Below are 72,089 nucleotides of genomic sequence, written 5' to 3'. Positions count from 1 at the left end.
CAGTGGACTCTACAGCGAGGTGGAATGGCACGTCACACAGCCGAGCAGGAACATCTCAAACTGCAGAGGCTCCAGAAATACAACCAAGTGCCGAGACATCCACCACCTCCAACCTTTCTCCCCAATATCATCTTACCACAAGGAGAGAGAAGCAGCGGACTGTTTACTATCCTCATGGTCCTTGTTTGTTGGCTTATAAAACGGTTTAGTAAAGTCATTTTCTACCACCTGAAACCTGTTTTTGTCTTCATTACTGTCAATAATAATAATACTGAGTCTTCCATAGATCTGTCCTCATGAACCTGGAGGAATAAGAACGTCTCAATGTTATTGTAGCAAAATTCAGAGTTATGAAAAAAATAAATAGAGGGGATTCCTCTTCTGGAGGGAGCTTCAGAGGTGCTATCTACAAGGGAAGGGGGATAGCACTATCAGTGGCGGATTAAGAAGACCATGGGCCCTGGGCTGTTACCCAAACTTGGGCCCCCCTTCTCCACCACCACCCTGCCGCGCCGTAACTATTGCTAACACTACCTAAACACTAGTACACAAAGTATGCACATTATGCACAAAGTATGCACATTATGCACAAAGTATGCACATTATGCACAAAGTAGGCACATTATGCACAAAGTACGCACATTATGCACAAAGTACGCACATTATGCACAAAGTACGCACATTATGCACAAAGTACGCACATTATGCACAAAGTACGCACATTATGCACATGCACAAAGTACGCACAGTACACAAAGTACCACATTATGCACAAAGTACGCACATTATGCACAAAGTACACAAAGTAGGCACATTATGCACAAAGTACGCACAGTACGCAAAGTACCACATTATGCACAAAGTACGCACATTATGCACAAAGTAAGGACATTATGCACAAAGTACGCACATTATGCACAAAGTAGGCACATTATGCACAAAGTACGCACATTATGCACAAAGTACACAAAGTACGCACATTATGCACAAAGTAGGCACATTATGCACAAAGTACGCACATTATGCACAAAGTACACAAAGTACGCACATAATGCACAAAGTAGGCACATTATGCACAAAGTATGCACAGTACACAAAGTACCACATTATGCACAAAGTACGCACATTATGCACAAAGTACGCACATTATGCACAAAGTACGCACAAAGTACGCACATTATGCACAAAGTACGCACAGTACACACATTATGCACAAAGTACGCACAGTACAAAGTACGCACATTATGCACAAAGTATGCACAGTACACAAAGTACACACATTATGCACAAAGTACACAAAGTAGGCACATTATACACAAAGTATGCATAGTACACAAAGTACACACGAGTATGCACATTATACACAAAGTAATTTGACGTGTCTATATCAGGATCTCCTTTATTCCGCGCCGCCATTAGCCCCGTGTACCCCTGAGGACGCTACCTAGTGGCGAAACATGTCGGGGGGGCTGTTCAAATTTTAGACACTGCTGCTGATCGGACCTATTGCTGCTACTAGTTACTAACAATTTAACTGAATAGGGAAGACATAATCCTATGTTACATACAGATATGCCTGGTCAATCAGGTCATACATGTGTTTGTCCGATCTCGGCTGGTGATAATTTTAAATCCTAATTGTAGTTTGTCCAGCTATAAGTAGCTAATAAAATTGTAACTTTCTTTCATATATTAGTGGTGGCTGGGAAATAGGGTTGGCTGTTGCAGACAGCTTTTTTCTATGTTTATACACAAAGTAGGCACATTATACACGAGTATGCACGTTATACACAAAGTACACCTTGTAAACACATGAATATGGACATTAAACATACATGAATATGGACATTAAACATACATTAATATGGACATTAAACACACATGAATATGGATATTAAACATACATGAATATGGACATTAAACATAACATGAATATGGACATTAAACACACATGCACTTACCTTTTATGTCTTCACTGCAGCTCTTCTCCTGCTCACAGCACAGAGCCCGCCGACAGTCTCCCCTCCCCCATGTCCCGACAGCTAGCAGCAGAGGAGAGATGTTTAGAGCAGGGAAGGGTGGCTGGAGGGGGAGCTTCTAAAGCAGCACAGACCACGGCTGCTAAGTAGAAGCAAAGCTCCCCTCGCCTGACAGGTGCGGTCCTGGCACCGGGGCTCCCTCCGGTGCTAGCGACGCCACTGGGCATGAGGGGGTTCGGGCGGTCATAGGCCCCCTGGGAGCCTTGGGCCCCCTGGCAGCCTTGGGCCCCTTGCGACCGCCCGAAACGCCCTAATGATAATCCGCCACTGAGCACTATATACAGTGGGGGTGACACAATCTACATGGGTGCTGTGTGGCGCCATCTACAGGGGGTACTGTGACATTGTATATAATGAGACAGTACCCCCTGTATATAATGGTGCAGTACCCCCTGTATATATTGATGCAGTACACCCTGTATATAGAGGGCACTGCGGCATTATCTACAGGGGCATGTGTGGCACTATATACAGGGACGTGTGTGGCACTATTTACATGGGGCGCTAGGTGGCACAATCTACATGGACAAACGGTGGGGCTCAGAAGGGAAAGAGCGCCATTTGGCTTTTTGAGATCACATTTAGCAGGAATAGTTTACAGAGGCCATGTCACATTTGCAAAGCCCCTGAGGGACCAAAAGCAATGAAAACGCCCAAAAATTTACTCCATTTAGGAAACTACACCCCTTGAGGAATTCATCTAGGGGTGTAGTGAATTTTTGGACCCCACAGATGTTTCATAGAATTTATTAGAATTGGGCAGTGAAAATAAAAACAATCCCTTTTCTTGAATAAAACGTAGCTTTAGCTCAAAATTTCTCATTTTCTCAACAAATAAAGGAAAAAAAGAACTCCAGCATTTGTAAAGGAATTTCTCCCGAATACGGCAATACCCCATATGTGGTCATAAACTGCTGTTTGGGCACACGGCAGGGCTTAGAACGGAAGGAGCTCCATTTGGCTGTAACGTTGGGTACGTGGACCCACTGGACGGTACCGCCTTAACGGTATGGCTGCTGGCCGAATAGACACGAAGCGGCTCAGCGCTCACACGAGTGATTCAGCTGCTTCAATATAGCGATTGTTGGGGGTCTCAGTGCTCTGACGCCCACCAATCTAAACTTCTGACATGTCTCTATGACATGTCAGTAGTTTGTCGAACGTTTAGCTACACTTTAAATGTTAATTTAAATGTACCACAAAATAGTCACAATGAAGGGAGACAAAAGCGAAAAAAAATATTTGCAGCTTAAAAGACAAAATAGGTTGCAACATCAAGGGGTTAATAATTATAGTACATGCAGATCACTGTATAGAGCTTTTCAGCTCCCCAGGGGCATACGGTTGGGAGCTTTGACTGGCGGGGTCACTTTAACCCCTTCCCGCAATTTCACGTACAGTTATGTCATGGAAGATGGCCTTTTCCCGCATCTCCACGTAACTGTACATCATGGAGATGAAGCTGGCTCAGGAGCTGAGCCAGCGACATCACCGCCGGGTGACAGCTGTATGTTACAGCTGGCACCCTGAGGTATCGGCCAGGAACGGAGCTAGCCTCCGATCCGACCGATTAACCCCTCACATGCTGCGTTCAATAGAGATCGCAGAATGTGAGGAGTTTATAGCCATCGGCACCCCAGCAACGTGATCGCTGGGTTGCCAGTGGCTGCAAAGGCGATCGGAGGGCTAATACTTACCTCCCGATCAGTCTGTAACGGAATCCTCCTATGTCCCGTCGTCGGCGGGGCCCAGGAGGCTTCCGGTACCATCGGCAAGATGGCGCCGGCTCAGCTTCCGGTTCAGAAGCTGAGCCGGCGTCATCAGCAGTGGGTGTCCACTGTATGTTACAGCGGACACCCCGATCTATCGGCAGGAACCGGAGCTAGCTCCGATTCCTGCCGTTAACCCCTTCAATGCAGCGATTCAATGCAATCGCTGCATCAAAGTGGTTTGTATGCAATCGGCAGCCTTGCCATGCGATGGCAAGGCTGGCGACTGCTACTATGGCAAGTAAAAATAAAAGCTGTAAAAAATACAATAAAAGTTTCAAATAATAACACAAAACACAATCGCCCTTTTTCCCTTATCAAGTCATTTATTATTGATAAAAATAATAAAGCCATACATATTTGGTATCGCTGCGACCGTAACGACCTGAACTATAAAAATATGATGTTATTTATTCCGCACAGTGAACGGCGTAAAAAAAATAACTAAAAAATACTGACATAATTGCTATTTTTTGGTCACTTTGTCTTCCAAAAATTGAAATAAAAAGTGATCAAAAAGTCGCATGTACCCAAAAATGGTGTCTATAAAAACTATAACTCGTCTCGCTAAAAACAAGCCCTCATACAGCTCCGTCAACGAAAAATTTAAAACCGTTATGGCTCTCACAACTTGGCGACAGTAAAAATCCATTCTCTTTACAAAAGTTATTTTATTGTGCAAAAAGTTGTAAAACATAAAAAGTGCTATAAATTAGGTATCACCGGAATCGGACTGACCCGCAGAATAAAGCTAACATGTAATTTATAACACAAGGTGAACGCTGTATAAAAAGAACTAAAAAAATATGCCAGAATTGCTGTTTTTTGGTCACCTTGCCTCCCAAAAAAAAAGGATAACAAGTGATCAAAAAGTCGCATGCACCCCAAAATGGTACCAATAAAAACTACAGCTCATCTCACAAAAAAAAACAGCCGTCATACCACTACGTCTATGAAAAAATAAAATTAGTCAAGGCACCAATAAGTTAGGAAATTAAAAATATGCAGTTGTGCCGGCCTGAGGGGAACATTTCTTCTGTTGCAAGTGGCGAATTATCAAGGCCCCTAAAATTAGGGAACCAGGAAGGGGAGGGCCCAAACATATCTGCTGGAAGTGGGGCGCCCATATTATACCAGGACAACACTACCCAGCAAGATTCCCCAAACTTCAAAGGTGCGGAGTGCGGACCAAAAGGGGAATAAGTAAGGACCATTTATTAGTCCAACACCGGCCTGTGCAGAAAGGATTGTGTCACAGCATAACACACATCTATGGATTATTTTATTGGTTTTTTTTTACCCCACTATACCACCTGACTATGCCCCTTATATACTCCAGCCCGCCTTACATGTACCCCCACATTATAAACGGAAACACCAGTAAGACTCCAAACAAAACTACTACAAGCAAAATCCATGCTCCAAAAGCCAAATGGCGCTACCTCCCTTCTGAACCCTACAGTGTGCCCAAACAGCAGTTTACTTCCACATATATGGCATCGCCATACCCGGGATAACCCTTTTAACAATTTTTGGGGTGTGTGTCTCCAGTGGCACAAGCTGGGCGCCACTTATTGGCATATCTATTGAAAAACCATTTTCACTCTGCAACATCGCGTGCACACCAATTTCTGCCAATCACCTGTGGGGTTAATATGCTCACTACACCCCTAGGTGAATACCTTGAGGGGTGTAGTTTCCAAAATGGGGTCACTTCTGGGGGGGATCCACTGTTTTGGTCCCACAGGGACTTTGCAAATGCGACATAGCGACCAGAAACCAATCCAGCAAAATCTGTACTCCAAAAGCCAAATGGCGCTCCTTCCCTTCTGAGCCCTACTCTGTGCCTAAACATCAGTTTATGGCCACATATGTGGTATTGCCGTACACAGGAGAAGTTGCTTTACAAGTGTTGGGGTGCTTTTTTGCATTAATTTGTTGAGAATATGAAACATTTTCAGCTAAAACTACGTCTTATTGAAGAAAAAGGATTTTTTTTATTTTCACTGCCCAATTCTAATAAAATCTATGAAACACCTGTGGGGTCAAAATGCTCACTTCACCCCTAGATGAATTCCTCAAGGGGTGTAGTTTCGCGAATCGATTCACTTTTGGGGAGTTTCCACTGTACTGACACCTTAGGAGCTTTACAAAAGTGACATGGTGTCAAGAAACCAATCCAGCAAAATCTGTGCTCCAAAAGCCAAATGGCACTCCTTCTCTTCTGATCCTTGCCGTATGCCCAAACAGCAGTTTATGACCACAAATGGGGTATTGCCGTACTCCAGAGAAGTTGCTTTACAAATGTTGGGGTTCTTTTATTCCTTTATTTGTTGAGAAAATGAAAAATGTTGAGCTAAAGCTACGTCTTATTGGAAAAAAATGATTTTTATCTTCACTGCCCAATTCTAATAAAATCTATGAAACCCCTGTGGGTTCAAAACACTCACTATACCCCTAGATGTATTCTTCAAGGGGTGTAGTTTCCTAAATGGAGTCACTTTTTTGGTGTTTTCACTGTTTTGGTCCCTTAGGGGCCTTGCAAATGTGACGTGGTCTCCGCAAACCATTCCTGCAAAATTTGAGCTCCAAAAGCCAAATGGCGCTCTTTCCCTTCTAAGCTCCGCCGTGTGTCCAAACAGCCGTTTATGACCACATGCGGGGTATTGTTTTACTCGGGAGAAATTGCTTTAAAAAAGTAGTGGTGCATTTTCTCCTTTTAGTCCTTGTGGAAATGAGAAAAAAATTAGCTAAACCTACATTTTCTTTGAAAGAATGTAGATTTTCATTTTCACAGCCTACTTCCAATAATTTCTGCAAAATGGGGTCACTTTTGGGGGATTTCCACTGTTTTGGTGCCGCAAGAGCCTTTCAAACCCGACATGGAGCCTAAAATATTTTCTAATAAAAAGGAGGCCCCAAAATCCCCTAGGTGTTCCTTTGTTTCTGAGGCCTGTACTTCAGTCAATAAGTGCACTAGGGCCACATGTGGGGTATTTCTAAAAACTGCATAATCTGGGCAATAGATATTGAGTTGCGTTTCTTGGGTAAAACTTTCTGTGTTACAAAAAAAATAGTTAAAAAATGAATTTCTGCAACAAAAAAAAAGAAATTTGAACATTTCACATCTACTTTTTCCTTAATTCCTGTGAAACATCTAAAGGGTTAAGAAACGTTCTAAATGCTGTTTTGAATACTTTGAGGGGTGAAGTTTTTAAAATGGGGTGACTTATCGAGGGTTTCTAATATATAAGGCCCTAAAATCCACTTCACAACTGAAATGGCCCCTGTAAAAATAGCCTTTTGACATTTTCTTGAGATGTGAGAAATCGCTGCTAAAGTTCTAAGCCTTGTGATGTCATAGAAAAATAAAAGGATGTTCAAAAAACGATGCCAATCTAAAGTAGACATATGGGTGATGTTAATTAGCAACAATTTTGTGGGGTATAACTATCTTTCTTACAAGCAGATACATATAAATTTAGAAAAATTCTATTTTTTGCAATTTTTCGCTACATTTTGGGGTTTTTCACAATTAAATACTTAATGTATCGAGCAAATTTTGCCAGTAACATAAAGTCCAATGTGTCACGAGAAAACAATCTCAGAATCGCTTGGATAGGTAAAAGCATTCCAACGTTATTACCACATAAAGTGAAACATGTCAGATTTGAAAAAATTGGCTGTGTCCTGAAGGCCAAAACAGGCTGTGTCTTGAAGGGGTTAAGAATAAATAAATGGGGGGTGGCATCACTTCATCATGATCTACAGGGATTGGCCAGTGATCACATAGTAGGGGGCTATAGAGCTCCCTATAAAATAGTAATGCCCTTCGTCCTCTTCCTCTTTGGACCCTGCAGCTTGGCGTCTTTCCCCCACTCCCTCTCTTGATTTGACTCCTTAATGACACGACCAATTTTTGTTTTTTCATATTCGTTTATTACTCCCCGCCTTCCAAAAGCCATCACTTTTTTTATTTTTTCGTCGGCATAACCGTATGAGAGCTTGTTTTTTATGGGACAAGTTGTCATTTTTTATGGTACCATTTAATGTATCAGATAATGTACTGGGAAACTGAAAAATTAATTATTTGTGGGGTGGAATGAGCAAAAAAAAAGCTAATGCGCCATTTTCAGGGGGATTTCGTTTTTACGGCGTCTATCGTGCGGTAATAACTACATGTTCACTTTATTCTACGGATAAATACGATTACGGCGATACTGAATGTATATTTTGTAATGTTTTACCACTTTGTAAAACTATTTGTTAAAAAAATTTGTTTTGCGTCTCCAAAATCTGAGAGACTTAATTTTTTTTATGGTTCCGTAGATTGAGCGATGTGAGGGCTTCGATTTTGCGAGGCGAGCTTTTGTTACCATTTTGGGGTACATGCGACTTTTTGATCAGTTTTTATTCCATTTTTTGGGGGAGCTAACGTGACCAAAAAAAAGCAATTTGGATGTTTTACATATTTGTTTTTCTTACAGTGTTCAGCGAGTGGGTTAGATAACATCAGATTGTAATAGTTCGGACTTGCAAACGCGGCGATATCAGTTATGCTAACTTATTTTGTTTAACATTACTTTAGGGAAAAAATGGGAAGAGGGAATTTTTTAGAAATAGAAAAATATATATTTTTTGGGGATATTTATTTTACTTTTTTTAAATTCTGTTTAGTAGTCCCCCTAGTGGACTTGAACCAGTGATCATTGGATCGCTCACACGATCTACTGCAATAGTAACGTATTGCAGTTTATCGTGATTCTTACAGCCACCTATGAAGCCCTGCCGGAGAACAAAGATGGCAGACCCTTCATTAGGCCCCCAGGCTGCCATTATAACCAGCCGCATCCCGCTATAGCATCGTGGGGGGACAATGGCACGTCGGAGGGGGTCGTCCCTCTCATTCTAATGCGTTAGATGCTGTTGTCGTGATTGACTTTGGCATCTAATGGGTTAAACAGGCAGACTCAAAGTGATATTTGATTCTGTCCATTGCAGTGCGGTGTTGGCTATATTACACAACCATTACCCGCTAAGTATGGAGTGACCCCAGCCCGTGATCTCGCTCCATACTTCCCTTCAACGACTGCCATGTACATGTATGTGACATCTTGTTAAGGAGTTAAATGTCATTTTGTTGATAATTGATTCAGAGTTTTTATGTTCATCCTGTTTTGATCATTTTCTTCTGTTCCAGACGTCACAGCGGCGGTTCTAGGAGGATCTTGTCTCTCCCGTTCGTGAAATCACCCGGAAACAACTGGAGCATGCCCATCGCGCCTGCAATGTTCTGGCACCCGGGGTGACCTGTTTATCTTGCAATGTGTTTATCCAACCAGCGGACATAATAATAATAAAAGCTGGGGCCGACCCCCACTTTACCCCACATCTTGGTCTGAGTCCCAGTTATTTCATATAAATGTTAGAGGTTGTGTTATGTGGGGGTGATGCCTTCATTGGTCCTGTCAGTCTTCTTTTACCAAATGTAATCCCCTGTGATACAATGCTGTCACCCAAAACAACATGGAAAAATCAATGGAGGGGGGTAAATAGTTTTTATTAGCACAGTATAACAGATGACCTTACATTGACCTCTGTGAAAAAAAACGCTAAAATGTCACTACATCAATGACTTATGTTCTGGGGTCTGCGAAGCGCATAGCAGAAATAAGTTCATAGCAGATACTAAACCATGGCAGCTCCAGAGCAGAACTGACCTTACTGTGACATCACGATGACATCACTGAGCTATGATGTCACAGAGAGCTGAGAATTTGGGAATTCCCCTGACAGCAGCAGAACTGACCTTACTGTGACATCATGATGACATCACTTAACTATGATGTCACAGAGAGATGATGGGAGGTTATAAATATTCCCCTGACAGCAGCCCGGTCTTTCTTTCTGTGAATTGACACAGAGTGTGATTTGCAAATTTATTGGCGACTTTTCACTATTATGGAAATCAACGGATTGGGATTCTTCCCCATCTTCTTGGCCTTTTGGTGTGTGGCCTGGCTCTCTGGTGGCTACACCCTGACTGTGATAAAGGACCATGCCCCCCCCACTGATGTACATCAGGTAAGATGGAGAATTACACGACTCTTATTTTATAGTTTGGGAATGTATAAGGTAATTACTTAATTATGGAGGAAATATCTAATAACAAAATGGCTTCCATTACCCAGAGGGGCTGCAAGAGGACAGAGAAACGCATTCCCTCATCCCTATAGATTATTATCAGACTGCTGATTATTAAGATTAAACAATTATGAAAATTTTTCGATATTATTTAACATTGACTTTTTCTTTTTCGTTTCACAGTGAAACGGGAAATTTCTTTCCCGAAAATATCCTGTTTAGAATAGGATTCGTAGGAATGGCCATTGCCTGTAAGTAAATATCACAGAAGTGATTATAATATGTTCTTACTTCTGGGGGATGGCGGGTTATTATAAAATGTCTTATATCTGATTATATTACTCTGGGGTCAAACCTACATTTATTTTTATAAAAATTTGATTACTACGTCAGTGAGAGACGCAGGCCGGTTGCTAGGGACACATTGCTGGACAAGACTGTGGTTGTTAGGTAGTGTTTCCCTAGCAACCAGACTGTCAGACATGACTCAGACTTGGCATCAGTCCCGCCCTGTCCCTATCTCAGCCTGCAGCAGTAATCAGATTATTCTAAATAATAAATAAAGTTTTGTTAATCTCAATTGATAATAATAGTCCGGATCAGACGATGCAGATAAATGTTCCCGTCCATTATTGTAGGTTTCTTGTTGGGTTTAGCGCTTGGTCCGCGCTTCATAGATGTTATTAGGTTGTTTTACACGTGGTACAGGATTTATTTGGCTCATTTTCTCTTTTTCAGCTCTGGGTCTGACGTTTCTACATTACAAGTTCATCATGCTCCATGCTGAAGCCTTTGGGCCTCGTCAGACCTTGGTTCAAAAGATCCTCCTGGCAATTGGATGGTCATCATGCGTTGGGACGGCCGTGATGGCTATGTTTTCGGTAAGTTAATAAATGTTTTATGTTAATAGGGTTGTCCCATCTGCCCTAAATAGGGACCCGCTGGCAATCAGCTGATCACTGTGTTTCCGGCAGCTGAACCCCTGGTCATCATGATCAGCGGTTATCACCGTGTGGCCACACATTAAATTGGTAATACATGGCTTATTCGAATGAATGGACGACCATGTAGTAGATGTGTGTCTGCTCCATCTAACAGAGAGGAGTCCCAAGCAGGAGACCAGCCTCTATATCCATTATGTCTCTGTGGTTATTATATCAGAACACGTTATTTAGGATTTATTGGGAAGTTCTGAGGGTAAGTTAGTGATTAGTTCCATAAGATTTGCTGTAACCTCTGTCTTCTTGTTTTCTAGACCTACCGTTATCCAATGACTCACCGGATTTGCGCTTTCATTGCATTCGGGTTTGGCAGCCTTTACAACCTTTGGCAGTCCATACTCCTCTACAAAGTGCCCGAAAGCCGAAGAGTCATCAGCCATTTCAGACTGGCGTCCTGTATAATGGCCGTGACCTTAGTGGTTTTCTGTATCCTTTCTTAAATAATATTTGAATGGAATCCAACCGTACTTGTCTTTAGGTTCACATGTAGGAAACATCAGATCCTGAGGTGATCATTTCCCTTTATTTTCTGATCTCCGCCGTCAGATGGCGACATGCTGGTGTAACACAGCGCCATCTGGTAACATTGTTCAGCTTCTTGCAGGAAGATACTGAATAGAAAGCAGCGGTACTGTCCTTGCTATACTGTATATGTATTATATTAACATTTATCTTACATAAAAGTGTAGTAAATTGTATAGGACACTTACTAAACATAATAAACGTTATTTTCCTATATAATAACCCACCAGTCATTGGAAGTAGGGTATCCGTATACACCTACCTGTGCGCTGGAGATCAATGTGTAAAGGTATGTACAGTATATCTCATACATAAGTTATTGACATGCTGAGCCGCTGGTACAAACCAGTGAACGTAAAATTCCTTTAATCCGGCACTAATGAGATTATCAATAATTCTGGAATATTGTATAGATTTCATTTGCACCCCTAGAAGCCGTTCTATAGGAAAACAATTGGACCTATAATCTTTGTGCTTATTCTCAGCATCATGGTGGTCGTGACGTCCGCAATGTAATGGATGTGGTGTCACATGACAATGGGTCAGGTCCGTTTTGCATCGCCGTCAGTCGCATGACTCCATGCAATAAACATGAATGCAGCAAAATCTCGCCCCGGTTGGAAAGTTCTTGTTTTGTGCAACTTTTAATGTATACATTTTGATATTTTTTTCACAGATCAGTGAAATGACAGCAAAGATCATGGAGTGGTCGATGTTGGTCCTCATGCTGGTGAATGTATTGAGCTACTATCAGAATATGCAGGTCAGTAGACGTCACCTCATTATCACCTCGTATACCGGACCTCGTAATAACATTATTATTCATCTCTACAATCATGGGGTTTATAATGTGGATATGTGTTTCTTTTCTTAGAGTTTATCTATAACAATAACCTGGAAAAGCTTCACCATCTCCAAGAGGGAGAAGAACCAGGACTCTGGAGTATAAAGAGGACCATCGTGGACGGTGACGTGAGACGGTTTCATCAGACCACCCAGATGCCTGTCTGTTTTAAAGAAACACTATGGGCCGGTCACTAACGGCTTAAAAGGGGATCCCGCCCCATAAATGTGAGGAAATAACCAGTCCACTACCCACCCTCTGCCCCCTTGGACCTTGCCCAGACAATGATGACTACTACCACTGGGTTCAGCTGTTATGGTCACTACTGTCTCCATTATCATCTAATAATGTTTTAGAAATATTAGAAGATTTGTCCATATAGTTACAGGTTTACTTTCTCTTATTTCCAGTTTTATACAATGATGTGGAATGGCGCGCCACAGCCAAGCAGTTATCACATCCCAAACTGCAGAAGATCTGGAGATGGCGACCAAGTGCCAAGACATCCACCATCTCCGACCTTTCTCCCAAATATCATCTTACATCAGGGAGGACGAACTACAAGAACCGTTTATAAACAGTGGACACTAGAGGTGGAATGGCACGTCACAGCCGAGCAGGAACTTCTCTGGGAACATCCTAAACTGATGAACTCCAGAGATGGCGACCAAGTGCCAAGACGTCCATCAGCTCCAACCTTTCTCAAAAAAAAAATCTTACAAACGGGGAGAAAGATCTGCAAGAACCGTTTATGACCAGCGGACTCTACAGCGAGGTGGAATGGCACGTCACAGCCGAGCAGGAACATCTCAAACTGCAGAGGCTCCAGAAATACAACCAAGTGCCAAGACATCCACCACCTCCAACCTTCCTCCCAAATATCATCTTACCACAAGGAGAAAGAAGCAGCGGACTGTTTACTATCCTCATGGTCCTTGTTTGTTGGCTTATAAAACGGTTTAGTAAAGTCATTTTCTACCACCTGAAACCTGTTTTTGTCTTCATTACTGTCAATAATAATCCTGAGTCTTCCATAGATCTGTCCTCATGAACCTGGAGGAATAAGAACGTCTCAATGTTTTTGTAGCAAAATTATGATTTATGAAAAAAATAAATATATATTTTTTACACTATAAGGCTATGTTCACACGGTGTATTTTGCAGGAGGAATATCTGCCTCAAAATTCAGTTTGGAAGTTTGAGACAGATTTTCCTCCCCCTGCACGCCGATTTCCGAGGAGTTTCTCGCGGCGTTATTCGCCCGCGGCCATTGAGCGCTGTGGGCATAAAAAACAGCGGAATACGCTTTCTCTGCCTCCCATTGAAGTCAATGGGAGGTCAGAGGCGGAAGCGCCCGAAGATAGGGCATGTCGCTTCTTTTTCCCTCGAGGCAGTTTTACTGCTCGCGGGAAAAAGACGCCGACGCCTCCCATTGAAATCAATGGGAGGCATTTTCGGGCCATTTTTGCCGAGTTTTGCGACACGGTTTCCGCGTCAAAAAACTAGGCAAAATACTCCGTGTGAACATAGCCTTAGACGTACATTTTATCAATAAAAAAATCTTGCTACAAAATGTGTACACGTGATAGTCTGGCCCCTTATTAACCCCTCTGATCTGTATGATTGATGCAGGGTGGGGAGGGAGTTCGATCACGATGTGAATATTGCATTCAGCTTCCCGTCAGCGGCAGGAAACACCACTAGAGCGTGTGGAGGAGGGTAAACCATTAGACTACCAAGGAGGAGGCAATTTACCTTTTCCTTACCCAAGACCACCAGGGAATCAAATACTGACCCCTCTATGTAATGTACGGATGTGCAAGTTCCACCAGAGAGATGCTCTTTATAGGTGAGGGTAGTGGCATAGTTATAGGGGTCACAACGGTCGCCCCTGTTCTTACACAGCGCTGACCGTGCTGGTCTCGCCTCCAACGGAATTTGCATCCGCAGGACACACATTCAGTGGGGTTCAATGCTGGAGCCTTTCTCCAGCATTCACTGTGCCGCGATGTAGTGACGTTATCGCGCCTGTCTGCGCCGAGTCACTCACAGCACAGACCGGAGGGGAAGGATCCTCCACCCATCGTGGGAACGGGAATAGGTAATTAATTGTTATTATTTTTCTATTAGGTACATACTTATGGGGGCATTATAGAGGGTATGGGAGGGGGGCTCATATGGTAGCTGCTGAGGGGGCATTATACTGAATGAGACAGCTATAGGGGGCATTATACTGTAGGGGGGCATTATACTGTATGGGGCAGCTATGGGGGCATTATACTTTATGTGGCAGCTATGGAGGGCGTTATACTGTATGGAGGTATCATACTGTATGGGGCAGCTATGGAGGGCTTAATACTGTATGGGGGCATTATACTGTATGGGGCAGCTATGGGTTGCATTATACTGTATAGGGGCATTATACTTTATGGGGCAACTATGGGGGCATTATACTTTATGGGGCAAATATGGGGGCAATATACTGTATGGGGGCATTATGTTGTATGTGGAAGATATGAGCGGCAATATACTGTGGGGGCAGCTATAGGGGCATTATACTGTATGGGGCAGCTATGGGGGGCATTATACTGTATGGGGGCATTATACTGTGGGGGCAGCTATAGGGACATTACATATTGGGGGCAGCTATGGGGCATTAAACTGGTGGTCAGCTATAGGGGCATTATATTGTTTGGGGGCATTATACGGTTAGGGCAGCTATAGGGGGCATTATAGTGTGGGGGCATTCATGAGGTCTGTCGGGCATAAGCGTGCGCAGGGGTCTGGTGGTGTTGGGGAGGAGTAGGGGGGTCCAAGCTGAATTCTTGCACCAGGGACCATGAGCCTTAGCTACGCCCCTGGGTGAGGTTATTAATGGGTGAGGGTCCTGAAGGGCATCCAGTGCACAGTGACTGTTAGGGGAGAAAGGTTTAAATGTGGTTTTAATTTATGTGCAGATTGTGAAGGGGTTAATAAAGTTTTCTCCTCTTCCATTATCTCTAATTAGCATATGGGTGCAACATATAAAGAAGCTTACCCTTCTATGCTGTCTGAGGGTACTGGCCACACTCATGGGCCAATAGAGAGAGGTTTTGTACTGGACTTTGCCCACAAGCAAAGGGCTTAAATTGTCTGCTTTATAGTGCGGCTTCCTCTTTTCACTGGGATCCTGGAGGCGAGTTTTGAGGTACCGCTGCCCTGTCCAGAACAGAGTGCCATGGCTGCTGCTGATGGTGATTTAATGACAGCCTTTAGGGCTCGTATCCTAACAGAAGGGAAAGGTTGGCTCAGCCACTTCCTTGATGAGACGGCTTCCCCACCCACTTCTATTGATTTTCCACACACTTTCTATTACCGCTGCGGTGATGCAGCAGAATGCTCAGGCACCGATCATACCGATGACGACTCCGGTGGTCCCCTTACCATCCCCATCCACTTCAACTGGTACTTGTGAGTTCCCATACACTGGGGCCTGGGGTGCGTGGGGTTAATGACTCTGAGGAATTATCCACCTTAAAAACTGTCTTAGGGGCCGTTCACATATGTCTGGTGTCAGCTTCAGTTTACCACCCGGTGTGTTGAAGAAAAGCAGGAGGCAAACTGATGCTAGAACGGATGCCATAGCTTTCTATGGGATCTGTTCTGGCACAGGGCATATCAGTTTTGGCGCCGTACGGTGCCGGACCTCCCTGGGAGCTGGATCCCATGGAGGTCCGGCGCCGTATCCTATCTATTTTAATTGTGGTCGGATGAACGCCAGGTGCTGCCGCATCCACCTTTCGGCAGCACCCGGCGGGAAGGTGGTCGTGAGCTAGGAGCGGAATCCTCTGTCATAGTATTGCTGGGGATTCCGCTCCAGGTGGAACCCCTGACGACTACCCTCCCCCCGTCCCGGATTCAACGGGACAGTACCCGATTCCGGGCGGTGTGCCCGCTGCTCTGTGCGCCTGGGGGTATGTCTAGCTGTCAACTGTGATCAGGTCCCTGCTTGAGAATTAGTTCAGAGTGGAGGAGCAGAGGGAGCTCCTCCGCTCACCGAGAATTCCCCTGGGCACAGCGCTACTTTAACCCTTTCATGCCAACAATCTGTATAGCCACGTCCTTTTCGTACATAGCAGAAAAAGAAAGTTGGAGCCAGCGCTGGAAGTGGTTAATCTGTTAAAAACGGGAAACTTCTTCCAAGTTTTAATGTTACTTTGGTAAAAACAAATGGACAACAAAATAATGATGATGGGCGGGTAATGTCCAAAGTACAGAGGGTGATGAGGAGATAGTTTACTTTGAAACGCAATTAACCAACCAATTATGAGATCGACTGGCTACAAAAGGTCTAGACTGCATAGTCAGACAAACTACAAGCCATGACTAAGGACCCAGCAGGGGTCTGAAACGCGTAGGCTACCGCCTATCTCCTCATCACCCTCTGTACTTTGGACATTACCCGCCCGTCATCATTATTTTGTTGTCCATTTGTTTTTACCAAAGTAACATTAAAACTTGGAAGAAGTTTCCCGTTTTTAACAGATTAACCACTTCCAGCGCTGGCTCCAACTTTCTTTTTCTGCCATTTCCAATGCGTGTGCCGACACGAGGATCCGTGCGCTGACTACCATACCTGTGACAAGGTGAGCTGAAGGAAATTACCCCCCCCCCTTTTTTCCTTTTCGTACATACCCTGTGCAGCCAGGGCGTGAATATACAGATCACTGTTCCAGCTGGCATAGCGCTGTGAAAAGCGCTCGGACGCCGGCTGTGTCAGTGTCTGCGGGTTTGTGCAGCACCGACGTTAATTTACAGTGGGTGTTAAAAGCGCGATCCGGGTGTCTAAGAGTAGTGCTGACACCCGGATCGCGCTGTTATCCCCTGCCTCTGGTCCCGGAGACATGACCGGGACCTGATTGGTTCAGGTCTTGATCATGTGATCGCAGGGAAAGTTTGTTGTAGCAACAAATTGGAAAGTTTGTTGCTACAACAAACTTTCCCGAGGACCGATTGCGGGTGCTGCCGTCAGTTGCATGGCAAAACCGGAGGCCATACAACAGCCTCCGGTCTGCCATTCTACGGACCAGCTGATCCTCATAGGCTTCCTGTCAGTGTGACTGTCAGCGTTGCACTGACAGTTTATAATACGTTACACTACCTATGTAGTGTAATGTATTATAGCAGCCATCAGTGCTGCAGGTCTTCAAGTAAAAAAAAAAAAAAGTAATAAAAATGTTTTATACAAATGTAAAAACAAGTTATAAGCTACAAAAAATGCTTTTTTTTCCTATAATAAGTCTCTTATTATAGGAAAAAAATAAACCGTTAAAACAGTACACATATTTGGTATCACCGCGTTCGTAACGCCCCCAACTATAAAACAATGATATTATTTTTCCCGCACGGTGAACACCGCAAAAAATAATTAAAAAACAATACTAGCATCACTTTTTTTTTGTCAATCACCCCTCCCAAAATATAGAATAAAAAGTGATTAAAAATTTGCATGCAGCCCAAAATAATACCAATAAAAACTACAACCCGTCCCGCAAAAAACAAGCCCTTACACAGCTTTTTTGGACTGAAAAATAAAAAAATTACGGCTCTCAGAATATGGTGACACAAAAAATAAATAATTTTATAGAAAAGTGATTTTATTGCGCAAACGCCACAAAACGTAAAAAAACTATATCGCCGTAATCGTACCGACATGCAGAATAAAGTAAAATGTCATTTATAGCGCACAGTGATTACTGTAAAAAAAAGGACAAAAACATTGTCAAAATGTATGTTTTTTTTTGTCACTTTGCTTGCCAAAAAAATCAAATAAAAAGTGATCAAAAAATCACATGTACCCTAAAATGGTACCAATGAAAACTACAGATTGTAACGTAACAAATAAGCCCTCACACGGCTCCGGTGGAAAAAAAAAACAAACAAGTTCTGGCGCTCAGAATATAGCGACAGAAATTGTGCAGTGTCCAAAAGCGGATAAGATCGGGCACCATTTATCAGTGCGACACCGGCCACAAGTCTATGAGTTTTTTATTTACCCCCTTATTATGCCCTGATGTACTCTGCCCAGCTTACATATACCCCCACATTATAAACTGAAATACCAGCAAAACCCCAAACAGAACTATTACCAAGCAAAATCTGCGCTCCAAAAGCCAAATCCCTTTCTGAGCTCTGCCATGGGTCCAAACAGCAGTGTATTACCACATATGGGGTATTGCCGTAATCGGGAGAAATAGCTTGACAAGTTTTGGGGTGCTTTTTATTCTTTATTCCTTGTAAAAATTACATTATATTTTTTCAGAAAAAATGTAGATTTTAATTTTTACAGACATATTCCAATAAATATAGCAAAAGACCTGTCTGGTCAAGATGCTAACTATACCCCTAGATAAATTCCTTGAGGTGTGTAGTTTCCCAAACCACTTTTGGGGAGATTCCACTGTTTTGGCACCACAAGACCTCTTCAAACCTGACATGGTGCCTAAAATATATTCTAAAAAAAGGAGGCCCCAAAATCCACTAGGTGCTCCTTTGCTTCTGAGGCCGGTGCTTCAGTCCATTATCATACTAGAGCCACATGTGGGATATTTCTAAAAACTGCAGAATATGGGCAATAAATATTGAGTTGCATTTCTCGGGTAAAACCTTCTGTGTTACAGAAAAAAAGGTATTACACATTAATTTCACCAAAAAAAATTAAATTTGTAAATTTCACCTCTACTTTGCTTTAATTCCTGTGAAACGCCTAAAGGGTTAATAAACTTTCTGAATGCTGTTTATAATACTTTGAGGGGTGCAGTTTTTAAAATGTGGTGATTTATGGGGTCTATCTAGTACATAAGGCCCTCAAAGCCACTTCAGAACTGAACTGGTCCTTGACAAAATATTCTTTTGAAATTTTCTTGAAAATGTAAGAAATTGCTGCTAAAGTTCTAAGCCTTGTAACGTCCTAGAAAAATAAAATAATGTTCAAAAAACAATGCAAATATAAAGTAGACATATGGGGGATGTCAATTAACAACCATTTTATGTGATATTACTATCTATTTTACAATGGAGATTACATTTAAAATTAGAAAAATTATAATTTTTGCAAATTTTCTTTAAATTTTGGCGTTTTTCACAAATAAGCTACGAATTTATTGACCAAATTTTTCCACTAACATAAAGTACAATATATCACGAGAAAACAATCTCTGAATCGCTTGGATAGGCAAAAGCATTCCAGAGTTATTACCACATAAAATGACACATGTCAGATTTGAAAAAATGGGGCTGGTCATTGAGGCATCGACGACCCTTGGTCCTGAAAGGGTTAAGTGCTGTGCTCGGGGGAGCCCTTGACATCATTGTCCATATATGGACAGTGATGTCAGTGGCTACTGATTGAGCGGAATCCCCATTGCCGATGATCTGGTCGGGGATTCCGCTCCTAGGGGAAACCCCTGAGGTTACTGTCTATATATGGACATTGATGTAAGGGGGCTCCTCCTGGAGTGGAATCCCCGGCCAGAGTCGGCAATGGGGATTCCGCTCAAGGAGTAGCCGTCAGCGATGCTTTGGCCGGGGATTCCATTTAGGGAGTAACTCCTGACATCACTGTCCATATATGGACAGTGGCGTCAGGGGGTCCTCCGAGAGGGAATCCCCGGCCACAGCGTTGGCGATGCTCTGGCCGGGGATTCCTCTGCTGGAGGGAGCTTCAGTGGTGCTATCTACAGGGGAAGGGGGATAGCACTATATACAGTGGGGGTGGCGCTATCTACAGGGGGACGCTATGTTGCACAATCTACATGGGGCGCTATGTGGCACAATCTACATGGGGCGCTGTGTGGCGCCATCTACAGGGGGCTGTGTGACATCATATACAGGGGGTACTGTGGCATTGTATATAATGACACATTACCCCCTGTATATATTGGCGCAGTACCCCCTGTATATAGAGGGCATTGCGGCATTATCTACAGGTGCATGTGTGGCACTATATACAGGGGCATGTGGGGCACTATATAAAGGGGGGTGTGGCACTATATTAAGAAGTCACTGTGGCATTATCTACAGGGGTGTGTGGCACTATATACAGAGGGCAATGTGGGTATCTGTAAAGGTGCCAAAAACAATCTACTCCTTGAAGATATAGTGAGTGTTTGGCGTCTTTTCAGGCTCCCATGGCTGCTTCGTAGACCTGATCTGAGGTCAGTGGACGGCAGCTGCCTTCTGGGCTCTCTTTTGGCGCCGGCCTTATCGCTGCACTGAACATGACACACGTGATATTACAATGTGTGTGTCAGACTTCAGTGTAGCGCCAAGGCCGGAGCAGAGAAGGAGAGCCCTGACATGGAACACAAGAAGTATCTAATCTATCATGTATCTAATCTATCACAAACTATGGCACATTTTCAGACCCTGGACCACCTTTTTGGTGAACCATTGTGGTAAAAACGGATGTTAAATACTGATGGTAAGAAACTGATGACAACTGACGCTTTTGTAGTAAAAATTGTGAAAAAGCCTGATGGCGACTCATACGTTTTTGCATCAGTTGTAATCACTTGAGAGACAAAAAAAAACTGATGCTGATGCAACTGATACATGTGAACGCAGCCTTAGAGAAGCTCTCCACCCCTAACGCAGTCTCTGCTAGTAAAGCGGCTCCGCCGGTAATGGCAGGGTACATATGCTGGAATATTACAACATCTGCAGCTGAGTGCTGGAGGAACTATCTCTCACTGACAGTAGATGGCGCTGTGGTAACTATTAGTTGTTATCCCTGTGCAGCTCCTCTGGTGATGATGTGTTATCTCTGGTATTCTCCATCTTGATGTTGTTACTGATGTCGGTTGCTGTCTGTCCCAGTCTTATTCTCCCACAATGTCTGACTGCTGCTGAAAGCTGCAAATACTGCAACAGGTTCTGGGCCCAGACGAGGAGCAGAACAGCTCAGTGACCCGACTGATAGCAGGAATCACCCCGAGGTCTCACCTCCTGAATACAGGAGACATATAAGGAAGATGGCGGCAGCTCAGAGCTGACACTGACAGCCGCCTAACTGAGCCCTGACAATCACCAGCAATGGAAGGTTAAAGTGGAAATGTCACTATCCAGAGAGGACGTGTGGGGGCCATTACTGCAGGGACCAGAGAGCAATTATCAGGACTGGGACCAGATAAATAGACAGGGACCACCATAAAGTTATTATACTGTATACCCCTAGATTGCCCACTGCCCGAGATCCTGGTTAGGTAGCAATGACACCTCTCATTTAGAATTTGGTAGGTAGGTAGGGTATCCCCACTTTTAAATACAGCAGGGTCACTGGTGGACGCTCCGCTCCTATTGTTCAGTTGAAATATAAAAAAAAACAACTACGGTCATCAGACCTGTCATCGCCTGTCATCAGACCCGTCATCGCCTGTCATTGCCTGTCATCAGATCTCTCATCGGCTGTCATCATCTGTCATCAGACCTGTCATCGCCTGTCATCAGACCTGTCATCAGACCTGTCATCGCCTGTCATCAGACCTGTCCATCGCCTGTCATCTGACCTGTCATCAGACCTGTCATCGCCTGTCATCAGACCTGTCATCGCCTGTCATCAGACCTGTCATCAGACCTGTCATCGCCTGTCATCAGACCTGTCATCGCCTGTCATCAGACCTGTCATCGCCTGTCATCAGACCTGTCATCATCTGTCATCAAACCTGTCATCGCCTGTCATCAAACCCGTCATCAGACCTATCATCAGACCTGTCATCGCCTGTTATCTGACCTGTCATCAGACTTGTCATCGCCTGTCATCTGACCTGTCATCGCCTGTCATCTGACCTGTCATCGCCTGTCATCAGACCTGTCATCGCCTGTCATCAGACCTGTCATCGCCTGTCATCAGACCTGTCATCGCCTGTCATCAGACCTGTCATCGCCTGTCATCAGACCTGTCATCAGACCTGTCATCGCCTGTCAGAAACTGACTCTGAACCCCCCATCAGCGCGGATGAGTCGCAGGTCCTGCTATGCCCGGATTATCACGGGTAGCTGCAGATAATTATAGCCCCAAGTGCCTGATTTTACAGCCTCCTCAGGTATCAATTTGATGCCACAGGTTCGAGGCCATTGATTCGAGCAACGTATCCACATCAGACATGACAGCGCTGCAAAAGCTGCACGACAGCTCCAGTCTGAACAGCAGCTTATTTCTGCTGAGGAAACGGTATAAAATGAGACCCAACATAGAGAAAGATATAAATGCAGCGCTGGAGGCGGCACAACATGAATAGAAGGTTACATTATAGGTATCGCCGCGTTCACAACGGCCTGAACGATGAAAATATCGCATTATTTACCGCACGGTGAACACCGTAAAAAAATAAATAAAACACAATGACAGCATTTTATTTTTTTGTCGTCTTGTCTCAAAAAAAATTAAATAAAAAGTGATGAATAAGTCGCGAGTAACGCAGAATTGCACCAATAGAAACGACAGTTCGTCACGCATAAAACAAGTCCTCCCGCAGCGATATCAACCGGAAAATAAAAAAGTTACGGCTGTCAGAAAATGGCGACACCAAAACAGGATTTTTATTGTGGGAAAATAGTGAAACGTAAAAAAACGATATAAATTTGGTGTCGCTGTAATCGTATCGCCCCGCAGAATAAAGGTCACATGTTGTTTATACCGCACGGTGAACGCTGTAAAAAAGAAGAAACAAAACTGCGCTAGAATTGCTGTTTTTTGGTTTCCTCATCTCCCAAAAAATATAATAAATAGCGATAAAAAAAATTGTATTTACCCCAAAATGGAACCAATAAAAATGACAGCTCGTTCCCCAACAACCGATCCCTCGCACAGCGCCGTCACCGGAAAATAACACATTATGACTCTCAGAACGCAATCACGCTGAATGACGGCCCAGACTCATATTTTAGGTCCAGTCGTTTTTCACTAATTACCCCACATCATCATTTACTGGACCCCACAGGTGACCCCGTAGATGCAGCGGAGATGAGGAAACTTTAGGGCCTTGTGCGGCTTATAGGACTAATGAAGAAGTCACATATAAGGCGATACTGGAGCGCAGATATTCTGTATAATCCCCAATAATCCCGGCCTGTGCATGAAGTGACCCCACCAATCCATGGATATTCACCCCATTATTACATCATCCTATTACCCTGATGTACTCCGCCCAGCTTACATATACCCTGATGTACTCCACCCAGCTTACATATACCCTGATGTACTCCACCCAGTTTACATATACCCTGATGTACTCCACCCAGCTTACATATACCCTGATGTACTCCTCACAGCTTACATATACCCTGATGTACTCCTCACAGCTTACATATACCCTGATGTACTCCGCACAGCTTACATATACCCTGATGTACTCCTCACAGCTTACATATACCCTGAGGTACTCCGCCCAGCTTACATATACCCTGATGTACTCCGCACAGCTTACATATACCCTGATGTACTCCGCCCAGATTACATATACCCTGATGTACTCCGCCCAGCTTACATATACCTTGATGTACTCCGCCCAGCTTACATATACCCTGATGTACTCCTCACAGCTTATTTATACCCTGATGTACTCCACCCAGCTTACATATACCCTGATGTACTCCTCACAGCTTACATATACCCTGATGTACTCCGCCCAGCTTACATATACCCTGATGTACTCCACCCAGTTTACATATACCCTGATGTACTCCGCACAGCTTACATATACCCTGATGTACTCCGCACAGCTTACATATACCCTGCTGTACTCCGCACAGTTTACATATACCCTGATATACTCCGCACAGTTTACATGTACCCTGATGTACTCCGCACAGTTTACATATACCCTGATGTACTCCGCCCAGTTTACATATACCCTGATGTACTCCGCCCAGTTTACATATACCCTGATGTACTCCGCCCAGCTTACATATACCCTGATGTACTCCGCACAGCTTACATATACCCTGATGTACTCCGCACAGTTTACATATACCCTGATGTACTCCGCCCAGTTTACATATACCCTGATGTACTCCGCACAGCTTACATATACCCTGATGTACTTTGCCCAGCTTACATATACCCTGATGTACTCCGCACAGTTTACATATACCCTGATGTACTCCACCCAGCTTACATATACCCTGATGTACTCCGCACAGTTTACATATACCCTGATGTACTCCTCCCAGCTTACATATACCCTGATGTACTCCGCCCAGCTTACATATACCCTGATGTATTCCGCACAGTTTACATATACCCTGATGTACTCCGCCCAGCTTACATATACCCTGATGTACTCCGCCCAGCTTACATATACCCTGATGTGCTCTGCACAGTTTACATATACCCTGATGTACTCCACCCAGCTTACATATACCCTGATGTACTCCGCACAGCTTACATATACCCTGATGTACTCCGCACAGTTTACATATACCCTGATGTACTCCGCCCAGTTTACATATACCCTGATGTACTCCGCACAGCTTACATATACCCTGATGTACTCCGCACAGTTTACATATACCCTGATGTACTCCGCCCAGTTTACATATACCCTGATGTACTCCGCCCAGTTTACATATACCCTGATGTACTTTGCCCAGCTTACATATACCCTGATGTACTCCGCCCAGTTTACATATACCCTGATGTACTTTGCCCAGCTTACATATACCCTGATGTACTCCGCACAGTTTACATATACCCTGATGTACTCCACCCAGCTTACATATACCCTGATGTACTCCGCACAGTTTACATATACCCTGATGTACTCCACCCAGCTTACATATACCCTGATGTACTCCGCACAGTTTACATATACCCTGATGTACTCCGCCCAGCTTACATATACCCTGATGTATTCCGCACAGCTTACATTTACCCTGATTTACTCCGCACAGCTTACATATACCCTGATGTACTCCGCCCAGCTTACATATACCCTGATGTACTCCGCCCAGCTTACATATACCCTGATGTACTCCGCACAGTTTACATATACCCTGATGTACTCCGCACAGCTTACATATACCCTGATGTACTCCGCACAGCTTACATATACCCTGATGTACTCCGCCCAGCTTACATATACCCTGATGTACTCCTCACAGCTTACATATACCCTGATGTACCCCGCACAGCTTATATATACCCTGATGTATTCCGCACAGCTTACATTTACCCTGATTTACTCCGCACAGCTTACATATACCCTGATGTACTCCGCACAGCTTACATATACCCTGATGTACTCCTCACAGCTTACATATACCCTGATGTACCCCGCACAGCTTACATATACCCTGATGTACTCCGCACAGCTTACATATACCCTGATGTACTCCTCCCAGCTTACATATACCCTGATGTACTCCGCACAGTTTACATTTACCCTGATGTACTCCGCACATATTACATATACCCTGATGTACTCCGCACAGTTTACATATACCCTGATGTACTCCGCCCAGCTTACATATACCCTGATGTACTCCGCACAGATTACATATACCCTGATGTACTCCGCCCAGCTTACATATACCCTGATGTACTCTGCCCAGCTTACATATACCCTGATGTACTCCACCCAGCTTACATATACCCTGATGTACTCCGCCCAGATTACATATACCCTGATGTACACCGCCCAGCTTACATATACCCTGATGTATTCCGCACAGCTTACATTTACCCTGATTTACTCCGCACAGCTTACATATACCCTGATGTACTCCTCCCAGCTTACATATGTCAATACCTATACCAGACTGTGAAGACTACTAGTAAATCCAAAAAATGAGCGACACATAGCACAAATTATGTACCATGACAGTATAAAACAAACTTTATTGAAATGCAAATAACACATTGGCCATGAAGAGATAAAAACAGTATTGCACACAATTTAAAAAGGAGAGTGTGGAGGAACTGCGTAAATAATCCAAGTTATAAGCTAACACAATATAAACATCCTGTGATGTGGTAAAGTGCAGAGGTCTACATCCAAAGAGGATGTGTAATGAGTCAATTTGTTAAACTGCTGAAGAGGCTATAGATATACTATGCACCTAACCAAAGAGCACAACATTGTGCATACGTGTGAAAATACACGGCTACGACTGCACAATTGCACCCAAAAATTGCCCTACTTCATAAATTAAGAAGACTGCACAAACCCGTGGATTGCATGATGGATCTCACACAAGATAACTCCACACTGACCGCCCCCGACGCGCGTTTCGCCGTCAGCTTTCTCAAGGGGTATTGACTGCTGGGATAATGGTCACTTTAAGTATGAGATACAAAGGGAGGGGATTATGTCAATGTCCAATAGACACAAAGTGTGCACAGCATATGGGCATTATAATCACAGGCAAGGTTACACCTACCATGCTGCAGAGATCAGAGATGTGGACAGATGAAAGGAGCTGCACTTGTGTTTGCGGACGCCATTATGCCTCCGTTGCGCATGCGCACCGGCGTTCATCCGAGCGCCGGAAGTCATGCCCATAGACAGCAGCCGCATCAGAGTACGCACTGCGCGTGCGCGCCGCAAAAGAACTAAAGGGAGGGACTGGCGTGGCCATACTTGTTATGTAGGGAGAGGTCAGTGGCCATCTTAGAGCCTGGCAAATATGCCAGAAGCCCAAACAAGGGACAATAGACGTATGCAAGCTAGGGATGCCGTATACATCGCTGAGACAGTTCACCCCGAAGGAGTAGAGACCATGTCTCAGCGATGAAACACAGCTGGCAAAGTTTAAAATAATCCCGAATACCAGGGTATATCCCAAGGCAGTTCATACATACTTTCTAGACGCCTATAGCACGCACATAAACATCACATATGAATATACATAAATACATATATGTGCATACACCAACACAAATATAAGAATCTATACTTTACAGGCATATATATATATCAATATAAAGAGTACCATACACTTTAAAAATTCACTTTCATTTACAATAAAAAACCATAATGGTAAAGATATATATTCGTGTATGCATAAGTATTGAAAATAAAAGAATAAATAAATAAAGTGAGGCTAATAGACAGAGAGCGAATACAGGTGAGTGAACACGCGTGCTCGTGACAGTGATAAAAAGAGAAAAATACAAAAGAAATAAAATATGTGAGAAGAGATGAGGACGGCACCTGAAAAACATAAAACCGCTGCTACTCATACACAAGTCTTACACACATTTTTTATGTGGATCATTGTATAATGTGCTGTATAAATCGACAAAAATAGGGACCTATATGAAAGTGTCAAAATACAGATCGTTGTAAAATGTGTTATATAAAAGGAGAAAAAATATACTTATCTGTGTACAGATATAAAAACAATATATGAAATAATAAATATGTAGTAACCTGAAATCCATCAATGTAGATGGTCTAATACATAATAATATATCCAACAATAAACATGGATTGACCTAAAATCCATATGTGTAAAAAAATATACTACATCATTACATATCCAATAATAAATATTTTGTGGAATAAAGTGCATATGTGTAAATATGATGTCATAATGAATTTGTTTCATAAAACATAAAACAAGTGAATTTGTGCATATTCAATATATATATAATATGCTATAGGGCATAAACATGAGCATGTAAATATATGAATTAGTGCACCCATAGTTCCATGTAATACTAAAAATATAAATAAGGTCGGTACACAAAGAAATATAGTATATACATGAAATAGATATGATATCGTGCAGAAATACAGACATACCAATATATAAATGAATATACCAATAGGCATATATAAGAATAAAAATAGAGCCGGTACGCATAAAAGTACCAATACCTACCCCTTGAGAAAGCTGAAGACATACCGAGACGCCAAATCCATATATAGAAAAGAAAAACAAGTATATAAATGCGTATACATAAGGTAACACTCCCATGCATACAGAGGGCCCGCATGTGGTAATAACCAACAGGAGAAAGGGGGAACAAGCCCACAATTTCCAAAGTTGAACATCATAGACAACCTCCACTATAGAACTGGACGAATGGACCATAGGTATCCATAACACCTGTAGAAAGATTAAGAATTTATTGGAAGATGGTATCAGATAATCAAAATATTCCAACCTGAGTGTACATGTTACACCAACAAAAAATTGCCTTACATATACCCTGATGTACTCCGCCCAGCTTACATATACCCTGATGTACTCCACCCAGCTTACATATACCCTGATGTACTCCACACAGCTTACATATACCCTGATGTACTCCGCCCAGCTTACATATACCCTGATGTACTCCACCCAGCTTACATATACCCTGATGTACTCCACCCAGCTTACATATACCCTGATGTACTCCACCCAGCTTACATATACCCTGATGTACTCCGCACAGTTTACATATACCCTGATGTACTCAGCACAGCTTACATATACCCTGTTGTACTCCGCACAGCTTACATATACCCTGATGTACTCAGCACAGCTTACATATACCCTGATGTACTCCGCACAGCTTACATATACCCTGATGTACTCCGCCCAGCTTACATATGTCCCCACATTATAAATTGAAATAACAGTAAAACCAAGCAAAATCTGCGCTTCAAAAGCCAAATGGTGGTCCAACTGAACCTGGCAGCGTGCCCAAACGGCAATTTATGACCACATATGGGGTATTACTGTATTCTGGAGAACCTGCTTAAATATTTATGGGGTGTTCGTCTACGATGGTACAAGCTGGGCACAACACATTGGGCACTGAAGTGGCATATCTGTGGAAAAGGGCAATATTCAATCTGCAACATCTATTGTGTACTAATTTTTTCAAAACACTTGTGGGGTCAAAATGCTCACTACCTTCTAGATGAATTCCTTGAGGGATGTAGTTTCCAAAATGGGGTAAGTTTTTTGGGGTTCCACTGTACTGATACTATAGCTCAATGCAACATGGTGTCAAAAAACGAATCTTGTAAAATCTCCACTCCACATACTAAATGGCGCTCCTTCCCTTTAGAGCCATTGCCTTACCCTGGAGAGAATGCTTTACAAACATTGAGGTACTTTTCTCCTCTAGTCCTTGTGAAAATGCAAAATGTTGGGCTAGAACTACAACTTTTCTCAAAAAAAAATGACAATTTTTTTATTTTCACATCCCAATTCTAATAAATTCAGCAAAAACCTGTGTGGTCAAAATGCTCACTGCACCCCTAGATGAATTCCTCAATGGGTGTAGTTTCCAAAATGGGGTCTTTTTTGGGGTGTTTCCTTTGTTTTGGCACCACAAGACCTCTTCTAACCTGACATGGTGCCTGAAATATAATTTAAGAAAAGGAAGGCCCTAAAATCCACTGGGTGCTCCTTTTCTGCTGAGGCCGGTGTTTCAGTCCAGTACCCCACTAGGGCCACATGTGGGATGTTTCTAAAAACTGCAGAATCAGGGCAATAAATATTCCGTTGTGTTTCTCTGGTAAAAACCTTCAGTCTTACAGGAAAAATCGATTAAAATGGCATTTCTGCCCAAAGAAAATGGAATTTGCAAATTTCCCTTCCACATTGCTTTAATTCCTGTGAAACGCATAAAGGGTTAAGAAACTTTCTAAATACTGTTTTGAATACTTTAAGGGGTGCAGTTTTTAAAATGGGGTGATTTGTAGGGGTTCATAATATATAAGGCCCTCAAAGCCACTTCAGATCCGTTCTGTTCCCTAAAAAAATAGGCTTTTGACATATTCTTGAAAATGTGAGAAATTGCTGCTAAATTTATAAGCCTTGTAATGTCCCAGAAAAATAAAGGGATGTTTAAAAAATGATGCAAACATAAAGTAGACATATGGGAAATGTTTAGCCAACTGAGCAATAAACCCAAATATATCAGTGGTCCTAGTGACTAATAACTTAGACCAAAAAAGAAAAGAACAGTCACGACCAAATAATTGAAGAAATACAAAAAATCCTTTATTAAACTCAAATAGACAAATGCAAGCAGACAACATAGAACATATTAAAATAGCGTAACCCTCGCAAAATCAAAGATGGAATCAGAACACTAGCGCAGCAGGACAACCAAATAGTAATCCGGAAAAATTATCCCCCAAAAATGCTAAAGTGTCTAAGTAGTTTTCAAGCAGGCACTAAGTATAAAACTTTTGCACAGATAGGCATATACCAAAAAATAAATGTGAATACAATCAAGATAATGACATATGAACAGCAATATACATACACCTGCAGAGTACGGGAATAGCCGGGACATCAAAGACCGGGGGTCCACTGCTGAACCCAACGCGCGTTTCGCAAATGCTTCGTCAGGGGAAATATGGGAAATGTTGACTAATGACTATTTTGTGTGGTATTACTATCTGTCTTACCAGCAGATACATTTGACTTTAGAAAAATGACAATTTTTGCAATTTTTCTCTAAATTTTTGTGTTTTTCACAAAAACATTTAATTTTTTCACTAACATAAAGTACAATATGTCACGAGAAAACAATCTCAGAATCGCTTGGATAGGTAAAAGCATTCCGGAGTTATTACCACATAAAGTGACACGTCAGATTTTAAAAATGAGGCTCTGTCATTTGGTCCAAAACTGGCTGTGGCGGGAAGGGGTTAAAGCTACAGAGACAAAATATCAAAATAAGGAAAGAAGAGAATGTTTCAGGTGCAACAAACAGGGACACCTAAAGAAGGACTGTACAATATGGAAAGCAGAACAGCAGAAACCATTTCCAAAAGGGACTAAACAAAAGGTCAAAACCACAATCTCTGATCCACGTGCAGATAATTGGAATGGCAGATTTAAAGGGACAAATGGGGGCAGCAGAAAGGAAGAACAGAACTCTGATGGAAATGATCAGATGCATGCTGACAGATCCTGGATTACCTGAAAAATATTGGTCCCTAGTACATTTTATGGGTAGGCTAAAATTCCGCCAATACCTACCCAGTAAGAGGGCAAGGTATGGGATAAAAATGTACAAACTGAGCTAGAGCAGCTCAGGTTTTGGGTTTATGAAGGGAAGGACTTCAGGATTGAACCCCAGAATCCCCCCCCCCCTCTTGGAGCTCCAACATTACGTGAATAACTTCTACATCAGCATCCCACTATTTAAATGCCTCTCCACCAGAAATATTGCAGCCTGCGGCACGGTGCGCAATAACCAGAGAGGCCTCTCTAAAACTCTGATTGGGCAACATGTCAAAAGGGGTGCATTATGCAGCGAGAAAGTGTTGTTCGTCAAGTATAAGGACAAGCGGGATGTCCTTCTCTTGACCACAATACATGGAAACGGCAGAACCCCTGTCCCTGTACGAGGTGCCACCACGGTGACCCACAAGCCAGATTGCATCGTGGGCTATATATAATAAATACTTGGGAGGGGTTGATCTCTCAGATCAAGTGCTGAAGCCGTATAGTGCAATGCGGAAGACAAGGGTGTGGTACAAAAAGGTGGCCGTGCCATTGGTACAGATGGCATTGTATCACACTTACGTGCTATGCAAATGTGCAGGCCGGACAGAGTCATTCCTTAATTTTCAGGAGGAGATTATCAAGGTGCTTGTGTTTGAAAACCAGGTTGGGGAGGGCCCAAACACATCTGCTGAAAGTGAGGGCGCCCGTATTGTACCAGGGCAACACTTTACCGGCATCGTTCCCCAAACTGCAAAGAAGGGGAGATACCAAAAGAGGTGCAGAGTGTGTAGCAAAAGTGGCATAAGAAGGGTCACCACTTATCAGTGCAAAACCTCCCCCCTGAAAAAACGGGTCTGTGCATAAAGGTGTTTCCACTGTTTTGGGCCCTCGGGGGCTTTCCAAATGTGACAGGGTGCCGCAAACCAATCTAGCAAAATCTGAATGCTAAATAGAGCTCCTTCCCTTCTAATCCCTGCCGTGTGTCCAAATAGTAGTTTATAACCACATATGGGGTATTGCTGTGCTCAAGAGGATTTTCTTTATAAATGTTGGGGTGCCTTTTCTCCTTTAGTCCTTGTGGAAATGAATTTTTTTTAGGCTTAGCTAAATTTAATCGTAAAAAAATGTAGATTTTCATTTTCACAGCCTACTTCCAAAAAATTCTGCAAAAAAACTGTGGGGTCAAAATGCTAACTATACCCTTAGTTAAGTTCCTTGAGGGGTGTAGTTTCCTAAATGAAGTCACTTTTGGGGGTTTCCACTGTTTTCTCCCCTCAGGGGCTTTGCAAATGCGACATGGCCTCTGCAAACCATTCAAGCTAAATTTGAACTCCAAAACTCAAATGGCGCTCTTTCCCTTCGGTAGTTTCCAAAATGGGGTCACTTTTGGGGGGTTTCTACTGTTTTGGCACCACAAGACCTCTTCAAACCTGACATGGTGCCTAAAATATATTCTAAGAAAAAGAAGGCCCCAAAATCGACTAAGTCCTCCTTTGCTTCTGAGGCCTGTGCTTCAGTCCAACAACTTCAGAATCTGGGCAATAAATATTCAGTTGCGTTTCTCTGGTAAAAATTTCTGTGTTACAGAAAAAAATGGATTAAAACTGATTTTCTGCAAAAAAAATTACATTTGTAAATTTCACCTCCACTTTGCTGTAATTCCTGTGAAGCACCTACAGGGTTTAGAAACCTTCCTATAATCTATTTTTAATACTTTGAGGGTTTAGGTTTTGATAATGGGGAGTTTTATGGGGTTTTCTGATATATGGGCCCCTCAAAGTCACTTTAGAACTGAACTGGTCCCTAAAAAATAGCCTTTTGACATTTTCTTGAAATTGTGAGGAATTGCTGCTAAAGTTCTAAGCCTTGTAACGTCCTAGAAAAAGAAAAGGATGTTCAAAATACGATGCCAATCTAATGTAGACATATGGGGGAAGTTAACTAGTAACTATTTTGTGTGGTGTTGCTATCTGTCTTATAAGCAGATACATTTAAATTTTTACACATTTTCTCAAAATTTTGGTGTTTTTTACAAATAAACACGGACTGTATCGACCAAATTTTACCATAGGATCGAAAACCCAGGGTAGCCAAAACCATGAATAATTGCATACCGGCCTTTTCCGTTATGGGTTGTGTCATGGGTCAGCACCACCCTGAACGCTGTTCGGAACTTTTCATTTACATGGATAGCATTTATAGTGCTTATAAGTCACATGGCGGTTCCACATGGTGGCTCATCAGCTCCTTTTCCTCAAGGGTCAGTGGCCGTCCGCAGGCCTGGTGCATGCTGGTTATTCAATGAAGGCCATTGTAAATTTGCAGGATTATGCAAATATAAGCATTGGTGCTCCGCATGTGGAGGTCCACACACAGCATCTCGTGGTTCCCGCCCAACACATGAGACACCTTCAAAGCAAAATGCTCAATGTGACGGAAAGGACCCCAGTGAGCGAAACCACGATGGGGCCTTGGCTAGATAAGTATCCTGACAGAGCAGCGGCAGCACAGTTACGTTTTGGTTTCACGTTTGGTTTCTTTATCCCATTTAACCTAAGCAGCCATTCTTTATTTGTGGACAACTTGAAATCGGTTAGGGAGCAGCCGGAGGTCTTAAGGGAGAAGTTGGCAAAATAAGTATCTTTAGATAGAATCGAGGGTCCTTTCTTCCCTAACCTTCGGGTTTCTCTGTTGGGAGTGGTCCCAAAGAAGGAAGTCGGTAAGTTCCGCCTTATACACCATCTTTCATTTCCTAAAGGTCTTTCGGTAAACTATGGGATTTCGTTGGAGGATTCCTCGGTCTCTTACGTTTCCTTTGATCGTGCAGTTGCGCTGGTCAGGGAGCGCTGAAATCAGATATAGAATCAGCTTGTAGCTTGCTGCCAGTACACCCAGATTGATATCACCTATTAGGCTGTTTCTATGAGGATCACTATTATTTTGATACTTTGTTGCCCATGGTCTGTTCCATATTGTCGCTGCAGAATTTAGTATGTCCATTAACGTTGGACATTATCTGCATTTGTCTATGAGCTCCAAATTAATTAATGAATGCTCTCTCAATGGTGGATCTGAGAGAGGCCGGCCGGAGAGACCAGGACACGCAGCTTCAGTGTTCAAACGATCTCTGCCCTAGGGGGCGGATCCATCTTTATTTATAGGAAAATGAGAGTAGGTGGTGACCTCATACTTGCAAACATAAACATTCTATATATGGTAATATCCCAAAACTCCACATATGGTATAATGACAGGAAAGGTGTAGGCTTTGGTTTCAGCCAATCATCTACAATATGATAATGACTCTGATTCAGCCAATAAGAATTATTTCAATGCATTATAATAATACTTCACCCTCCAAGCCCCAGGTGGCCTGAACCTTGTCCCATGGGAAGGACACACATTTCAGATACACAAGTTAATTTGTCTCTACTTCCTATCTCACTAGAGAATGGAGACTGCAGATAAGTTTAAATTAATTAAACAGAGGGCTTCTTCCAAGGCTGAGAGATGGTAAACAGTCATTGTCCATTCGGCCAAGGCTATTTGATCTGCTCCTTAAAAGAGTAATAAAACATTCAATTCAAGAACACAACATAGAATTGCTTCAGGACATCTGCTGATATTTACTTTTTACTTATTAACCTCAAGATGGCTCCTTCAGGCCAAAAGATAGATTCCAATGATCCAAAATGGATGCCTACCATACAAGATGGAGTCCATGTAAAATGTTATCTTTTTAAACATATTCTAATCACCTTCACAAAAGCAATATATGTTCACACATATAAAGATAATTAAAATATTTTTGACAATATCATGTCACTATTTCGAGATGTTTAGCTCATTTCTGTAATGGGTGGTAAGATATGAGACTGGTTCACGGTCAGCAGTTCATTATTCAGACGATTTCTTATTTGTCGCCCCAGCAGATGAGGATACCGGCCATCACATGCTAAAAACATTTCAATTCTTCATATCTCGTTTTGGCGTCCCTCTTTCTGCAGAAGAAACCGAAGGTCCAATAACAAGGTTGTCCTTCCTCGGCATTGAAATTGACACCATAGAAATGGTTTTCAGGTTACCTGAAGAAAGATTAAGAAACTTTTTAGCTTGATTGAAGGATTTTGTGGAGTAGTAAAAGTCACTACTGGGTCTTTTGGTCTTTGCTTGCCGTGTCATTCCAATGGGAAGGATTTTGTCCGCTTATCATTGGCTACTCGAGGAGTTAAATTAGCTGGGCATCGGATTCGTCTCACCAAACCCTTAAAAGCGGACCTTACCATATGGGGTAGTTTTCTTTCCAACTATATCTTTATATCCAAGTATATATACTATATACTTTCCAAGTATATCTTTCCAAACATACATGTTTCAGGTCAGGAGAAGGCAACAATGCAGAATTATCATTATACACAGATACATCGGGCCCCTGCGGTTTTGGAGCAGTTGTTTGCCCGGCTTGGTGTATCATCCTGGCCTGCAGCGTGGCATGCCGCTGGCCTTTGCCGGAATCTTACTTTGCTGGAACTTTTTCCAATCATTGTGGCAGTCGAAATCTGGGGACCAATGTTCAAAAATCGACATATTTGTTTCTAGTCCGACAACGCCAGTGTGGTTGCCGGTATTAACAGTCTGTCTTGTTCTTCACTATCTGTTATATCTTTATTACGTGACTTAGTTTTGCGCTGTCTACAACATAACATTTATTTTAGATCAAAACATGTTCCTGGTCTTAATAATGTTGTTGCTTTTTCTCTCTCACGTTTTCGCTGGCACGAATTCCAGGCTTTGCTGCCCAATACGGAGAGGGTCCGCATCTCATGCCCAAATCATTTATGGGAGTTGGTGGACCTCAACTGATGTCTCTCGTCAGTTCATCAGTAGCGCCAACTACGTGGCAGAGAAACGCTAAGGCGTGGTTGGAGTGATTACAGGTCGTGAAAGGTCGCAATATTTCTTCTTCGGATAAGTTATGTTTAGAGGTAACAATTGAATATGTTCTATCCTTCAGGGCTTTAAACATATCTGGCACAGCCGCACAGAAACGTTTATCTGGTATTGCTTTTTATTTTAAGTCACTGGGGGGGGGGGGGGGGGGGGGGAGATGTCACCAAATGCTTTTTAATTACCCAGACTGGAAAAAGTGTCATATTCGTCAGGAATCACGACGGCCAATTTCCTATCCCTTGCTTTGCCGTTTTGTAATGGCAAGTCCAAAAATGTGCTCATCTCCATACGAGACTTTACTGGCCCTCAGTTTCAGCCTTGCCTTCTTTAAGCCTTTAGAATCAGTGAATTATTACCTCCTTCAAAAAAAAAGCAGGGTGGCTTACAGCACACGGATGTTATCATAACCGCTGAGGCTGCTCGATTACGGGTACGGGATCTTACGGGTACGAAGATCTAAGACTGACGTATTTGGCCACGGTGTTTGGATTCACCTGCGTGCCACCCAGGGCGCGGTCTGCGCCATGCGTTTACTTTCTGAGTATTTACTCATTCGTTTCCATTACTCCCAGTTCCTAGTACATATGGATCGCACTCCCCTCACTATTTATCAGTTTAGAACAGTTCTCCACCACTGCCTTATCATCGCGGGTGTTTCCTCTTGCTTTGCCAGATACATACGTCCGGATTTGTTATTGTAGAACACTGTCATAATGTGTTTTTCTTTTTGATCATGTTAGGCCCACAGTTTGGATGCTAGAGCATTCTTATATATTCTGGGCCGCCCAGCGGGCTGATTGTAGGCCTGGTGGCCGTGCGTTGGGCTTTCGAGACATCAATATTTCTTGGAGAGGAATACGTGGTTTAAAATGGTGTCAAGTCCTTCCAGAAGTGGTAAACCTCAGGTGTTAATGGCCCAGTGATACTGGTCATTCACGCGGGGGGCAATGATCTCTGTCTCCTAAGAATGGTCGAATTGATGACGATAATGCGCTCTGATATGGAGCGCTTCTCCTCCTTTTTCTCCGAAATGATACTCGTCTGGTCAGAGATTGTCCCCCATATGGTATGGCAGGGTGCACGGGATGCGGAGTTGAACAGGCACTCTTTCTGCTGGGTGGGGGTCGGAACCCTGTGTAGGCATACAAGGGCTCCTTCATGGCAGTCTTTGAGACTTTGCTGGTATGAGTAGGGGCTAAGAGGGTGGATTTGCCCGTCGGCAGTCTGGCAGTTGGCATAACGCCTGATAGCTGTGGAAAAATATATAAGGGTTTCACCGCTAAGCGGTTCTGGTTTAAGAGGTTAAAATAAAAGCTGTGGCCGATCACCCTCCAGCAAAAGACTAAATTTGGTGTCCTGGTCTTTATTTCTATATTAGTCAATAAGAAAGCTTCCCTCGCATGTTATGTTTGGTTTACCCTGCTAACAGCCTGAATGAGGGACTCCCCTCTAATAAATCACAATGCCTTAAATGGTTATTTTTATGATTGTGTTATATAAACTGGACGTCCCCCATAACTGTATCGTACAACCAGAGCCAGTGAATCACGTACAATCCCATCTATACCTTTCCACTCCACGCTGATGTCCTTTAAACATTGCTGCCCCCAGTGGCTGTGACTGGTTTATGCAGCTTTATCTATATCTCCACATTGCAGGTATAAGGACCTTACACTTTGCACCTTTCTTCATCACCCCAGGTCATCAGCTGGTATGGAATAAATATATTGCCTGCCGGCAACAGAAGCCCTGTTTTCCAACTAACAATTAGAAAATAACAAAGTATTTATTAAATTTATGCAAAGAAAGGACAGACTACATATAATTTAAAAATTAGAGTCCGTTGCTGACTGCAATCAGCTTAGTGCAAGGTATAGAAAGCCTGGAGCTGACGGCTGCAGCACGCAGCACCAGACCAAACGTTCAATTCTAAGAGTCAGCAGGACACGTGTTTAAAATTTAGATTAGAAGCCCCCCCGACATGTTTCGCTACGAAGTAGCGTCTTCAGGGGTATCGGGGCTAATGACAGCGCGCGGCGAGATGGCCCTGTTTAAATATGTAATGGAGTTGCTCCACATGTTCTATTGATTGGCGTAGGGCCAATCACAGAGTGAGCAGAGAACGAGCCCCCCGTTCTGTGACGGGCATGCCACACCACCAATAAGCAGCCACCCTATGTGACCAATGAGGGCATAGCAAAGCGCGCATGCGTATGAGGGCAAAAACAAGTGATAGAGTAATTTGCCGTGGAGCTATTAAGCTCGATGGACATGCGTATTGGGAAAAAATAGAGTGATAGACAAATTCCCAAATGTCAGGGGCTGACATAGTGGCAATAAGAATATTTATGTGGTGGGGAATGAGTGGAGCTAACTCGTGATGATGACACAGTGGGTCAGTACAGACTGGCCAATCACAGCGCTCGCTGGCACCGGACCAATCTGATTGATCCCATGCCAGCATCTCCTGCCCGGCAACTCTGCTTTAGAGCTGAGTTGCCGGTTCTGTCACTGTGTCGCTTTACACAGCGACAGCTTAAAGTCCTGACATGCTTGGTACATAGGACTGCAGTAAGTTACTTGCAATACCGACGTACCAGACACATCATTTTGCGGGAAGGGGTTAATGTGACAGTGCCCCCTCCCCCTTACCTACAGGGCCCCTGCTTTATAGAGAAATATTAGTATAGAAAAGACATGCAGGAGTTGTCCATAGCAACCAATCAGATTCCTGGTTTTATTTTTCTAAGACAAGTTTGAAATTGAAAGAAGTGATCTGATTGGTTGCTATGGACAATGTTACCTGCTAAATTTTCGACTCCACATCTTCCCAGAAGTAACCATAGCAACCAATTCAATGGATGAGAGTTGGTAGGTAGATTGGAGGGTCTGATAAGTGACAACCACAGCCCACCATGCAGTGACAGCCAGAGCCTCTAGAGGCAACAGCTACTGCCACCATTATAGTGACAACTACTGACCCCAATAATAGTGACAGCTACTGCCACCATTATAGTGACAACTACTGACCCCAATAACAGTGACAGCTACTACCCCAATAATAGTGACATCTACTGACCCCAATAATAGTGACAGCTACTGACCCCAATAATAGTGACAGCTACTGACCCCAATAATAGTGACAGCTACTGACCCCAATAATAGTGACACCTACTGACCCCAATAATAGTGACAGCTACTGAGCCTAATAATAGTGACAGCTACTGACCCCAATAATAGTGACACCTACTGACCCCAATAATAGTGACAGCTACTGAGCCTAATAATAGTGACAGCTACTGACCCCAATAATAGTGACAGCTACTGACCCCAATAATAGTGACAGCTACTGACCCCAATAACAGTGACAGCTACTGACCCCAATAATAGTGACAACTACTGACTCCAAAAATAGTGACAGCTACTACCCCCCAATAATAGTGACAGCTACTGACCCCAATAATAGTGACAGCTACTGACCCCAATAATTGTGACAACTACTGACTCCAAAAATAGTGACAGCAACTACCCCCCAATAATAGTGACAGCTACTGACCCCAATAATATTGACAGCTACTGACCCCAATAATAGTGACAGCTACTGACCCCAATAATAGTGACAGCTACTGACCCCAATAATAGTGACAGCTACTGACCCCAATAATAGTGACAGCTACTGACCTCAATAATAGTGACAGCTACTGACCCCAATAATAGTGACAGCTACTGACCCCAATAATAGTGAGAGCTACTGACCCCAATAATAGTGACAGCTACTGACCCCAATAATAGTGACAGCTACTGACCCCAATAATAGTGACATCTACTGACCCCAATAATAGTGACAACTACTGACCCCAATAACAGTTTACAGACTCGAACAATAACACCTTATTTATGGTGAATGATGAAGGGCATAAAAAAACTTAAAAAAGCAATAAAAATAAAGATAGATTATTGGAGGACTCCAATTATTTTTTTTTATTGCACCCTCCATTTGTACATTGGTGTTTCAGTGGGGTGCTGTGTGCAAAATACTTACCGATCCCCGCATTTTGTATTTTTCGGGTCCAAGGCCGCTCACCTGATCTTCCCTCTGACTTGTCTGGAGTCACGGTGCTTTTGAATAAACCGGAACTCAGGCTCTCAATGCATTCCTATGGAAGCCAGCAAGACCAGGACGAGGCCAGAACGAGGCTCCATAGGAATGCATTGACATCAGGTTTTCTGAACCGCAGTGATTCCAGAACAGGTCAGAATGAAGATCACGTGCGCGGCCCTGGACTCGAAAAACGACAGGATCCAGGGATCGTAAGTATTTCTACACCCAGCTCCCCACTGAAACACGAATGCACAAATGGAGGGTGCAAAAAATAAATAAATAAATAAAGTGGAGTGCTTCTTTAAATGCTCATGGTCACAATGAAGGGAGACAAAAGCGAAAAAAAAATAATTGCAGCTGAAAGGACAAAATTAGTTGCAACATCAAGGTGTTAATAATTATAGTACATGCAGATCACTGTATAGAGCTTTTCAGCTCCCCAGGGGCATACGGTTGGGAGCTTTGACTGGCGGGGTCACTTTAAGAATAAATAAATGGGGGGTGGCATCACTTCATCATGATCTACAGAGATTGGCCAGTGATCACATGGTAGGGGGCTATAGAGCTCCCTATAAGATAGTAATGCCCTTCGTCATCCTCTTTGGCCCCTGCAGCTTGGCGTCTTTCCCCCACTCCCTCTCTTGATTTGACTCCTTAATGACACGTTTTTTTTCATTTTCGTTTATCACTCCCCTTCCTCGCTTTCGTTTTTACAGCGTCTATCGTCCGGTAATAACTACATGTTCACTTTATTCTACGGATGAATATGATAACGGCAATACCGAATTTATCATTTTTTCATGTTTTACCACTTTGTAAAACTATTTGTTAAAAAAATTAGTTTTGCGTCACCAAAATCTGAGAGCCATAACTTTTTTATGTTTCTGTAGATTGAGCGATGTGAGGGCTTATTTTTTGCGAGGCGAGCTTTTATTGTTACCATTTTGGGGTACATGCGACTTTTTGGTCAGTTTTTATTCTATTTTTTGGGGAGCTAACGTGACCAAAAAACAGCAATTTGGGTGCTTTAAACATTTTTTTTTTTTTTTTTACTGTGTTCAGTGGGTTAGATAACATCAGATTGTAATAGTTCGGACTTTTGCAAATGTGGCGATATCAGTTATGCTAATTTATATTTTGTTTAACATTACTTTAGGGAAAAAATGGGAAGAGGGAATTTAACTTTTTTTAAATTCTGTTTAGTAGTCCCCCTAGTGGACTTGAACCAGCGATCATTGGATCGCTCACACGATCTACTGCAATAGTAAAGATTGCAGTATATTGTGATTCTTACAGCCACCTATAAAGCCCTGCCGGAGAACAAAGATGGCAGACCCTTCATTAGGCCCCCAGGCTGCCATTATAACCATCGGCATCCCGCGATAGCATCGTGTGGGGACAATGGCACGTCGGAGGGGGTCGCCCCTCTCATTCTAATGTGTTAGATGCTGTGGTCGTGATTGACTGTGGCCTCTAAGTGGTTAAATTGACATAATCAAAGTGATATTTGATTCTGTCCGTTGCAGTGGGGTGTTGGCTATATTACACAGCCATTACCCGCTAAGTATGGAGCGACCCCAGCCCGTGATCTCGCTCCATACTTCCCCTTAACGACTGCCATGTACATGTATGTGGCATGTTGTTAAGGAAATAAATGTTATTTTGTTGATTGTTTCAGTGAATTTTTTTGTTCATCCTGTTTTGATTATTTTGATTATTTTATTCTGTTGGAGATATCACAGCGCGCGGTTCTATGAGGATCTTGTCTAGATGACGGTGAAACACATAGGTAGAGCGCCAGGGACTGCAGGGAAGTGCAACCCGGTCTTTCTTTCCGTGAATTGACACAGAGTGTGATTTGCTAATTTATTGGCGACTTTTCACTATTATGGAGTTCAACGGATCGGGATTCTTCTCCATCTTCTTGGCCTTTTGGTGTGCGGCCTGGCTCTCTGCTAGCTACACCCTGACCTCACATCAACAACCATGCCCCCCACTGATGTACATCATCCCCTCAGTTCTGTAGATTATCAGACTGCTGATTATTAAGATGAAACAATTCTGACAATTTTTCCATATTATTTAACATTGAGCGTTTTCTTTTTTGTTTTGCAGTGAAATGGGAAATTTCTTTGCAGAAAATATCCTGTTTAGAATGGGATTCATAGGAATGGCCATTGCCTGTAAGTAACAATCACGGAAGTGATTATAATATTCTCTTCATGCAGCAGTAATCAGATTTTTCTAAAAAATAAATAACGTTTTGTTCATTTCAATTGATAATAATTGTCCGGATCAGACGATGCAGATAAATGTTCTCGTCCATTATTGTAGGTTTCTTTTTGGGTTTAGCGCTTGGTCCGCGCGTCATAGATGTTATTAGGTTGTTTTACACGTTTTGCACGGTACAGGATTTACTTGGCTTATTTTCTCTTTTTCAGCTCTGGGCCTGACGTTTCTACATTATAAGTTCATTATGTTCCATGCTGAAGCCTTTCGGGATCGTCAGACCTTGGTTTAAAAGATCCTCATGGCAATTGGATGGTCATCATGCGTCGGGACAGCCGTGATGGCTACATTTTCGGTAAGTTAAAAAATGTTTTACATTGATGGGGTTGTCCCATCTTCACTAAATAGGGACCCGCTGGCAATCAGCTGAACCCCTGGTGATCATGATCAGCGGTTATCACCGGGTGGCCACATCATAAAGTGGTATTACATGGCTTATTCCAATGAATGGACGACCATGTAATAGATGTGTCTAATAGAAAGGAGTCACAAACAAGAGACCAACCTCTATATCCATTATGTCTCTGTGGTTATTATATCAGAACACGTTATTTAGGATTTATTGGGAAGTTCTGAGGGTAAATTAGTGATTAGTTCCATAAGATCTGCTGTAACCTCTGTCTGCTTGTTTTCTAGACCTACCGTTATCCAATGACTCACCGGATTTGCGCTTTCATTGCATTCGGGTTTGCCAGCCTTTACAACCTTTGGCAGTCCATACTCGTCTACAAAGTGCCCGAAAGCCGAAGAGTCATCAGCCATTTCAGACTGGCGTCCTCTATAATGGCCGTGACCTTAGTGGTTTTCTGTATCCTTTCTTAAATAATATTTGAATGGAATCCAATTGTCCTTGTCTTTAGGTTCACATGTAGGAAACATCAGATCCTGAGGTGATCATTTCCCTTCATTTTCTGATCTTGCCCGTCAGATGGCGACATGCTGGTGTAACACAGCGCCATCTGGTAACATTGTTCAGCTTCTTGCAGGAACATACTGAATAGAAAGCAAGCGGTACTGTCCTTGCTATATATGTATTATATTAACATTTATCTCACATAAATATGTAGTAAATTCTATAAGACACTTATTAAACGTTATTTTCCTATATAATAAATTACCAGTCATTGGAAGTAGGGTATCCGTATACACCCACCTGTGCGCTGGAGATCAATGTGTAAAGCTATGTACATATTTTATTTGCACCCCTAGAAGCCGTTCTATAGGAAAACAATTGGACCTATAATCTTTGTGCTTATTCTAGGCACCATGGTGATCGTGACGCCCGCAATGTAATGGATATGGTGTCACATGACAATGGGTCAGGTCCATTTTGGCATCGCCGTCAGTCACATGGAGTATACAATAAACATGAATGCAGCAAAACCTCGGCCCGGGTGGAAAGTTCTTGTTTTGTGCAATTTTTAATGTATTAATTTTGATATTTTTTCACAGATCAGTAAAATGACAACAAAGATCATGGAGTGGTCGATGTTGGTCCTCATTCTGGTGAATGTATTGAGCTACTATCAGAATATGCAGGTAAGTAGACATCACTTTCTTTGTCCCCTTAAACATCTTATATGTATATAACAGATATTTATCTCATCAATGTTTAACCTTTTGGGATTTGGGTTTGGCTGGCGCTGCCCTTTTGGTGCTCTCCACATAGGTATAGTACTTTAAGCTCTGTTTTCTTTGCAGATTCTGGGAGGTCCACCAGCATGGACTTCAAGGCCAGGGAAAGATCCTGGTTGACCAAACTAGACTTGGTCTTTAAAGATGATCCCACAGTGGGAGATCCCGACACCCGGGGTAATATAGCTGCTATCAAAAATAATCTCAGGTCACTGGTTCACAAGCAGACTAAAACACGGTGGAATAAGGCCTTTTTGGAGAAGTATCTACAGAGAGGTCTTATACCCAGAGGACTCAGGATTCAGGTATTCCCGACCCTCAACAGTTTGGACGAATGCTTTGTCTCCCGGTGGGAGGACACTTGCAGGACATCATCCCAAACATTTATGGAACTGTTGATTGGTCTGGATAAGCAGACACTTGAGATGCTTAATGCTGAGATCGAAAAAACACAGACTGAACTCAAGACCAAGTTGAGTGATGAGGAGTGGATCAATACATTCCAACAACTTGACCTGGAGACGGACAAATGGGAGAAGAATATTCAAGACATCAAAAGTCGGAAATTCCAACGAGACCTAAACGACAAATTGACAAACCGTATGTACAGGTGGCAATATCCCAAACAATTCCGTATGGATGGGAGAAGATCTCCCTCCGTGTCATCAGCGAGCTCAATGTCAGAGCCTGAAGAGAATGCGCAGAGAGGCAGGACACGGAGTGGTATAGATTATAGGAGACCAAACACGTTTAGACAGAAGACTCGGCAAAGAGGTAGGGGTAGCGAACAACGGATGCAGACATATAACTATGATCCATCCAATAGACAAAGAGGAGAAGGCTGGCGTAATCCAACGGCCACCCAACTGCCTGAGAATCCGAGAATGCAGGTAATTAATCTGTCTACCCATCAGTTGTCCCCTGTAGATATTGGGGTACTGTCCAAGGGGTTGACTTTTGCACCTTCTTCTCACTTTGACACCTTTACAGCTATAAAGGACTTACACCTATTTGCCAGAGGATTGATCTTCAAAAGATGGTTCCATAGGAAGGAAGATGAGATCTTTGACACACCGGAAGAAAGAGAGGCTTTACAGTCCTTACAACAGCTACTTAAAGAACAACAAAATCCTGAGACAGGTATGATCCCCCAAAATATAAGAAAACGATCTTCCAAATTTCCTCCACTCACTATATGCCCACCGATCGACTTATTTGTTAAACTGGTAGCTCGCGACTTCGAGAGAATTTCCACGGGTATTAAGCATGACAATCTAACCTGTGCTGAACGGAGGAGTCTAAAGAGACTAAAAACTCTCGATTATACTGTAATTAAACCCGCAGATAAGGGGGGCAATATAGTGATGTGGCCAAGGGCTTTGTATGAACGGGAAGCATATCGACAACTGAGAAACACGACCTGCTACAAAAAGTTGACCTTTAACCCTCTCTCTTCTTTCAGTGGTCTGCTTGATGATATATTAGAAGAAGCTCTAAATGAGGGTACTATCTCTGCGGCCCTCACTGAATGTCTCATGGTACAGGATCCCACAGTAGCATGCTTATACTTATTACCCAAGATACATAAAGACCCCAAATCACCACCAGGGCGCCCCATTATATCTGGAAGAGGCAACTTAAGCGACAACATAAGTAAGTATATTGATGCTATACTGAAACCCATGGTCGAGACCCTACCATCATATCTCAGAGATTCCTCAGATCTCCTTAAAAGACTGGAAGGGATCCAATTAGAACCCAACATGTTGCTAGCTACGTGTGACGTAGAATCCCTATATACCAACATCCGACATCAGGATGGTCTCCAGGCAGTGTCATACTTTCTGGGGATGACTGACAGCAACCCATCCATGTCCCAGTTTATTCTCACCCTTCTAGAATTTGTGCTCACGCACAACTTCTTTACTTTTAACGGATCCTTCTACCTACAGCTCCAGGGTACGGCAATGGGGGCAGCCTGCGCACCTTCATATGCCAATTTGTTCCTGGGGCTGTGAGAGAGGGATCTGTTTCTATCCGACCGGATATCATCAATGGACAAGGTGGTCCTTTGGACCCGGTTCATTGATGATATCTTTATCATTTGGCATGGCACGAGTGATGAATTTGCTCTTTTCATGACAAATCTCAACATCAATGATCTCAATATTCACCTGACTTGGAAAACTAGTGAAGTAGCTATTGATTTTTTGGACGTACTTGTCAGACGTGATAATGGCGGTTATATCAGGACAGATATACATAGAAAGGATACGTCAGTCAATTCATATTTACATGCCTCATCTTCGCACCCGAGTCATTTGATCCGTGCCATCCCCATCGGTCAGTTTTTGAGGATTAAAAGGCTATGTTCATCTAACGATGACTTTGAGATACAGGCAAAGAACCTTAAACAACGCTTTCTTGACAGGGGATACAACAGAAGATGTATTAACAGGGCATATGAGAGGGCAAGGCGTTCAACACGGATCCAACTCCTTCACCCTACCACCAAGAGAAATGTGGATTCGACAATCAGGTATGTCACTACCTACCATGACAGGTGGGGGCAGATGAGGAAATGTCTGGCCAAACACTGGTCAATATTACAAACCGATATTACCTTATCAAAGATTCTCCCTGCAAAACCTGCAGTAGCATCGAGAAGAGCAAGGAATCTTCCCGATACCCTTGTCCACAGTTACCACCAACCCCAAAGTATAAAACCAATCTTTGGAGCGTCCAAACCAAAATGGGGCTGTCGCCCCTGCGGAAGATGTATAGCCTGCCCAAATGTGGCTAACAGCGATGAATTTGTGGATTCGACTGGCAAGATGACATACAAAATCACTTGGCCAATCAACTGTGGTACCAAGGGAGTGGTCTACTACGCATGGTGTCCATGCCCAAAGATCTATATTGGTCTCACTAGTAGAGAACTCAAGATTAGAACAAGGGAACACGTGAATAGCATAGAGGCAGCGAGGGGCACTGCCCCAGAAAACATTGAATCATTAAAAACCCTCCCGAGGCATTTCTTTAAGTACCATGGATGTGAATCCAGAGCCCTCAAAGTCAAAGGCATTGATTGTGTAAGAACTGACCTGAGAGGTGGTTCAATAATGAAAAAACTGTCAAAATTGGAATCCAGATGGATCTGGAAACTAAAGACAGTACAACCAAATGGTTTGAACGAAAATTTGGGATTTGCAGCATTTTTATAGAGGTGTCGGGATCTTCCATGGTGTCAGTTTTAATTGTCTAGCAACGATCAAGTTACTGTCGTTTCTAACTTTTATTTTTCTAACTTTTATTTTTAATGTTACAGATGATCGTTTATGAACTTGCTGTGATCTAACATTTAATGACTTCCTGAGACCATAACAACTCCCTCATTCGATCTCTAAACAGTTTATTTTAGGGGATTTACTCAACTATCTTACAACAATGGATATGCAGAAGACCTGGGGATACAATATTAATATGTATGGATATTTTGATATGCATTTTTTAGTGCAATTTTGCACAATTGGATGTAAACATTTTCCTTACCCGCAGGGATTAGTTGAGTGTGTTCCTCACACTATTTTATCATATTATTCAAATATATATAAAAAATTTCTCACTCTATCATTACTTCTATATCACACACATACACATACACATACACATTCTTCACTCACTTTATTTTATTTTTTCCATTCTTGCACGCACACACACACATATATCTTATATATACATATATATATTTTTTTTTACACACCTATCCACATATTCTGATTTGGTAGTTTAATCATATATTTACTTATTATATCTAGTCACTGTCACTTATCCAGTAGCACATGCACTTTCATGTCACTTTTATCATTGGTGCATTTAATAGTGCCATCACCATTACGTATTATACACCTCTTCACCATTCTTTGAGCGTATTTGTATGATCATCAGATCCGAATTAATGTCTGTTCTATAAATATATATACACAATATACATTTGATGATTTCTTATATTGGAGCTTGTTATACACACCTGTCCCTCATCATCACAACATCACCACACCACTACACTCCAACCACTATCAAAGCTCTTTTTATTGTGGGCATGTCTTTTTATTTAAATCTGTATTAAAATTATTATATCTACATATGTCGTTAATTTTTAAATTTCTAATGTATTGAGTGTACATATTATATTGTATTTGAACTTTGGCACTTTTGTATATGTGAATGTGTGGATGTATGTGTGTGTGTGTGTATGTATATATATATATATATATATATATATATATATATATATGTATATGTGTATGTATATGTTTTTATGTATATGTTTGGTTATGTGCTCACATGCCTCGTATAACAATTTATACTTGTATATTCTTATTCAAACCGTACTACAACACTGTAATTATCTGAATTCACTTGATTGCATCTGTCTATGTCTGTTTTGAGAAAACACACGGAAATCTCTTTGGATATGGCACACACGCACACATGCAACATAATTCATATCATCCAATTTATATCATTTTATTTATACTATGAAATTGCGGTAGGGAAAGTAATAGGGACAGTCAAACAAAGAATTAATTGTGACCAATTTAATATTAATATTCATATTTATTTCATTATGACCTTTATTCTTTTATTTTAATTTATTTTATTATATTTTTTCCATCTCCATCTTTATCATATATGTTTTGTTATATTTATATATATATATTTCTATATATAATATATTTGATTTCATTTATTCATCTATTTATTTATTATTTTTTTATTTATTCATATTCATTTTCTCCTTTGTGCTATGTGTACCTTGGTCAAATTCATCCAAATACCCTATCATTGATTTTGGCACTTGTGCAATCTGTGCACAAGTGTAATCTAACACATTATATACATATATACAAATTTTTCTTATGATTCGTGTCGCTCCGTCTTCTGCCCAGTGCGCATGCGCGGCCTGTCAGTCTGGGTCTTCGCTGCCTCGGCCGGAGCATCTTGGAGGCGTGGCTCCCGTCTTCCGGGGTCTGAGTTCGTGCCTGGGATGTTGACACGCTGGAACTTTTGTCTGGCTGTCTTTGTCCCTGGCCGGACCAGGCTGCGGGACGCGTGACCCTCGTCTGTGTTCCGGTTCCGGCGGCTGACACACCGTACTGTCGGGCCGCGATACCTTAGTTGTTAATACTGATTTTTAGCAGCCTCAGCTGCCCCCCTTATGTTTTATTGGTCTTGGGTTGCTTAAATGATGCCTCCTTACTTTCTGACACCACCCCCAGACGAAGGCTCGAGGGCCGAAACGCGCGTCGGGGTTGATGCCAGACAGTATTGATTGTGACATGGGTAAGACGTCCTTCTTTATCTTAGAGTCTTTCATTAATTTGGTGTGTTGCTGCTTTCATGCATGCATACACCCGTTGATGCCTATATACATGTGAGTAATACTGTTGCTGCACTCAAACTCCTGCATCCGACTGTGACTAATATTCACCGCTTGGTGTGGTTTTCACCTGTTTACTGGATGCAGGACTGTGTGCACACTTTCTCTATACTCACACTCATGCATCTATTTACTCGTGTAAATTTTCCCATTTGTCACTTTGTTATCTAATGTATTATCACTTTAACATTGCATATTTCACTGTCCGGTATCCTTTCATACTGTGGCTATCATCTTTAACTTTTAAATGTTTTTTGTTTATTGTTCTAATAAAACTTGTTATTTTTAATCTAACCTTGGTGTGTCGGACTCCGTTTTTAGGTTTATAATGTATTGAGCTACTATCAGAATATGCAGGTAAGTAGACGTCACCTCATTATCACCTCGTATACCGGACCTCGTAATAACATTATTATTCATCTCTACAATCATGGGGTTTATAATGTGGATATGTGTTTCTTTTCTTAGAGTTTATCTATAACAATTACCTGGAAAAGCTTCACCATCTCCAAGAGGGAGAAGAACCAGGACTCTGGAGTATAAAGAGGACCATCGTGGATGGTGACGTGAGACGGCGCAGGGGCACAGCAGTGAGGGCATTGCATGGCCCAACCCCCTATCAGAGGACAAGAGCTGGAGAAGAAGTCGTCCGGTCTCAGCCAGGGCTGCGGTCTCCTGCACAACTGTGTCATTATTGAATGTACCGTCCAGTTCTGGCCCGCAGCTGGAGGGTCCGAGCAGGGATGTGGCACATGCTGTTGGTGCCAAGGGGGATCGATTTGATGTTAATCACGCTTCTGCCTTGTCCCTTTTTTCTCTTTCAGGTTTGGCAAAGGAATCGTCAAGGAGAGGGAGGAAACACAGATCTGGCGGTGGGCGCAGGCACGGTCGGCGGAGATCGCCCTCGTCATCTTCTGAGCGACAACCCTCCTCTTCTTCTTATCAATATCTACATAATCTTCCCCGCCGAGGACGCAGAGCCGTGCTGATGTCACAGAGAAATGACGAGGGGTTATAAATATTCCCCTGACAGCTGCCCGGTCTTTCTTTCCATGAATTGACACAGTGCGATTTGCTAATTTATTGGCGACTTCTCACTTTATGGAGACCAATGGATTGGGATTCTTCTCCAACTTCTTGGCCTTTTGGTGTGTGGCCTGGCTCTCTGCTAGCTACACCCTGACCTCACATCAACAACCATGCCCCCCACTGATGTACATCATCCCCTCAGTCATATAGATTATCTGACTGCTGATTATTAAGATGAAACAATTCTGACAATTTTTCCATATTATTTAACATTGAGCGTTTTCTTTTTTGTTTTGAAGTGAAATGGGAAATTTCTTTGCAGAAAATATCCTGTTTAGAATGGGATTCATAGGAATGGCCATTGCCTGTAAGTAACAATCACGGAAGTGATTATAATATTCTCTTCATGCAGCAGTAATCAGATTTTTCTAAAAAATAAATAAAGTTTTGTTCATTTCAATTGATAATAATTGTCCGGATCAGACGATGCAGATAAATGTTCTCGTCCATTATTGTAGGTTTCTTGTTGGGTTTAGCGCTTGGTCCGCACTTCATAGATGTTATTAGGTTGTTTTACACGTTTTGCACGGTACAGGATTTATTTGGCTTATTTTCTCTTTTTCAGCTCTGGGTCTGACGTTTCTACATTATAAGTTCATTATGTTCCATGCTGAAGCCTTTGGGGATCGTCAGACCTTGGTTTAAAAGATCCTCATGGCAATTGGATGGTTATCATGCGTCGGGACAGCCGTGATGGCTACATTTTCGGTAAGTTAATAAATGTTTTACATTGATGGGGTTGTCCCATCTTCACTAAATAGCGACCCGCTGGCAATCAGCTGAACTCCTGGTGATCATGATCAGTGGTTATCACCGGGTGGCCACATCATAAAGTGGTATTACATGGCTTATTCCAATGAATGGACGACCATGTAATAGATGTGTCTAATAGAAAGGAGTCACAAGCAAGAGACCAACCTCTATATCCATTATGTCTCTGTGGTTATTATATCAGAACACGTTATTTAGGATTTATTGGGAAGTTCTGAGGGAAAATTAGTGATTAGTTCCATAAGATTTGCTCTGACCTCTGTCTGCTTGTTTTCTAGACCTACCGTTATCCAATGACTCACCGGATTTCCGCTTTCATTGCATTCGGGTTTGGCAGCCTTTACAACCTTTGGCAGTCCATACTCCTCTACAAAGTGCCCGAAAGCCGAAGAGTCATCAGCCATTTCAGACTGGCGTCCTGCATAATGGCCATGACCTTAGTCGTTTTCTGTATCCTTTCTTAAATAATATTTGAATGGAATCCAATTGTCCTTGTCTTTAGGTTCACATGTAGGAAACATCAGATCCTGAGGTGATCATTTCCCTTCATTTTCTGATCTTGTCCGTCAGATGGCGAAATGCTGGTGTAACACAGCGCCATCTGGTAACATTGTTCAGCTTCTTGCAGGAACATACTGAATAGAAAGCAAGCGGTACTGTCCTTGCTATATATGTATTATATTAACATTTATCTCACATAAATATGTAGTAAATTCTATAAGACACTTATTAAACGTTATTTTCCTATATAATAAATTACCAGTCATTGGAAGTAGGGTATCCATATACACCCACCTGTGCGCTGGAGATCAATGTGTAAAGCTATGTACAGATTTTATTTGCACCCCTAGAAGCCGTTCTATAGGAAAACAATTGGACCTATAATCTTTGTGCTTATTCTCAGCACCATGGTGATCGTGACGCCCGCAATGTAATGGATATGGTGTCACATGACAATGGGTCAGGTCCATTTTGGCATCGCCGTCAGTCACATGGAGTATGCAATAAACATGAATGCAGCAAAACCTCGCCCCGGGTGGAAAGTTCTTGTTTTGTGCAATTTTTAATGTATTAATTTTGATATTTTTTAACAGATCAGTGAAATGACAGCAAAGATCATGGAGTGGTCGACGTTGGTCCTCATGCTGGTGAATGTATTGAGCTACTATCAGAATATGCAGGTCAGTAGACGTCACCTCATTATCACTTCGTATACCAGACCTCGTAATAACATTATTATTCATCTCTACAATCATGGGGTTTATAATGTGGATATGTGTTTCTTTTCTTAGAGTTTATCTATAACAATTACCCGGAAAAGCTTCACCATCTCCAAGAGGGAGAAGAACCAGGACTCTGGAGTATAATGAGGATCATCGTGGACGGTGACATGACACGCTTTCATCAGACCGCACACCCAGATGCCTGTCCGTTTTAAAGAAACACTATGGGCCGGTCACTAACGGGTTAAAAGGGGATCCCCCCCCCATAAATGTGAGGAAATAACCAGTCCACTACCCACCCTCTGCCCCCTTGGACCTTGCCCAGACAATGATGACTACTACCACTGGGTTCAGCTTTTATGGTCACTACTGTCTCCATTATCATCTAATAATGTTTTAGAAATATTAGAAGATTTGTCCATATAGTTACAGGTTTACTTTCTCTTATTTCCAGTTTTATACAATGATGTGGAATGGCGCGCCACAGCCAAGCAGTTATCACATCCCAAACTGCAGAAGATCTGGAGATGGCGACCAAGTGCCAAGACATCCACCATCTCCGACCTATCTCCCATATATCATCTTACATCAGGGAGGACGAACTACAAGAACCGTTTATAAACAGTGGACACTAGAGGTGGAATGGCACGTCACAGCCGAGCAGGAACTTCTCTGGGAACATCCTAAACTGATGAACTCCAGAGATGGCGACCAAGTGCCAAGACGGCCATCAGCTCCAACCTTTCTCAAAAACAAATCTTACAAACGGGGAGAAAGAACTGCAAGAACTGTTTATGACCAGTGGACTCTACAGCGAGGTGGAATTGCACGTCACACCGCCGAGCAGGAACATCTCAAACTGCAGAGGCTCCAGAAATACAACCAAGTGCCGAGACATCCACCACCTCCAACCTTCCTCCCAAATATCATCTTACCACAAGTAGAGAGAAGCAGCGGACTGTTTACTATCCTCATGGTCCTTGTTTGTTGGCTTATAAAACGGTTTAGTAAAGTCATTTTCTACCACCTGAAACCAGTTTTTGTCTTCATTACTGTCAATAATAATAATACTGAGTCTTCCATAGATCTGTCCTCATGAACCTGGAGGAATAAGAACGTCTCAATGTTATTGTAGCAAAATTCTGATTTATGAAAAATATAAATAGAGGGGATTCCTCTTCTGGAGGGAGCTTCAGAGGTGCTATCTACAGGGGAAGGGGGATAGCACTATCAGTGGCGGATTAAGAAGACCATGGGCCCTGGGCTGTTACCCAAACTTGGGCCCCCCTTCTCCACCACCACCATGCCGCGCCGTAACTATTGCTAACACTACCTAAACACTAGTACACAAAGTAGGCACATTATGCACAAAGTACCCACATTATGCACAAAGTATGCACATTATGCACAAAGTAGGCACATTATGCACAAAGTACCCACATTATGCACAAAGTATGCACATTATGCACAAAGTAGGCACATTATGCACAAAGTACGCACATTATGCACAAAGTACACACAGTACACAAAGTACGCACATTATGCACAAAGTACGCACATTATGCACAAAGTACGCACATTATGCACATTATGCACAAAGTACGCACAGTACACAAAAAACCACATTATGCACAAAGTACGCACATTATGCACAAAGTACACAAAGTAGGCACATTATGCACAAAGTACGCACAGTACACAAAGTACCACATTATGCACAAAGTACGCACATTATGCACAAAGTAAGGACATTATGCACAAAGTACGCACATTATGCACAAAGTAGGCACATTATTCACAAAGTACGCACATTATGCACAAAGTACACAAAGTACGCACATTATGCACAAAGTACGCACATTATGCACAAAGTACACAAAGTACGCACATAATGCACAAAGTAGGCACATTATGCACAAAGTATGCACAGTACACAAAGTACCACATTATGCACAAAGTACGCACATTATGCACAAAGTACGCACATTATGCACAAAATACGCACAAAGTACGCACATTATGCACAAAGTACGCACAGTACACACATTATGCACAAAGTACGCACAGTACAAAGTACGCACATTATGCACAAAGTATGCACAGTACACAAAGTACACACATTATGCACAAAGTAGGCACATTATACACAAAGTATGCATAGTACACAAAGTACACACGAGTATGCACATTATACACAAAGTAGGCACATTATACACGAGTATGCACGTTATACACAAAGTACACCTTGTAAACACATGAATATGGACATTAAACATACATGAATATGGACATTAAACATACATTAATATGGACATTAAACACACATGAATATGGATATTAAACATACATGAATATGGACATTAAACATAACATGAATATGGACATTAAACACACATGCACTTACCTTTTATGTCTTCACTGCAGCTCTTCTCCTGCTCACAGCACAGAGCCCGCCGACAGTCTCCCCTCCCCCATGTCCCGACAGCTAGCAGCAGAGGAGAGATGTTTAGAGCAGGGAAGGGTGGCTGGAGGGGGAGCTTCTAAAGCAGCACAGACCACGGCTGCTAAGTAGAAGCAAAGCTCCCCTCGCCTGACAGGTGCGGTCCTGGCACCGGGGCTCCCTCCGGTGCTAGCGACGCCACTGGGCATGAGGGGGTTCGGGCGGTCATAGGCCCCCTGGGAGCCTTGGGCCCCCTGGCAGCCTTGGGCCCCTTGCGACCGCCCGAAACGCCCTAATGATAATCCGCCACTGAGCACTATATACAGTGGGGGTGACACAATCTACATGGGTGCTGTGTGGCGCCATCTACAGGGGGTACTGTGACATTGTATATAATGAGACAGTACCCCCTGTATATAATGGTGCAGTACCCCCTGTATATATTGATGCAGTACACCCTGTATATAGAGGGCACTGCGGCATTATCTACAGGGGCATGTGTGGCACTATATACAGGGACGTGTGTGGCACTATTTACATGGGGCGCTAGGTGGCACAATCTACATGGACAAACGGTGGGGCTCAGAAGGGAAAGAGCGCCATTTGGCTTTTTGAGATCACATTTAGCAGGAATAGTTTACAGAGGCCATGTCACATTTGCAAAGCCCCTGAGGGACCAAAAACAATGAAAACGCCCAAAAATTTACTCCATTTAGGAAACTACACCCCTTGAGGAATTCATCTAGGGGTGTAGTGAATTTTTGGACCCCACAGATGTTTCATAGAATTTATTAGAATTGGGCAGTGAAAATAAAAACAATCCCTTTTCTTGAATAAAACGTAGCTTTAGCTCAAAATTTCTCATTTTCTCAACAAATAAAGGAAAAAAAGAACTCCAGCATTTGTAAAGCAATTTCTCCCGAATACGGCAATACCCCATATGTGGTCATAAACTGCTGTTTGGGCACACGGCAGGGCTTAGAACGGAAGGAGCTCCATTTGGCTGTAACGTTGGGTACGTGGACCCACTGGACGGTACCGCCTAAACGGTATGGCTGCTGGCCAAATAGACACGAAGCGGCTCAGCGCTCACACGAGTGATTCAGCTGCTTCAATATAGCGATTGTTGGGGGTCTCAGTGCTCTGACGCCCACCAATCTAAACTTCTGACATGTCTCTATGACATGTCAGTAGTTTGTCGAACGTTTAGCTACACTTTAAATGTTAATTTGAATGTACCACAAAATAGTCACAATGAAGGGAGACAAAAGCGAAAAAAAATATTTGCAGCTTAAAAGACAAAATAGGTTGCAACATCAAGGGGTTAATAATTATAGTACATGCAGATCACTGTATAGAGCTTTTCAGCTCCCCAGGGGCATACGGTTGGGAGCTTTGACTGGCGGGGTCACTTTAACCCCTTCCCGCAATTTCACGTACAGTTATGTCATGGGAGATGGCCTTTTCCCGCATTTCCACGTAACTGTACATCATGGAGATGAAGCTGGCTCAGGAGCTGAGCCAGCGACATCACCGCCGGGTGACAGCTGTATGTTACAGCTGGCACCCTGAGGTATCGGCCAGGACCAGAGCTAGCCTCCGATCCGACCGATTAACCCCTCACATGCTGCGTTCAATAGAGATCGCAGAATGTGAGGAGTTTATAGCCATCGGCACCCCAGCAACGTGATCGCTGGGTTGCCAGTGGCTGCAAAGGCGATCGGAGGGCTAATACTTACCTCCCGATCAGTCTGTAACGGAATCCTCCTATGTCCCGTCGTCGGCGGGGCCCAGGAGGCTTCCGGTACCATCAGCAAGATGGCGCCGGCTCAGCTTCCGGTTCAGAAGCTGAGCCGGCGTCATCAGCAGTGGGTGTCCACTGTATGTTACAGCGGACACCCCGATCTATCGGCAGGAACCGGAGCTAGCTCCGATTCCTGCCGTTAACCCCTTCAATGCAGCGATTCAATGCAATCGCTGCATCAAAGTGGTTTGTATGCAATCGGCAGCCTTGCCATGCGATGGCAAGGCTGGCGACTGCTACTATGGCAACTGGTTGCCTAACAATAGCTTCCTATCTGCCATTACGTTAGCCGATTAGGCCCCGCCCGGAGGCGGAGCCTGATCGGCTTGCTGTCAGTGAACTACTGACAGTTCTAATACATTGCACTACATAGGTAGTGCAATGTATTAGAACATCAAAAAAACAGTTGGACCTTCAAGTCCAACTGTGTAAAGTGTAAAAAAAAGTGTAAAAAAAAGTAAAAATAAAAGTTGTAAAAAATACAATAAAAGTTTCAAATAATAACACAAAACACAATCGCCCTTTTTCCCTTATCAAGTCATTTATTATTGATAAAAATAATAAAGCCATACATATTTGGTATCGCTGCGACCGTAACGACCTGAACTATAAAAATATGATGTTATTTATTCCGCACAGTGAACGGCGTAAAAAAAAAAACTAAAAAATACTGACATAATTGCTATTTTTTGGTCACTTTGTCTTCCAAAAATTGAAATAAAAAGTGATCAAAAAGTCGCATGTACCCAAAAATGGTGTCTATAAAAACTATAACTCGTCTCGCTAAAAACAAGCCCTCATACAGCTCCGTCAACGAAAAATTTAAAACCGTTATAGCTCTCACAACTTGGCGACAGTAAAAATCCATTCTCTTTACAAAAGTTATTTTATTGTGCAAAAAGTTGTAAAACATAAAAAGTGCTATAAATTAGGTATCACCGGAATCGGACTGACCCGCAGAATAAAGCTAACATGTAATTTATAACACAAGGTGAACGCTGTATAAAAAGAACTAAAAAAATTTGCCTCCCAAAAAAAAAGGATAACAAGTGATCAAAAAGTCGCATGCACCACAAAATGGTACCAATAAAAACTACAGCTCATCTCACAAAAAAAAACAGCCGTCATACCACTACGTCTATGAAAAAATAAAATTAGTCAAGGCACCAATAAGTTAGGAAATTAAAAATATGCAGTTGTGCCGGCCTGAGGGGAACATTTCTTGTGTTGCAAGTGGCGAATTATCAAGGCCCCTAAAATTAGGGAACCAGGAAGGGGAGGGCCCAAACATATCTGCTGGAAGTGGGGCGCCCATATTATACCAGGACAACACTACCCAGCAAGATTCCCCAAACTTCAAAGGTGCGGAGTGCGGACCAAAAGGGGAATAAGTAAGGACCATTTATTAGTCCAACACCGGCCTGTGCAGAAAGGATTGTGTCACAGCGTAACACACATCTATGGATTATTTTATTGTTTTTTTTTTACCCCACTATACCACCTGACTATGCCCCTTATATACTCCAGCCCGCCTTACATGTACCCCCACATTATAAACGGAAACACCAGTAAGACTCCAAACAAAACTACTACAAGCAAAATCCATGCTCCAAAAGCCAAATGGCGCTACCTCCCTTCTGAACCCTACAGTGTGCCCAAACAGCAGTTTACTTCCACATATATGGCATCGCCATACCCGGGATAACCCTTTTAACAATTTTTGGGGTGTGTGTCTCCAGTGGCACAAGCTGGGCGCCACTTATTGGCATATCTATTGAAAAACCATTTTCACTCTGCAACATCGCGTGCACACCAATTTCTGCCAATCACCTGTGGGGTTAATATGCTCACTACACCCCTAGGTGAATACCTTGAGGGGTGTAGTTTCCAAAATGGGGTCACTTCTGGGGGGGATCCACTGTTTTGGTCCCACAGGGACTTTGCAAATGCGACATAGCGACCAGAAACCAATCCAGCAAAATCTGTACTCCAAAAGCCAAATGGCGCTCCTTCCCTTCTGAGCCCTACTCTGTGCCTAAACATCAGTTTATGGCCACATATGTGGTATTGCCGTACACAGGAGAAGTTGCTTTACAAGTGTTGGGGTGCTTTTTTGCATTTATTTGTTGAGAATATGAAACATTTTCAGCTAAAACTACGTCTTATTGAAGAAAAAGGATTTTTTTTATTTTCACTGCCCAATTCTAATAAAATCTATGAAACACCTGTGGGGTCAAAATGCTCACTTCACCCCTAGATGAATTCCTCAAGGGGTGTAGTTTCGCGAATCGATTCACTTTTGGGGAGTTTCCACTGTACTGACACCTTAGGAGCTTTACAAAAGTGACATGGTGTCAAGAAACCAATCCAGCAAAATCTGTGCTCCAAAAGCCAAATGGCACTCCTTCTCTTCTGATCCTTGCCGTATGCCCAAACAGCAGTTTATGACCACAAATGGGGTATTGCCGTACTCCAGAGAAGTTGCTTTACAAATGTTGGGGTTCTTTTATTCCTTTATTTGTTGAGAAAATGAAAAATGTTGAGCTAAAGCTACGTCTTATTGGAAAAAAATGATTTTTATCTTCACTGCCCAATTCTAATAAAATCTATGAAACCCCTGTGGGTTCAAAACACTCACTATACCCCTAGATGTATTCTTCAAGGGGTGTAGTTTCCTAAATGGAGTCACTTTTTTGGTGTTTTCACTGTTTTGGTCCCTTAGGGGCCTTGCAAATGTGACGTGGTCTCCGCAAACCATTCCTGCTAAATTTGAGCTCCAAAAGCCAAATGGCGCTCTTTCCCTTCTAAGCTCCGCCGTGTGTCCAAACAGCCGTTTATGACCACATGCGGGGTATTGTTTTACTCGGGAGAAATTGCTTTAAAAAAGTAGTGGTGCATTTTCTCCTTTTAGTCCTTGTGGAAATGAGAAAAAAATTAGCTAAACCTACATTTTCTTTGAAAGAATGTAGATTTTCATTTTCACAGCCTACTTCCAATAATTTCTGCAAAATGGGGTCACTTTTGGGGGATTTCCACTGTTTTGGTGCCGCAAGAGCCTTTCAAACCCGACATGGAGCCTAAAATATTTTCTAATAAAAAGGAGGCCCCAAAATCCCCTAGGTGTTCCTTTGTTTCTGAGGCCTGTACTTCAGTCAATAAGTGCACTAGGGCCACATGTGGGGTATTTCTAAAAACTGCATAATCTGGGCAATAGATATTGAGTTGCGTTTCTTGGGTAAAACTTTCTGTGTTACAAAAAAAATAGTTAAAAAATGAATTTCTGCAACAAAAAAAAAGAAATTTGAACATTTCACATCTACTTTGCCTTAATTCCTGTGAAACATCTAAAGGGTTAAGAAACGTTCTAAATGCTGTTTTGAATACTTTGAGGGGTGAAGTTTTTAAAATGGGGTGACTTATCGAGGGTTTCTAATATATAAGGCCCTAAAATCCACTTCACAACTGAAATGGCCCCTGTAAAAATAGCCTTTTGACATTTTCTTGAGATGTGAGAAATCGCTGCTAAAGTTCTAAGCCTTGTGATGTCATAGAAAAATAAAAGGATGTTCAAAAAACGATGCCAATCTAAAGTAGACATATGGGTGATGTTAATTAGCAACAATTTTGTGGGGTATAACTATCTGTCTTACAAGCAGATACATATAAATTTAGAAAAATTCTATTTTTTGCAATTTTTCGCTACATTTTGGGGTTTTTCACAATTAAATACTTAATGTATCGAGCAAATTTTGCCAGTAACATAAAGTCCAATGTGTCACGAGAAAACAATCTCAGAATCGCTTGGATAGGTAAAAGCATTCCAACGTTATTACCACATAAAGTGAAACATGTCAGATTTGAAAAAATTGGCTGTGTCCTGAAGGCCAAAACAGGCTGTGTCTTGAAGGGGTTAAGAATAAATAAATGGGGGGTGGCATCACTTCATCATGATCTACAGGGATTGGCCAGTGATCACATAGTAGGGGGCTATAGAGCTCCCTATAAAATAGTAATGCCCTTCGTCCTCTTCCTCTTTGGACCCTGCAGCTTGGCGTCTTTCCCCCACTCCCTCTCTTGATTTGACTCCTTAATGACACGACCAATTTTTGTTTTTTCATATTCGTTTATTACTCCCCGCCTTCCAAAAGCCATCACTTTTTTTATTTTTTCGTCGGCATAACCGTATGAGAGCTTGTTTTTTATGTGACAAGTTGTCATTTTTTATGGTACCATTTAATGTATCAGATAATGTACTGGGAAACTGAAAAATAAATTATTTGTGGGGTGGAATGAGCAAAAAAAAGCTAATGCGCCATTTTCAGGGGGATTTCGTTTTTACGGCGTCTATCGTGCGGTAATAACTACATGTTCACTTTATTCTACGGATAAATACGATTACGGCGATACTGAATGTATATTTTGTAATGTTTTACCACTTTGTAAAACTATTTGTTAAAAAAATTTGTTTTGCGTCTCCAAAATCTGAGAGACTTAATTTTTTTTATGGTTCCGTAGATTGAGCGATGTGAGGGCTTCGATTTTGCGAGGCGAGCTTTTGTTACCATTTTGGGGTACATGCGACTTTTTGATCAGTTTTTATTCCATTTTTTGGGGGAGCTAACGTGACCAAAAAACAGCAATTTGGATGTTTTACATATTTGTTTTTCTTACAGTGTTCAGCGAGTGGGTTAGATAACATCAGATTGTAATAGTTCGGACTTGCAAACGCGGCGATATCAGTTATGCTAACTTATTTTGTTTAACATTACTTTAGGGAAAAAATGGGAAGAGGGAATTTTTTAGAAATAGAAAAATATATATTTTTTTGGGATATTTATTTTACTTTTTTTAAATTCTGTTTAGTAGTCCCCCTAGTGGACTTGAACCAGTGATCATTGGATCGCTCACACGATCTACTGCAGTACTAACGTATTGCAGTTTATCGTGATTCTTACAGCCACCTATGAAGCCCTGCCGGAGAACAAAGATGGCAGACCCTTCATTAGGCCCCCAGGCTGCCATTATCACCAGCCGCATCCCGCTATAGCATCGTGGGGGGACAATGGCACATCGGAGGGAATCGTCCCTCTCATTCTAATGCGTTAGATGCTGTGGTCGTGATTGACTTTGGCATCTAAGGGGTTAAACAGGCAGACTCAAAGTGATATTTGATTCTGTCCATTGCAGTGCGGTGTTTGCTATATTACACAACCATTACCCGCTAAGTATGGAGTGACCCCAGCCCGTGATCTCGCTCCATACTTCCCTTCAACGACTGCCATGTACATGTATGTGACATCTTGTTAAGGAGTTAAATGTCATTTTGTTGATAATTGATTCAGAGTTTTTATGTTCATCCTGTTTTGATCATTTTCTTCTGTTCCAGACGTCACAGCGGCGGTTCTAGGAGGATCTTGTCTCTCCCGTTCGTGAAATCACCCGGAAACAACTGGAGCATGCCCATCGCGCCTGCAATGTTCTGGCACCCGGGGTGACCTGTTTATCTTGCAATGTGTTTATCCAACCAGCGGACATAATAATAATAAAAGCTGGGGCCGACCCCCACTTTACCCCACATCTTGGTCTGAGTCCCAGTTATTTCATATAAATGTTAGAGGTTGTGTTATATGGGGGTGATGCCTTCATTGGTCCTGTCAGTCTTGTTTTACCAAATGTAATCCCCTGTGATACAATGCTGTCACCCAAAACAACATGGAAAAATCAATGGAGGGGGGTAAATAGTTTTTATTAGCACAGTATAACAGATGACCTTACATTGACCTCTGTGAAAAAAAACGCTAAAATGTCACTACATCAATGACTTATGTTCTGGGGTCTGCGAAGCGCATAGCAGAAATAAGTTCATAGCAGATACTAAACCATGGCAGCTCCAGAGCAGAACTGACCTTACTGTGACATCACGATGACATCACTGAGCTATGATGTCACAGAGAGCTGAGAATTTGGGAATTCCCCTGACAGCAGCAGAACTGACCTTACTGTGACATCATGATGACATCACTTAACTATGATGTCACAGAGAGATGATGGGAGGTTATAAATATTCCCCTGACAGCAGCCCGGTCTTTCTTTCTGTGAATTGACACAGAGTGTGATTTGCTAATTTATTGGCGACTTTTCACTATTATGGAAATCAACGGATTGGGATTCTTCCCCATCTTCTTGGCCTTTTGGTGTGTGGCCTGGCTCTCTGGAGGCTACACCCTGACTGTGATCAAGGACCATGCCCCCCCACTGATGTACATCAGGTAAGATGGAGAATTACACGACTCTTATTTTATAGTTTGGGAATGTATAAGGTAATTACTTAAATATGGAGGAAATATCTAAATAAGAAAATGGCTTCCATTACCCAGAGGGGCTGCAAGAGGACAGAGAAACGCATCCCCTCATCCCTATAGATTATTATCAGACTGCTGATTATTAAGATTAAACAATTATGAAAATTTTTCGATATTATTTAACATTAACTTTTTCTTTTTCGTTTCACAGTGAAACGGGAAATTTCTTTCCCGAAAATATCCTGTTTAGAATAGGATTCGTAGGAATGGCCATTGCCTGTAAGTAAATATCACAGAAGTGATTATAATATGTTCTTACTTCTGGGGGATGGCGGGTTATTATAAAATGTCTTATATCTGATTATATTACTCTGGGGTCAAACCTACATTTATTTTTATAAAAATGTGATTACTACGTCAGTGAGAGATGCAGGCCGGTTGCTAGGGACACATTGCTGGACAAGACTGTGGTTGTTAGGTAGTGTTTCCCTAGCAACCAGACTGTCAGACATGACTCAGACTTGGCATCAGTCCCGCCCTGTCCCTATCTCAGCCTGCAGCAGTAATCAGATTATTCTAAATAATAAATAAAGTTTTGTTAATCTCAATTGATAATAATAGTCTGGATCAGACGATGCAGATAAATGTTCCCGTCAATTATTGTAGGTTTCTTGTTGGGTTTAGCGCTTGGTCCGCGCTTCATAGATGTTATTAGGTTGTTTTACACACGGTGCAGGATTTATTTGGCTCATTTTCTCTTTTTCAGCTTTGGGTCTGACGTTTCTACATTACAAGTTCATCATGCTCCATGCTGAAGCCTTTGGGCCTCGTCAGACCTTGGTTCAAAAGATCCTCCTGGCAATTGGATGGTCATCATGCGTTGGGACGGCCGTGATGGCTATGTTTTCGGTAAGTTAATAAATGTTTTATGTTAATATGGTTGTCCCATCTGCCCTAAATAGGGACCCGCTGGCAATCAGCTGATCACTGTGTTTCCGGCAGCTGAACCCCTGGTGATCATGATCAGCGGTTATCACCGTGTGGCCACACATTAAATTGGTAATACATGGCTTATTCGAATGAATGGACGACCATGTAGTAGATGTGTGTCTGCTCCATCTAACAGAGAGGAGTCCCAAGCAGGAGACCAGCCTCTATATCCATAAAGTCTCTGTGGTTATTATATCAGAACACGTTATTTAGGATTTATTGGGAAGTTCTGAGGGTAAGTTAGTGATTAGTTCCATAAGATTTGCTGTAACCTCTGTCTTCTTGTTTTCTAGACCTACCGTTATCCAATGACTCACCGGATTTGCGCTTTCATTGCATTCGGGTTTGGCAGCCTTTACAACCTTTGGCAGTCCATACTCCTCTACAAAGTGCCCGAAAGCCGAAGAGTCATCAGCCATTTCAGACTGGCGTCCTGTATAATGGCCGTGACCTTAGTGGTTTTCTGTATCCTTTCTTAAATAATATTTGAATGGAATCCAACCGTACTTGTCTTTAGGTTCACATGTAGGAAACATCAGATCCTGAGGTGATCATTTCCATTTATTTTCTGATCTCCGCCGTCAGATGGCGACATGCTGGTGTAACACAGCGCCATCTGGTAACATTGTTCAGCTTCTTGCAGGAAGATACTGAATAGAAAGCAGCGGTACTGTCCTTGCTATACTGTATATTTATTATATTAACATTTATCTTACATAAAAGTGTAGTAAATTGTATAGGACACTTACTAAACATAATAAACTTTATTTTCCTATATAATAACCCACCAGTCATTGGAAGTAGGGTATCCGTATACACCTACCTGTGCGCTGGAGATCAATGTGTAAAGGTATGTACAGTATATCTCATACATAAGTTATTGACATGCTGAGCCGCTGGTACAAACCAGTGAACGTAAAATTCCTTTAATCCGGCACTAATGAGATTATCAATAATTCTGGAATATTGTATAGATTTTATTTGCACCCCTAGAAGCCGTTCTATAGGAAAACAATTGGACCTATAATCTTTGTGCTTATTCTCAGCATCATGGTGGTTGTGACGTCCGCAATGTAATGGATGTGGTGTCACATGACAATGGGTCAGGTCCGTTTTGCATCGCCGTCAGTCGCATGACTCCATGCAATAAACATGAATGCAGCAAAACCTCGGCCCGGGTGGAAAGTTCTTGTTTTGTGCAACTTTTAATGTATACATTTTGATATTTTTTTCACAGATCAGTGAAATGACAGCAAAGATCATGGAGTGGTCGATGTTGGTCCTCATGCTGGTGAATGTATTGAGCTACTATCAGAATATGCAGGTCAGTAGACGTCACCTCATTATCACCTCGTATACCGGACCTCGTAATAACATTATTATTCATCTCTACAATCATGGGGTTTATAATGTGGATATGTGTTTCTTTTCTTAGAGTTTATCTATAACAATAACCTGGAAAAGCTTCACCATCTCCAAGAGGGAGAAGAACCAGGACTCTGGAGTATAAAGAGGACCATCGTGGACGGTGACGTGAGACGGTTTCATCAGACCGCACACCCAGATGCCTGTCCGTTTTAAAGAAACACTATGGGCCGGTCACTAACGGGTTAAAAGGGGATCCCGCCCCATAAATGTGAGGAAATAACCAGTCCACTACCCACCCTCTGCCCCCTTGGACCTTGCCCAGACAATGATGACTACTACCACTGGGTTCAGCTGTTATGGTCACTACTGTCTCCATGATCATCTAATAATGTTTTAGAAATATTAGAAGATTTGTCCATATAGTTACAGGTTTACTTTCTCTTATTTCCAGTTTTATACAATGATGTGGAATGGCGCGCCACAGCCAAGCAGTTATCACATCCCAAACTGCAGAAGATCTGGAGATGGCGACCAAGTGCCAAGACATCCACCATCTCCGACCTTTCTCCCAAATATCATCTTACATCAGGGAGGACGAACTACAAGAACCGTTTATAAACAGTGGACACTAGAGGTGGAATGGCACGTCACAGCCGAGCAGGAACTTCTCTGGGAACATCCTAAACTGATGAACTCCAGAGATGGCGACCAAGTGCCAAGACGTCCATCAGCTCCAACCTTTCTCAAAAAAAAAATCTTACAAACGGGGAGAAAGATCTACAAGAACCGTTTATGACCAGCGGACTCTACAGCGAGGTGGAATGGCACGTCACAGCCGAGCAGGAACATCTCAAACTGCAGAGGCTCCAGAAATACAACCAAGTGCCGAGACATCCACCACCTCCAACCTTTCTCCCCAATATCATCTTACCACAAGGAGAGAGAAGCAGCGGACTGTTTACTATCCTCATGGTCCTTGTTTGTTGGCTTATAAAACGGTTTAGTAAAGTCATTTTCTACCACCTGAAACCTGTTTTTGTAAAAAAGAAGAAACAAAACCGCGCTAGAATTGCTGTTTTTTGGTTTCCTCATCTCCCAAATAATATAATAAATAGCGATAAAAAAAATTGTATTTACCCCAAAATGGAACCAATAAAAATGACAGCTCGTTCCCCAACAACCGATCCCTCGCACAGCCCCGTCACCGGAAAATAGCACGTTATGTCTCTAAGAACGCAAACACGCTGAATGACGGACCAGACTCATATTTTAGGTCCAGTCGTTTTTCACTAAATACCCCACATCATCATTTACTGGACCCCACAGGTGACCCCGTAGATGCAGCGGAGATGAGGAAACTTTAGGGCCTTGTGCGGCTTATAGGACTAATGAAGAAGTCACATATAAGGTGATACTGGAGCGCAGATATTCTGTATAATCCCCAATAATCCCGGCCTGTGCATGAAGTGACCCCACCAATCCATGGATATTCACCCCATTATTACATCATCCTATTACCCTGATGTACTCCACCCAGTTTACATATACCCTGATGTACTCCGCCCAGAATACATATACCCTGATGTACTCCGCACAGATTACATATACCCTGATGTACTCCACCCAGTTTACATATACCCTGATGTACTCCACCCAGTTTACATATACCCTGATGTACTCCTCCCAGCTTACATATACCCTGATGTACTCCACCCAGCTTACATATACCCTGATGTACTCCGCCCAGATTACATATACCCTGATGTACTCCACTCAGATTACATATACCCTGATGTACTCCGCCCAGCTTACATATACCCTGATGTACTCCACCCAGATTACATATACCCTGATGTACTCCGCACAGCTTACATATACCCTGATGTACTCCGCCCAACTTACATATACCCTGATGTACTCCGCACAGTTTACATATACCCTGATGTACTCCGCCCAGCTTACATATACCCTGATGTATTCCGCCCAGCTTACATATACCCTGATGTACTCCGCCCAGCTTACATATACCCTGATGTACTCCACCCAGCTTACATATACCCTGATGTACTCCGCCCAGTTTACATATACCCTGATGTACTCCGCCCAGTTTACATATATCCTGATGTACTCCGCCCAGCTTACATATACCCTGATGTACTCCACCCAGCTTACATATACCCTGATGTACTCCACCCAGATTACATATACCCTGATGTACTCCACCCAGCTTACATTTCCCTGATGTACTCCGCCCAGATTACATATACCCTGATGTACTCCACCCAGTTTACATATACCCTGATGTACTCCACCCAGATTACATATACCCTGATGTACTCCGCCCAGCTTACATATACCCTGATGTACTCCACCCAGATTACATATACCCTGATGCACTCCGCACAGTTTACATATACCCTGATGTACTCCGCCCAATTTACATATACCCTGATGTACTCCGCACAGCTTACATATACCCTGATGTACTCCGCCCAGCTTACATATACCCTGATGTATTCCGCAAAGCTTACATATACCCTGATGTACTCCGCCCAGCTTACATATACCCTGATGTACTCCACCCAGCTTACATATACCCTGATGTACTCCGCCCAGCTTACATATACCCTGATGTACTCCGCCCAGCTTACATATATCCTGATGTACTCCGCCCAGCTTACATATACCCTGATGTACTCCAACCAGCTTACATATACCCTGATGTACTCCACCCAGTTTACATATACCCTGGTGTACTCCACCCAGATTACATATATCCTGATGTACTCCACCCAGTTTACATATACCCTGATGTACTCCGCCCAGTTTACATATACCCTGATGTACTCCTCACAGATTACATATACCCTGATGTACTCCGCCCAGATTACATATACCCTGATGTACTCCATCCAGCTTACATATACCCTGATGTACTCCGCCCAGATTACATATACCCTGATGTACTCCACCCAGTTTACATATACCCTCATGTACTCCGCCCAGATTACATATACCCTGATGTACTCCGCCCAGCTTACATATACCCTGATGTACTCCACCCAGATTACATATACCCTGATGCACTCCGCACAGTTTACATATACCATGATGTACTCCGCCCAACTTACATATACCCTGATGTACTCCGCACAGCTTACATATACCGTGATGTACTCCGCCCAGCTTACATATACCCTGATGTATTCCGCCCAGCTTACATATACCCTGTTGTACTCCGCCCAGCTTACATATACCCTGATGTACTCCACCCAGTTTACATATACCCTGATGTACTCCGCCCAGCTTACATATACCCTGATGTACTCCGCCCAGCTTACATATATCCTGATGTACTCCGCCCAGCTTACATATACCCTGATGTACTCCACCCAGTTTACATATACCCTGATGTACTCCGCCCAGATTACATATACCCTGATGTACTCCGCCCAGATTAAATATACCCTGATGTACTCCACCCAGATTACATATACCCTGATGTACTCCACCCAGTTTACATATACCCTGATGTACTCCACCCAGATTACATATATCCTGATGTACTCCACCCAGTTTACATATACCCTGATGTACTCCGCCCAGTTTACATATACCCTGATGTACTCCTCACAGATTACATATACCCTGATGTACTCCACCCAGCTTACATATACCCTGATGTACTCCACCCAGTTTACATATACCCTGATGTACTCCACCCAGATTACATATATCCTGATGTACTCCACCCAGTTTACATATACCCTGATGTACTCCGCCCAGTTTACATATACCCTGATGTACTCCTCACAGATTACATATACCCTGATGTACTCCACCCAGCTTACATATACCCTGATGTACTCCACCCAGTTTACATATACCCTGATGTACTCCACCCAGACCACATATACCCTGACCTACTCCACCCAGATTACATATACCCTGATGTACTCTGCACAGTTTACATATACCCTGATGTACTCCGCCCAGCTTACATATACCCTGATGTACTCCGCACAGCTTACATATACCCTGATGTACTCCACCCAGATTACATATACCCTAATGTACTCCGCCCTGTTTACATATACCCTGATGTACTCCACCCAGATTACATATACCCTGATGTACTCCGCCCTGTTTACATATACCCTGATGTACTCCACCCAGATTACATATACCCTGATGTACTCCGCCCAGTTTACATATACCTTGATGTACTCCGCCAAGTTTACATATACCCTGATGTACTCCACCCAGATTACATACCATGATGTACTCCACCCAGATTACATATACCCTGATGTACTCCACCCAGATTACATATACCCTGATGTACTCCACCCAGTTTACATATATCCTGATGTACTCTGCCCAGTTTATATATACGCTGATGTAGTCCTCACAGCTTACATATACCCTGATGTACTCCGCCCAGCTTACATATACCCTGATGTACTCCACCCAGATTACATATACCCTGATGTACTCCACCCAGTTTACATATATCCTGATGTACTCCGCACAGTTTACATATACCCTGATGTACTCCGCCAAGCTTACATATACGCTGATGTAATCCTCACAGCTTACATATACCCTGATGTACTCCGCCCAGCTTACATATACCCTGATGTACACCTCACATGTTACATATACCCTGATGTACTCCACCCAGTTTACATATACCCTTATGTACTCCGCCCAGCTTACATATACCTTGATGTACTCCACCCAGATTACATATACCCTGATGTACTCCGCCCAGCTTACATATACCCTGATGTACTCCGCCCAGCTTACATATATCCTGATGTACTCCGCACAGTTTACATATACCCTGATGTACTCCGCACAGATTACATATACCCTGATGTACTCTGCACAATTATATATACCCTGATGTAATCCTCCCAGTTTACATATACCCTGATGTACTCCTCACGTCTTACATATACCCTGATGTACTCCGCCCAGATTACATATACCCTGATGTACTCCGCCCAGATTACATATACCCTGATGTACTCCGCTTACATATACCCTGATGTACTCCACCCAGATTACATATACCCTGATGTACTCCACCCAGTTAACATATATCCTGATGTACTCCGCACAGTTTACATATACCCTGATGTACTCCGCCAAGCTTACATATACGCTGATGTAATCCTCACAGCTTACATATACCCTGATGTACTCCGCCCAGTTTACATATACCCTGATGTACACCTCACATGTTACATATACCCTGATGTACTCCACCCAGTTTACATATACCCTTATGTACTCCGCCCAGCTTACATATACCTTGATGTACTCCACCCAGATTACATATACCCTGATGTACTCCGCCCAGCTTACATATACCCTGATGTACTCCGCCCAGCTTACATATATCCTGATGTACTCCGCACAGCTTACATATACCCTGATGTACTCCGCACAGATTACATATACCCTGATGTACTCTGCACAATTATATATACCCTGATGTAATCCTCCCAGTTTACATATACCCTGATGTACTCCTCACGTCTTACATATACCCTGATGTACTCCGCCCAGATTACATATACCCTGATGTACTCCGCCCAGATTACATATACCCTGATGTACTCCGCTTACATATACCCTGATGTACTCCACCCAGCTTACATATACCCTGATGTACTCCACCCAGTTTACATATACCCTGATGTACTCCACCCAGACCACATATACCCTGACCTACTCCACCCAGATTACATATACCCTGATGGACTCCGCACAGTTTACATATACCCTGATGTACTCCGCCCAGCTTACATATACCCTGATGTACTCCGCACAGCTTACATATACCCTGATGTACTCCACCCAGATTACATATACCCTAATGTACTCCGCCCTGTTTACATATACCCTGATGTACTCCACCCAGATTACATATACCCTGATGTACTCCGCCCTGTTTACATATACCCTGATGTACTCCACCCAGATTACATATACCCTGATGTACTCCGCCCAGTTTACATATACCTTGATGTACTCCGCCAAGTTTACATATACCCTGATGTACTCCACCCAGATTAAATACCATGATGTACTCCACCCAGATTACATATACCCTGATGTACTCCACCCAGATTACATATACCCTGATGTACTCCACCCAGTTTACATATATCCTGATGTACTCCGCCCAGTTTATATATACGCTGATGTAGTCCTCACAGCTTACATATACCCTGATGTACTCCGCCCAGCTTACATATACCCTGATGTACTCCACCCAGATTACATATACCCTGATGTACTCCACCCAGTTTACATATATCCTGATGTACTCTGCACAGTTTACATATACCCTGATGTACTCCGCCAAGCTTACATATACGCTGATGTAATCCTCACAGCTTACATATA

Source organism: Rhinoderma darwinii, unplaced genomic scaffold (assembly GCF_050947455.1).
Source record: "Rhinoderma darwinii isolate aRhiDar2 unplaced genomic scaffold, aRhiDar2.hap1 Scaffold_562, whole genome shotgun sequence".
NCBI classification, from domain to species: domain Eukaryota; kingdom Metazoa; phylum Chordata; class Amphibia; order Anura; family Rhinodermatidae; genus Rhinoderma; species Rhinoderma darwinii.
This window is presented reverse-complemented; position numbering follows the sequence as displayed.